The following is a 72,089-nucleotide window of genomic DNA, read 5'->3' as shown; positions in this document are numbered from 1 at the left end:
GGATCTATTCAAGACCGGATCTATTCAGTTCTGAGTAGAACATACCCATTTGCTCACTTCTAATTACTTGTATAAATAAAGTAGCACAAGCTAAACCTCAACATATCACTTCACTGCCTCTTATAATTTATCTCTTAAACTTGTTGGAGAGACCCCAATCCGAAAAACGGCCAAAAATGATATAGAGGTGTTTTCAATAACCCCTTTTTCATATATTAAAAATGCATAGTTTTAAGTATCGATGCATCTCTCTCGATCGATACTTTAAACCATAATTTTAATAGTTTCATAAAGGCTATGTTTGGTTTGAGGGAAAAGGTAGGGGAAGGAAGGGAAATGTAAAGAAACCTTTACAAATTTTGTATAAATTTCTCTATCTTTTTATTCCTTTCCCTAAATTTTCCTTTAAACCAAACATAACCAAAAGGAAAAACCCTTACCACCATGGAGTAAAGATTATAATAAATAGGATTGTCAATGAATTGGGTATGCTATAAGATGGTCTGTGCCAGTCATTAGTTAATGGGGACAAAAACCAGATATAGAACCATCCCAATTAATAATCAGAATAGTTGGTAGACCCAATTATACTCAGGAGTACAACTTGAGTGGGATTGGATTGAGCTTTTATCAAAATTTGTATGGACTCAGCATGAATACCCGAACCCGAAGCAATATAAAATGCAAAGTCAGGTCAACCCAAGCTGCACTCCTGATAATACTGGCATATATAACTTTTTTTATGTAAATGTAAATAATAATTTAAAACATGATTTTTGATAATAACCTTAATAAAACTGAGGACAAAATAGTATATTATTTATATTTACTAAATCATGTACTTTTAACCAAAATTATCATATGTATTATCCATCAAATTTACCGTTTTAAACAAAATATAATAAAACCCACAACTAAAATCAATTCACAACAACCAATAAGTAAAACCAACCCAATTACTAATTGGGACAAAATGACAAAATCAAATCCAACGTAATCGGTTTGTTCAATCCGTAAAACCGACACATTGACAGCCCTGCTAATAAGTACTACAACTTCCCCTCACTTCTCCTGTTCTCTACCCTGATTCTTAAACATTCCTTTTCAAATAATTCCGCACTTACTATTCACGGAAATGAGAGAAACATCAAGAATTCACCTCCGAGGATTTGCATGTTCGAATCTAACTCCATACATATATATAAGTCAAAAAATTTTCTTTTATTTTTTAATTCTATGTCACTTTTTAAATAACCAATGAGCTCAATAACCTACATGAATTCACATCCGCCCCCACAGGTTTGCCTCCCTAAAACATCCCACAGACTCGCAGCACGCCCACTTCGCCCAAAAGGTCATCCCCTCTCAAACTCTCACTCCTCTCTCTTGAATTTCAACCTCACGTGAACCTTCACCTTTCATTCTCAGAATGCCTCCCTACGAGTTCCACCGGTCAACGCCAACGATCGTTCCGGCAGCATCGGAGGTAAGTTTCTCTCTTTATTCTCAGTTCTCATATCTGTTTTTTCTCATTTTTTACGTTGTTTTTTGTTTTTTCTAATTTTCTACCTTCCGTTCTCAAATCTGAAACCCGCCGGAGCTTGCCCCCTTTGAGTTCCGCCAGGAGCAAGGCCTTTGGCCTTTGCAACGAGTTAATCAAAGTCTTACCCATTTGTACTATGATCCCACAGGAGCAAGGTCTTTGGCCTTTGCAGCAGCAACAAGTGCTGAAGCTGTATTGGGTGTAAGAGGAAGGGACAGGTGCAGACTATGGACTATCCTGCGATACAAATTGCTGTTGAAGTTGCAAGAATGTTAATTCAAACATTCTGAGGATTAAAAAGTGTCAAAGATGAGGTTAATCGGAGCAGATGAGCCTGCACGTCAATGAATAAGTGTCAAATATGACTGCACATACAGACACAGATATGAAAATTGAGAATAAATAGATATGAGAACGGAACTTACCTCCGGTAAATAAATCTGTCGGAATCATCGGCCCCGACCAGCAGAGCTCGAAGGGGGCAAGATCCGGCGGGTTTCAGTTCTGAGGGTGGAAGGTCGAAGGTTCAAGTGAGGATGAAATTCGAGAGAGGAGTGAGAGTCTGAGAGGGGATGAATCTTCTGGGCGAAGTGGGTTAGTTCCGCACGAGAGAGTCTAATTTGCGTGTGGGAGGGCACGTGGCGCGCTGTGAATCCGTGGGATGTTTTTGAGGGGCAAACGTGGGGATGCAAATTCAACCTAAATAATCGCATCTCCTAAAATACATCCCCCTCTTTTTCCAAAATTATCTATAATTCCTATTTATCTTCTAAATTATCAATAATTCCTATTTATCTTCAAAATTATCTCTAATTTACTAGATATTTTCTCTCTTAAATTATCTCTAATTCCTATTTATCATCTCCCCTACTTTTTATCTATATCTATCTAAAGAAAGTTTAGATAAAAAAAAATTAAGAATTATTTAAATATTCTAACAAAATTATATAATAACTTTAAACTATTAATTAAAAACAAAAAAAATAATTTTATATTTTTACAAAGTATAGCACGAAAATATGTACTAAAAATTTAAGTTATATTTTTCCAGATTATCAATTTAAATAACAAAATATTTATCATAACTAGATTGTAAATAGTTAAAATAATGAAATTATGTAATAAATTTAAAACAATTCTTTAAAGTAGAAAAATAATTATAACATAACATTGAAATTAATAATAATATAGTATATTTCAAAAATAATAATAAAATTATGTAATAATAGTATAAATTATGATTTTATGGATAATTAAATTCAATAAATAATTAATATTTTAAATTTTAAATATTTTAAATATTATTTAAGTATTTAAATAACTAAAAATTTTAAATAATAAAATATTTAACATAACTAGATTTTAAATAGTTAAAATAAATAAATTATGTAATAAATAAATAAAATCTAAAAAGTAGAAAAATAATTATTACATAAGATTGAAATTAATAATACTTTACTATTTTTAAAAAATATTATAAATAATTAATTTCACTTATACCAAGTAATAATTTGAGAAAATAACTTTCAAAAAAAATATTTATTAATAATAATTTTAAACTCTTAATCTGTATTTATTATATAATTATATATACTAAAATTAATATTTATTATCTTTTGTAATAAATGTATTTTCAATGATTATGTATAAATTTATTTTGTTTTGTTATTTAACAAAAAAAAAATTCAATAATTATTGGAGATTAAATTACTATTATTGTAATTTTTAAATTTAATTTATTGTACTTATTGTATTTTTGTTATAAGTTATTGATTAATGTTTAATAGAGATTAAACTATTATTTGAGATTATACTATTTATTGACTAAGTTAATATATTTTTAGTACATATTGTATTTTTGTAATTTTTGTAATTATTATATTTTTCATTATCAACATATTTTCAATAATTGTGTATTTTTGCTATAAAATTTCAATAATTATTGGAGATTAAACTATTGTTATTTATTAGAGATAAGGCTATTAATTTAGCTGACATTATGAGTGTTAATGAGTTGGTTTGGTTCAGTTATAGGCTATTTGGCCATCCAAATTGACTTGTCATGTTAGGGAGTTGGTCAGCTGAAACCAGCTAACCTTTTGTGAAAACCGACCCACTTAAGTTGTATCGGCTTGGGTTGATTTTTTTTGTTTGGTTAATTTGTTCAAAAGATTTAAACTTAAAAATTTAATTTAATTTTAAAAGTTGCAGTGCAATTATTAAAAATAAATTTAAAAATTAGATCTATGATGTAAAATATGGGAAAATTCCCACTTTTCTATATTAAAAATTTTATTCAAAATATAAAATATTAATATATATATCCATGGTTAGGTCGCTCGATTTTGGTCAGTTTACAAATAGCCAAAGTGAAATTGATCCAACTTGGTCGAATTGGGAAATTTTTTAACCAAAGCCAACCTAAAATAATAGAAAACTGACCAACTTGGGTCAAGTTAATCGCGTTGGTTGATTTCATCAGTTTGATAAATAAAACTAACTGAAATTAATTAATGTTATTTTTGTATTATAAATAATTTATTAAAAATAATATATAAAATATTAAATAATTATTAATTTAAAAAGTTAAAAATATAAAAACAATTGTATACTCCTATGTGTTTATTTTAGGGTCATTTATTACAACACACTTTTACGGATGACAATTTTCCCCATCCCCAACGGGGACTTGACTTCCCCGACCCGATGGGGTTAGTGATGGGGATTGTTTTGGTGGGGCGAGGTCGGGGTCAAGGATTAATAGGAACCCTCAGTAGAGGTCGGGGTCAGGGTCGGGGATGGGGATTGAGGTCCCTGCCCCGCCCCGACCTCTATTATATATATTAAATGTTATTTATATTAAATATATTATTATATTACTTATTATATATATCAAAACATATTTAAAACATTATTTATAGTTTAAAATTTTCATTTATTAAAAAAATACTATTATCTGAAAAGATTTTAGGGATTTGAGTCCCCATGGGGAACCCATCCTCGTCGGGGATCGGGGATGGGGTTAATTTCATAATTGGGGTCGGGGATGCAGAATATGATCCCTACCCCATTGCCATTCCTACACAACTTATAGTTTTACATATTTACTTAAACCTATCTTATAATTTTCATTTTACTAAAACATCTCATATATTTTGCAACTTATTTACTTAATCAACCTTTCATTAAGAAGTGTTGTTTTGCCATTAGGCCAATGAATTTGTATTACAAAAATACCCTTAACACTTTTTTGTATAAAAAAACAAAATTGACCAAATATAGTCAATAGAGTGGTTGTCCGTGTCTTATTAAGGGAAAAAGTGATTTTTTTATTTTTATTTTGTTTTGATTAAATTTATTTAAATGAACATTAGGGTCAATACAATCATCTAATGGAAGATTGATTAAATCCATCGCAAATTATAATTGGTGTTTTAGTAAAATGCTAACTATAAGGTAGATTTTAGTAAATCCATAAAACTATAATGGGCATTTTATTATATGACCCTTTCTATTATTTAGCTTTCTCTTAATAAATCGTGTGCATCACATGGGTCCACGCAAGTCTAATATATATATATATATATATATATATATATATATATTAAAGGAAAGCTTCCAGGCTACAACCCCATCATTCAGAGAATTTGATGTTAAAGCCCACAGTTCACTATCCCATTCAGACAAGTGGCCTTATCATTTTCTAGAAAACTAGATACGTGGAAATTTCTGAGAAATTCCTCCTAAAGCCCACAACCCACTACTAGGCTATAGCTCCCCACCATTCAAACACATAACCTTCTCATTTTTTTGGAAAACTAGACACGTGACATTTCTGAGAAGATGATAAAACCCACAACCCACTACTTCTATTTTCAATCCATTCCTAAAAAAATGTAGAAAATGCAAAAGTGTTTATCCAAAACCACTTCTGCTTACATTCTATGAATCTTAGTTAATCATTAACCATCTACGTATCATAACAAAAGAAGACTATCCATATTCTAATAATTATTGAAAAGTTATATTTTGAAATAAATATTTCTTGAAACTTTAATAATTATTTAAAATATTAATAAATATAAATTTAGCAGTATTGATTCCATAATGTAAATTTAACATTAGTGATTCCCCGTGCTTAGTACGAGTCATTCACTAGTATATATATTAAAGGAAGGCTTTCAGGCTACAACCCCTAAATTTAGACACGTGGCTTTTTCAAATTTAGACACATGGCATTTTCTAAGAAGTGTTGTTAAAGCCCAAAGCCCATTGCCACCATTTAGACAAGTGGTCTTCTCATTTTCTAGAAAACTAGACATGTGGCAATTTTTTAGAAATTCCTACTAAAACCCATAACCTACTACCAGGCTATAATTCCACACCATTGAGACACATGTCCTTCTCATTTTTCTAGAAAGCTAGACACATGGCATTTTCTGAGAAGTTACTGCTAAAGCCCACAACCCACTACCACCATTTTCAATACATTCCTAAAAAAATGTAGAAAATGCAAAAGTGGTTATCCACAACCACTTCTGCTTACATTTTATCAATCTCACATAATCATTAACCCTTTATGTATCATAACAAAAGAAAATGATCAATATTCTAATAATTGTTGAAAATCTATTTTTTTAATTTAATAATTATTTAAAATTTTAATAAATATAAATTTAACAGTATTGATTCCATAATGTAAATTTAACATTATTGATTCCCATAAGTACGGGGTCATTCACTAGTACTTCAATGAAAAGAGAGATTTAAATTACTGTTAACCACTCAAGAGGAAAAAATTGCATAGCATTCACTAGTCTATTAATTTTGATAAAACACTTTTAAGTCCAGGAGTAGACTTAAATTTGCAAGGTAAATTTGAGCTCAATCCCCCTCAGAATTCCAAGTTAGATCGTACGGTTAGAGAGGAAAAGATTCATGGAGGATGGTGTTTATACAGGGTATGGAAGTAAATACATATAAAACGATTACTTAGGAAAACTAAACTCTTAGAAAAGGCTTAATATAAAGGGTTTTAACTGTTCAGTCCACCCCTAGAAATCTTAGATCCACCTTAGGGGTGGAATGAATTCAAACCATAGATTGATGCCAAATCCACGGGTAGGATGCAATTTATAAGGGGGGGGGGGTACTAGTAAAATATGAGGTGGTTGTAATTTCAGATTTCTAAGGGGGAGCGTACTCTACTTATCCCTAATATATATAAAATAAAAAATGATAAGATTGGATTCTCCTGTATTAATTTCAAATCGGATGATTGGAATAGAATCTAATCCATTGATAGAATGACAACCCATCAAAACCACCAAATTTGATGTCAACTTTTAAAAGGGGGTTCTAAAAATTTTAAAATAGGTAACTTTTTTTTTTGAAAAATATCGAATAAGGGCACCAGAACTATTCACCTCATTCCTCTTTTGAAAGTACTGAACAACAGGACAAACCTCCCCTACCTCTAGTCTCAGGTCTTGCCACCAAGTTCTAAATAAGCTAAACGAATGTAAAGGTTCACTCTGCTAGTAGATAATTTTTGCTCCAAGTAGAGGTGGCCACGAGTTGAGCTCTTCACAAGCTACTCGAGCTCGACTTGGCTTAGTTTCAACTGAGCTTTAAGCCGAGCTCAAGCCCAATTTATAGGCTCGTTTATTAATTGGGCCGAGCTCGAGCCTAATAAAGCTCAACTCGTAAGGCTCGCGAGTTGGCTCAAATAGCTACATAGAAAATAATATATAATAAAAATATTACATATATAATATTTTTATTTTTATATATAATTTTTTTTATTTTTATAAAACATTTTTCTCAAGTCGAGCTCGAGCTTACGAGCTTTTTACTCGAGCCGAGCTTGAAGTAGCTAACTATTCAACTCGGCTCGACTCGAATCCACCCCTAGCTCCAAGACATACACCTTATGTTGTCATCAAAAGCGTAAGCTATACAAGAATAGTTGTTTAAACACTAGTCTTTACACTGCTTCTCATGATCATCAATAGACCAAAAATCCATCTACTTTCTCTTTTTCACTATTGCTACTATTTCTCTCACATTGTAATTGAGTCATCCTCTCACACCCATTGGACCAATTTCCCATACTCCACTTCTCTATAGACGTGGGTGTGAATCCATTCAAACAACTACAAATTGATGAATCTACTACATTACAACTTCCGAACATCACACTTTTGCACTTGTAGTAAACATCACACTCTAGAAACCAATGAATAAACCAACCATTTTTTGTTTTATTCCAATGATATTCTACCATTGAGAATTTGCATCTAAATTGAATCCATCGAGGCATATAGAGTGCATATTCCAATGATATTCTACCATTGAGAATTTGCATCTAAATTGAATCCATCGAGGTGTACAGAGTGCATCTAAATTGAATCCATCGAGATATACAGAGTGCATATCTCGCTCTCTCTCAATTCTTGTCGCCACACCACCCTCCTCTCTCTCTCTATGCCACTTAGACCTTCCATTTGAAGGTCTCTACGACACAATCTACGAGTTTAAAGAGGGGATTGTATTACAACGCCCTTATTTGATATTTTTCATAAAAGTTATCCTACTTTACTTATTATATTAAAAGTATTATTTTTATTGATATTAGGGGTGAAAAGTTGCTCTTATCTGCTAGAACCCCTTTATAAAACAATGAACAAAAAAACCACACTGAAATTTTAACATACATTTTGGTCCATCGAATTTGAAGCGAGGAACTACTGAAATTTTATCATAACTTTGTCGCCTGTGCTTTTGTACTAACAACAGTAAACTCAGAATATGTGGGGTAGTTTTTGTACAAAGACATGTTGATCAAAAGGGAAGTAGCTTGAAGCCTTTAAGGATTTGACTATTCAAGGACTTTCTTGTTTGGGTTCGTTTGTTTATTGGGAAAGTTAGTCAGATTTTGATTCCCATTCATCAATCCATGTTCTCTTTTCAGATTTATGAGTCCAAGGACCTAGGTACCATTTACCCAAATAAACCATCTCTCATGTGGATAAATAACTTTTCCAAATGAGAAATTTCCTAACACTTTGATGGGACAAAATTACCCCTTTTAAATAATGGTTTTTTATGATTAAAATCATTGTTGCCTTATTTTTAAATAAATAAAAATAATTTTTATTAAAAAAAAAAAGAAAAAGAATATTACAGCAGGGTGATAAGGAATCACCCAACCTAACAAAAGCACCTAAAAACAAAGAATTAACCCTATAGACATACCAAAGCACCTTAAGAAACAAACCCATATCCAATTACAAATATCACAACAAAAATCACATAGGGCCCTACCACCAACCCCTAAAACACTGAAACCTAGAACCTCAAAATCCTGCCAGAAAACACATGAAAAAAGCATCTCGAAACCCAAACAATCCAACTCATGAAATGCTCTAACTTAAACTTTATCCATTTCCTCGTCATGTCCACTGCCTAATATAGAAATCTCATGTCTCATCTGGGTAACTTTCTTTTATCTTTCTCCCTTTCTTTTTTAATCCCTCTCCATATACTCCTAGCTTCAGTCTCCCAAAAACATTTGAAACTTGTCTCTTCTAAAATCTTCTTATTGCATTAGGGCATTTATCCCCCCCTAGATCCTTCCCTTTGAGCATTAATTCTTTCCAACTCAAATATGACATTCTTCTCAGACAATGATCAACACCCAAGTCTTCTCTACCCTTCCCCTCCTCTACATCTCCAACTATCTTCAAACTTCCAAACTCCTTAGTTGCCCCTAAACCAGAATCAGCCGCTCCCCTTAATCTTCTCTTTTGTCTGGACTCTAGTATTTTCCACCTCCTTAAAAGCTTCCTTTGCAAAATCCTCTCCCCCCAAGAAGAATAAACCCAACAATTTGCTGACCCTCACCCCTGTGTTCGGCACCCTTTCCATATCCGTAGATTTCTCAACTTCATGAGTCTCATCTATGGCTACTTCTTCCTACTTTGTACCTGTTGCTCCATCCTCTTCACCTGATTCTACATCCTCTTGCAAAGGCCTAGTTCTGTATTTTTGTTTTTGTTTTCGTTTCCTTATGTAGACACTTGACAAAGACCTAGAGGCCACCATTTTTCATCTCAAACCCTGTTTGAACTTCGTCCCTGTCTCCCCCTCCTCCATGTTCATTTTCCCCCAAACTGTTCTCCCTTCCACCCTCTTTTTTTTTTTTTTTTTCAAATTCCGGCTCTTCCAATATCTTTAAGTCATCTTCTTTCGTGAAAATTTCTCCCGGCTGAATCCACTCCATGACCTTGGATTCTGATCTTCCAACGCAGCATTTCCTTTTTGACACCTCCCTCACATCTGGTTGAGGGAGCCAAAATTCATAAGCCTAAAATATTGGAGAAGTCACTAATCTTTGGTTGATACAAGGAGGTTTCTCAGATTCGCCGTTTTCATTTTTAAGAGCAGACTCGCTGGGATTATCCGGCGAGTCGCTACAAGACCCCTGAAAGTCTGAAACCTGCCCAGTGCAGACCACTCGTCCCTATGACCTGAACCACTCTCTTTTCCTGGTTCAAAGTCTGGCTTAATCGGGTCAGATAACAAGCGACATTAAATGAGGAACTTCCACCCTCTTGTTTATCGAACATTGTTCAAATCTTCCTTCGCCCCTTCTTCTTCCATGCCTATCACATTAATTGAGCGTCTCTCTTACGATCTTTGTTTGCCACGTGGTCCACGCCCTACCTCGTCAGCTTCATCTTCAGCCTCTCGCCCTTCCCCCCACAGCGACACGACGCAATCCAGACCTTCGTCCAAGCTCCATTTGTGAAGACATCAATTGAATGAGGAACTCCATCCGGCTTCACTCCATCAATTTTCATCGCTGCATAGTAGAGATTTGAGGTGTTACAAGATATGAATATCCCTCCCATCGCCATTACTACCTTCTCCAGAACCGGTTTCTTCCACAGATTGAAAGGGAATCCAACCAATCTGATAGTAAAAGGCTTCAGTATGAAACACCTTGTTGTTGCAGGCGGCAGTCCATTTTTTCACAAGAATAACGTCTAACTCAGTTTCAAGCCTGTCAAAATCCACTGTTTTTTCTTCGTCTCCTTAGGCGCATGTCTAGGAGGGTTTCGCTCGTTATAGGACTTGACCAAACATCTCACGAAACGAGCTGACGACAGCCATGCGATCCCGCTCGTGAAGGCAATGAAGTGATCCTCCTCGCAGAGTCCCATACCAGCTGCAGCTTGCCGAGTATGGAAGGAAATCGTCGGAATTGGGTAGAGTTTCCGATACCGATGCCGAAGCACGGACCTTAGATCGAACCGAAGGCACGAGTGGATTAGTTGAGTGACTAGACTTGGACTCTCTTTGATATCCACTAAACAAAGTAGCAAAAATCATAAGAGAAGAAATGTGAAGGAGTACGCCCGGTTCACCAGGTTCTACCACTGCAGGGCCCAATCATACTCAAAAGAAGAGTTTGATCCTGGCTCAGAACGAACGCTAGTTATATGCTTAACACATGCAACTCGAACGTTGTTTTCGGGGAGCTGGGCAGAGGGAAAAGAGGCTCCTAGCTAAAGGTAACTTGTCTCGCCCGGCTGAAAAACGGTTGGGCGCTAGACACAGAAGACCAAATGAATGTTACTGCCATTTCTTCTCCTTTTGTTCCACTTCTTCCATCCCGCTCTATGCCTTGTGTCAAATATTCGATCATCATCTCAGTCCAAAGGTAGATCACTAATGAATATAATAGACATTTTTGAATAGGAATCAGACAGTCGCTGGCCTGGTGAATTTGATTGGTCCAGGCTGAAATGTCCTGCCGTGTAGGAAGACTCACCCTAGCCACTATAGCGACCCCACCCCCAACTCTAGCTGAGAAGCACCCTCCATCCACTTCCCCTTTTCCGTGTAATCAAAAACCCGCCCGCCCGCCCGCCCGGTTTCCGATTCCCTCACCAATCTCATGAGAAGCAAAGCATAGCAGGCCTGGCCTTAACCTGTCCCCAGACAGCCAGCCCTCACCAGGATGGCATTGCTAAATGCCCCGCCACGAAGCCCGAATGAAGGGAAATAAGGAAAGAAAGCTCACATCCCAGAAGCACCAGAATAAGCCTAACAATAACTACTAAAAGGGAAAGGAAGGTCTTTAGCCAGAGAGAAACCCTACGCTGAGGGGATACTAAAACCCGAGGGAAGTCGTCTCCTCCGAGTGCAGTGATGTTCTCCTTAAATCACTTATTTTCTTGCCTTATGGTGAAGCAGGAAGCTAGTCCGAAAGCTAGTACCAAACTAGAGAAGCAAGGCTTAATAACAACCATTCCACTAGCCATGGCTGACTATAATCATTCCCAAGGAACTTACTAATAGGGCTAACTAGCGGCGCCCTATTAGGGGGCGCGCAACGAATCCCAAGAATTGCATAATCCCTCAAAGCCTTGCCAATCACTTCAGCAGTGCAATATTACTTGTCTTCAATAGGAATATCATAACTCCTTCCATTTGGGCCCCGTTTTTTTACCTTTACCCATGTTTTTTTATTTCTCAGGTATGACCATTTTAATCATAAAATTTTATTATTAAATGATGCATTTTCGTCTCATCCAAAAATATTAACAACTTTTTTCCTAAGCGAGAATTATTTATCCACCGTAACATTTACCCAGAAAAATAAATTTTCCCAAATAAACTTTCTTCCATGATCATTTTTCTTTCCACCCTTCTGTAACCTTTTCACTTTGTTAACGTAACTTACAATTACTTATTGTTCTACCTCTATATTTTTATTGCTTTGTTAGACTTCACCTCTGGTTGACATATCAACCTTCACCATCAGATATTCTTGCAACGTCTGAGAGACCAACCTCTAACTCGATCCCTGCTTTCCCTCTCTAGAAAATAAACCATTTGTTTTCTATTGCCTCCAAAAAACACTCTATTACAGCCACAAACCAACCTTTCTGGTTGTATTTCAAAGTCCCTTTTTGTATTATTTACCTAGAAAATAAAAAAATATGGGTAACGAGAAAACACTTGCATGCATTTTCCCATATAAGTTATTACAGAAAAATTTGTGGAGTCCATAAAAAAATTATTTTTCCTTATATCACTTATTGATATCCACCTCCCAAATGAGTAAGCAATTAAGGAAAAATTGCAACCACTTTAATGAAACAAAATTGCCTCCTCCAATAATATTTTTTTTTATGGCTAAAAGTTAATTTTGTTATTTACCCACATGTAAATGCATTTACGTAGATAACAAAACTGATGGCCTAGGTAAATGCAATTATCAAGATAATTAGGCCATGTTTGGTTCGATTCTCATTTTTTATCATTCTTACACAAGATAAAATTCTAAAATGGACAAGAATGAATAAAAATAGGCAGAATAAGAAAATATTGCTATGAACCAAACACTTTTCTTACAAAAGAATTCTTTTAAGATAGGCAAGTGTATAAAATTACTTTTGTAAAAATGCTTTCGTAAAAATACTTCTATGGTAGTCCGCTAATAAACATATATGGCAACAATTTTATAGGCAGAGTTTCCTCAAAAAATGAAAATGAGCAATTTGAGACATGATTATTTTTCATGCTGAGACTATCTCAATTTTTGTGTTATGAGCTGATTTTTATAGACTACGACAAAAATTTTGTAACCAAACGATTTAATGTTATTCATTCTTGACCATTCTTGCCCATTCTTACCCAAAATGAATAAGAATTAAAAAAATGAAACTCAGAACAGTGAACCAAACATGACCTTACCTTCCCAAAAAAGAAGGCAAAGCCTTTCCCCATTTAACAAAATAAATAAATGTTCAAGTATGATACTGGAAAATTTTGTAACAAATCAACAGGGCCCTTCCGGTATCATGTCTTTCCCGCAGCATATTATGTTAATCTTGGGTCACAGCGTTGGTCAGGTTTGATCAGTAAGATCAGAAATGGTGGGGAAGCACAAAATTGCCCAGCAAATTTTGGCTTATAAAGGTTAGGCCTTTGTGCCCACTTTTTTTTTTTTTTCGAAAAAGTACAAGCCCAATCGCAGATATCTGATTTCCACTGCATAGTTACAAACATTGAAAATGTCAAAAATTCCCACTCTACACACCAATGCCCGCTGTAGAGTGGATAAATTGAGTGATAAACGCAAGGGATACGGATCTCTCACCATGCGAGCATTCTCATCTGATCACATCAATCATTTCTCCCTGCAACAAACACCAAAAAATCTGCACATACCACAATCATTTCCAGATTTTCACTGTTCCAATCAGTGAACCAAATTATTAGCAGTAGCTGTCAAGTTTGCAGAAATTTGTGCAGCTTAAACAGAATTCTGTACTACCACATCCAATGTAGAAAAGAAGAAAAGCATCTACATAAACTAATGAAACAATTAAACATGAAAATCCTCTCAGGGAATCGGGGTTGAACCATATAGGTTCCACCAGTGTCTGAAACCATTTCTATAAGATTATTTTTGCATGTATAGAAGAAAGTAATTAATTAACTTGGAAAAACTCCTATATCTAATGCATTAAAAATCAAGACAGAAGAGGCAAATGAAATCCTGAACTAAACATTCTCATCATCACTCCTTACTCTTGTCAGCCAATTTGTACTTTCATGAAGCTTTTTACTCCTCCCCCTAAGCCAATGATACTTGGCAAGTCTTATATAATAGATACCTCATTTGCTGACCCTACTTTGTGGACCAACTTGCTTACATTTCCTATGCCGAATGTTGTGAAAGCCTTGTTACTGTTATTCACCATTAGCCACCAACTTGCTCAGATGGATTCTGGAGCACTGAATATTACAGGTAGCTTGCTCAGATCCCAGAACTCCATGCTTGGGGACATGATGGCCACAGCCAAAGCAACTCCCCCAATCACCACCATACTCTTCAAGCAGCCATGGCCACGTGATATTCTTCCCAAGATTGCCTTACAGTACTTGTCAGCGTCCTTGATGGAAGCTTGCTCACCAGCATCCCCTCCACTAGCCAAAACTTTCACATTCTAAAAAAACCAAAATTAGACAAATTAGCCTTATAATATATTTTATCCGTAACTACTTAATGAAAATATGTACAATGACATGAATTGTGAAAAAAATAATTCAAACACAACAATGACATGATGAGGAAAAATTTAGGTAGTACCCATACCAAATTCTTAGAATCAGATGTGGCTCCTTAATTTAACATAAATATAACTTGAAGGAAAACAATTATATCCACATTTACCTTCAGTCTAAAACTCTTGAGAGTCTCTTTCAATGGGTCAAGAGAAGAATGTTTCACAGAATGCTCCTTCCATTCATCAGACAGCTTTTGCAGAATGACAACACTCGCCTCTATGTTATCCAGGTAAATCTTGTCCTGTTTCCACCATGTCACCAAGAAAAAGACCAAAAGTCATGATACAGCAGCAATGAGCCATCCACTAAGTGTAAAGTGCAATATACTAATGATTCAAGTTGCTTACCCAGATCTTGTAGCAATCAGGGTTTTGAGTCAAACACCAGATAAAAACAGCAGCTGCTTCTTTGGATAGTTCAGAAGTGCCTGCAAAAGGGAGTTTTCTATGTCAAAATCTGAAGTATTATCTGACCTCATAAGAAAAAGGCAATAAAGGGCGTCCATGAAAAATGGAACATACTTTCCCCGGCTGCTTGAACTGCAATACTGAATATTTGCTGAGAAATTTGCTTCATTGCTTTACTTCCAGGGGCACCAGAAAGTGCCAGCTCCTTCAAGGAGGGATATATTGCCTCAAACCTTTCAGTAGCCTGCACAGAAACAAGTTCAGAAGACTGCCTTCAACTCCTAGCAGTATAACAGGACCAATCAGATTGCATTTCAATGATATAATCCTACAAAAACTTCCTAACAAAACCTACCTTAACTCGAGCTGAAGGAGCAGGGAAAGTGCTTCGCATCAACATCTCAAAAGCTGAAGGTGGCACCAACCGCTCCCCTTTTCTGACAGCACCATTCAACAAAATAGACCGAGCTTTGGGAGCAGACAAAATTCTGCATCAAAGAATACAAGAAACTTTCAGATCCACAACACAATATAATGGGAAGATTATATTTCAACCAAACATTCACACCTTTCAACTAACTGCAAGACCAAGTCTCTGGATTGTGGATTACAGTTTTTCCCATTGACTATAGGCAAGAGGTTATGTACCCATGCAAACATTCCTACAACCAAGTCTCCTTGACAAGCCTAAATAAATCGATTTTAGTATCAGGTATAAAGAGAATATAAACACAATTTATTTGTAGAAAATCCATATACCAAATTATCAATTCTTACCTGAGCAATCATCCATACAAGAAGTGGAAGTTTATCTTGCCCTTGATACTTGACATTCTCCCTCAATACTGGCAATATGCTGATTAAGATGTCAGGTTTACGTCGCAGAACCATTGCTAAAACTACAAATATAGCGACCTGCAACTCAAGATATCAATTAAACATTAACCTGTGAAAATGCTAAATAATAAAGTAAAAGATTATCAGAAAAAAAAATTGGTACTGGATGCAAGTAAAGATAGCCAGGGAATAGCAATTACATTACACATGTACATTCACAACAGTCTTTTCTGGGACAAGTGACAGTAAAATTGTTGAGAAAGAAAATATATACTTCACTACTCTCCAACATACATATTGGAGTAGGATAATAGCAATACAACAGCCATTAACTAACAGCTCCGTAGCCTCCATACATTACAAAAAGAAAACAGCAACAGGTTTTTCCCTAGACCGGGCATTCCCCATCATAGCTCTCTTGTTAACTCCCATCCTAGCTAGACTATCTGCTAAACTGTTAGCAGACCAGGGGATCATCCAACTGAATAAGCAATTCAGATTAGAAGACAAAGCTGTAGTTTTTTTAATTTTATATCCAAGAAACCAAGATCCTTCAGGTTCTTTATTTTGATAATTTCCTTTGCCCAAATGCAACAAAATCACTGATGAGGTTCTTTCATACTCATTTGGGGGTGATTTAGTCACGAACAATACAGTGCCAGATTTATGTTGCTTTACTTCCTCCAAGGTTAATAGTGCACTAGATTAGTAGCGAACAATGATGACAGATCAATCTTCAACTTGGGGCTGATTATAAGGGCATGATGCAGGGCAGATACATTATATACCTCTGAATCTAGATACGTTGTTTACAGGTAAAACTATGCACCATGGCCATAACTGAAGTAAAAAACACATCATGGAGAACAAGTGAGACAGAGCATTTTTAATAATATTCTAAGACCAAGTTGCATAGTAGAGCAACAGTTAACAGATGGTTCAGTTGTAACAAGAGAAGGGAGGAAGGAATTAAACATTCAAATTATATGGTTCAAGATTCAAGAATTTATTCATTCTACACTTTGATCTAATACTCCATGGCCATACCGGATCTGCTACCTACAATCTGTTCCCACATCTCTACCCATTGAACACCACAATTGTGTATTAGGAACAACTCCCAATGAATGACAAGGGAAATATTCCCAATGCACAGTTGTAATGTGCCGTGGATATAGATGTGGGAACAGATTTTGGGAAGCAGATCCAAGCCTCCATGGCATATATTGAGTTCAACCATCGAACCAACAGTTTAACCATAAGCCATCTCCCTTTTGGGTAGGCTTTCTTGCCCAGGTCTTAGTATGGATTGGGGAGGGGGAACCCACTGGCATTTTGATTTTTGGGATACAGATTAACAACTTGAGAATGAAATTTGTGAGTATGTGTGGGATATGCAAATAAATATCATTTGGTGAAATGGGGTACAGTTTGCAGAACTTAAAAAGATCGCGGGTTTGATTTTAGAAAGGTGAGAACATTTAATAAGGTTTTATTGGGAAAGTGGTTATTGAGATTTGGGATGGATAAGGAAAGGGGAGCTTTATGGAGAAAAGTAATGACATGCAAATATGGGGTATCTAGCTTCGAGTGGGATGCTAAGGAAGTTTCACATTCTTATCAAGTCTGTATTCAAAAAGGAATTATGTCACTTCAACAGTAGGGGTGCATCATAATTGCATTCTGGAAAAAATCCCTACATTTTTTTATAAACAAAGTACTTACATTATTTTTTTGGGTCATTTTTCTCCTAATTTATCTTTGGCATTGTTAGCGTAGGGGTATTTCTGTCTTTATACCTTGATTGATGTTGCTGATCTGTAATGTTGTGTTGAAACATGTGCTCTTAACTTAAGTAAGGGCACATAGGTCTTTTAGAATTCAGGTCTGCCTAGATTTTTGCTTGCCTAGGGTTCATTCTCTGCGCACCCTATCTAGGGTTTTCCTCTTTTTTTTTTTTTTTTTTTTTCTGTGTTCGATTGGAGATAAGGGAAAGGGCTGAAAAGGAGTGATCGCCCTCTTCCCTTGGGGGTCTCTATGCCTCCAGTCAGGTCGTATGTGGTCGGTTGCTGTGATTTCTGAGATCGCCCTCTCCTAGTAGAGGAAGAATAGAGGGCCGAACTGTGTGTGGCTGTTGTGTGTGGACTGCTCTCCTGCTCACATGGGTGTTACTTCAGCGATAAGGTAAGAGATTTTAGTTCTTGATATCTGTTATGGATTAAATAGGAGGTGTGTTTCAGACCATTTGCTAGTGTTTCGGCCAGTAAGTGCTAGGGTTTATGTTGGTTTCTTTGTGCATGTTGAAGGAAGAGATATGATCATATAGTAGTGAGATTTCAGGTAGTTGTAGGAGCAGGGTTTGTGGTGTAAAGAGCACACATTCCAGCAACAATTAGTGCTGCAATCAGTGTGACAAGTGTGACCTAGTGGTGTGTAGTGTGCAGATCTCAGTGATAATAGAATTCAGCAAGTGTGCAGAATTGGTGATAACATAATGGGAGACAGTAATGATTATAAACCTAGTGTGATGGTGCCTACAGACTACCTGAATGTTCAGATGACCTCCATTAAGTTAAATGGAGAGAATTATGTGCCTTGGGCTAAATCCGTTGAAGTCTTTCTAAAGGCAAAGAAGAAGATAAAACATATCAAAGAGGAGAAACCCTCCTCTGACTCTCACGAGTATGAAGATTGGGAGCAAGAGGACGCTCAGATCATCACATGGTTGTGGAATAGTATGGAACCCAGGATTAGTGTGAACTTCATGTTCCTTGATACTGCCAAAGACGTGTGGGACCATGCGAAAAAATTGTATTCGGGGCAGGACAATACAACCAGAGTTTATCAGCTTTATCAAGAGTACTTTAATCTGCAACAGGGCAATCAGAGTCTTGAGGAGTACTATGCCAACATGAGGAACATACGTAATGAGTTGAATGTCTATCATCCTCTCACTTCTGATGTCAAGATTCAGCAACAACAGAGAGAGCAGCTTGATGTGACTAGATTTTTGGTGGGACTAAAGTCTGAATATGAACCGGTACGGGCTCAGATATTAGGGGGATCAGCTCTTCCGTCCCTAGAAGAGGTATTTGCTCGACTTCGGAGGATTTCTATCGGATCTATTGAGAACTCTAATATCTTAGATAGATCTGCCTTTGCTGCATCAAGAGGCCGTGGTGGTAGAGGTGGAGCTCGGGGAGCTCAGTCTGGTCGTGGTGTTGGTAGTGGTTCTGCATATGGCCGAAGTGGCAATGGTGGGTCTACTTATAATCGTGGTGGTGGTCGTACTGGGAGCAGAGATTCAGGGGGAGCCCGTGGTAGAGGACGTATGCACTCATTGTGGTATGAATGGACATACCATCAACTATTGTTATGATTTACATGGTCCTCCCTCAACCTGGGCCAATCATGTCGCGACTGGTGACTCATCGCGACTGGTGACTCAAGTTCCAGCTTTAAACAGGAGAATCATTCATCTGACCAGTTGTCTCCTACATCCACAGATGATTCCATGAAGGAGATGGTGAGTGTTTCCCATGATGAATATGAGAGATTTATCCAATCACAGCAGAACACGGCGACTTTTGCTCACTCGGGTATGGCTTGTCTGGCATCTACACCCAATCCCTGGATCATTGACTCTGGAACCTCCGATCACATGACTGGAACTCCATGTGTGTTTTCCTCCTTATCTCATTGCTCAACATCACAATCTGTCACCCTTGCTAATGGTTCCACATCCTCAATTTGTAGTGTTGGTAATGTTGACCTAAATCCTGTATCCCTCTCATCAGTTCTGTATGTTACTAAATTGCCTTTTAACCTTATGTCTGTTAGTAAGCTGACCAAATCACTTAACTGCTCCATTACCTTTTATCCTTCTATGTGTGTCTTTCAAGATCTCAAGACGGGGATGAAGATTGGTGGAGGGCATGAAGCAGGTGGACTGCATTATCTTGACGGTGGTGGTGGTAGAACTTCAACAGCTCTCCAGTCATCTCTTTCTCCTCTCCAGTGGCACTGCCGATTTGGTCATCCGTCGCTCAAAGTCTTGAAGTCCTTGGTTCCGTCCTTGAGTCAGCTTTCTGTTTTGGATTGAGTCGTGTCAGTTTGGGAAACACCATCGTGTTCCCTTTAGTTCTAGGGTTGATAACCGTGTGTCGAGTCCTTTTTCTTTAGTTCATTCAGATGTTTGGTGTCCTTATAAAGTAATGTCATATAATGGATACAGATATTTTGTTATTTTTGTGGATGATTTTTCAAGGATGACGTGGCTCTATTTAATGAAAGAAAGAAGTGAACTGTTTACCATTTTCCAAAAATTTTATGCTGAAATTCGTAACCAATTTGATACCCACATCAAAGTTTTTCGTTCTGATAATGGCCGCGAATATTTATCCTCATCATTTCAGGAATACTTGGACCAACACGGCATTATACATCAGACCTCGTGTACCTACACCCCACAACAAAATGGGGTGGCTGAGAGAAAGAATCGCCATCTCCTTGAAACAGCAAGATCCCTAATGCATCACATGCATGTTCCCAAACCTTTTTGGAGTGATACAGTGCTTACCTCTTGTTTTCTGATTAATCGGATGCCCACGTTCATCCTTGATGGTCAGTCTCCGTTTCAGGTCTTGTTTCCCTCTGTCTCATTTCCCTCTTACGCCGAGAGTTTTTGGGTGTGTCTGTTTTGTCCATCATCTGGGTCCTAGAAACGACAAGTTTGATGCCCGTTCTCTCAAGTGCATCTTCCTTGGCTATTCTCGGACCCAGAAAGGGTATAGGTGTTACCATCATGGTTCTCGACAGTCCTTTGTGTGTGCTGATGTCAATTTCTTTGAGTCTACTCCGTTCTTTTTGGGGTATGGTGATGCTTCTTCCTCCTCATCACCTCCTCCCTTCCACTTCCCGTTGTTGATCCTCCTCCCTTTGTTCCAGCTGTGACCAAATCCTTGCCTCCGGTGCCACCACCTATTGAACGTCCGCCTATCCGTCATGTGTATACACATCGCCCACGTGCACCAGCTACTACTCCTCCGGCTACATCTCCGTCGACGGATCCGACACCAGACCCCCACTTGGCATCTGAGATTGATCTACCCATTGCTTTGCGGAAAGGTAAACGTACTTGCACCATTTATCACATTTCTAATTATGTTTCTCTTACTCACCTTTCCGCTTCCCATCGCCAATTTGTTACCTTGTTATCATCAATTATTGTTCCTAAAGATGTCCAGGAAGCCCTTGCCTCTCCAGGGTGGTCCCATGCCATGGAAGAAGAACTCTCAGCCCTTCATCATAATCATACTTGGGACCTCGCTGCTCTTCCTCCTAGGAAGCAAGCTGTTGGTTGTAAGTGGGTTTATACGGTTAAGTATCTGCCTGATGGTAGTGTTGAACGCTTGAAAGCGCGATTAGTTGCAAAAGGGTACTCCCAAACCTATGGCATTGACTACACAGAGACCTTCTCACCGGTTGCTAAGATAGGGTCAGTTCGTGTTGTGATCTCTCTTGCAGCCATATATGAGTGGCCACTATATCAGCTTGATATCAAGAATGCCTTTTTGCATGGTGACTTACTCGAGGAGGTCTACATGGAGCAACCTCCAGGGTTTGTTGCTCAGGGGGAGGATGGTAAGGTGTGCAGACTAAGGAAGGCTATATATAGGCTTAAACAGTCTCCTCGAGCATGGTTTGGTAGGTTCAGTGAGGTGGTAAAGAAGTTTGGCATGAAACAGTGCAAAGTTGACCATTCTGTATTTAGTCATGACTCTTCGGGAGGAAAAATACTGTTGGTGGTGCATGTAGATGATATTGTTATGACTGGGAATGATAACATTGGTATTGATAGGCTGAAGACTTATCTGCAGGATCACTTTCAGACAAAGGATCTGGGTAAACTGAAATACTTCTTGGGGATAGAGGTAGTGAGATCCAAGTATGGGATTAACCTATGCTAGAGGAAGTATGTGCTTGATTTGCTATAAGAAACAGACTTGTTGGGTGCCAAACCAGCTGAAACACCCATGGACACAAATACCAAGCTAAGCAGTGATATGGGTGAAGTGTTTGAAGACCCTGGCAGATACCAACGACTTGTGGGCAAACTGAACTACCTAACCATTACCAGACCAGACATCTCATTTGCAGTTAGTGTGGTAAGCCAGTTCATGCAAAAACCTCTGACTCCTCATTGGAATGCAGTTCTGAGAATTGTGAAGTATTTAAAAGGGGCCCCCGAGTCGCGGTCTGATATACAAGAGTGGGGGAAAACTTGAAATAGAAGGGTATTCTGATGCTGATTGGGTCGGTTCTATGTCTAATAGGCGGTCTACTACAGGCTATTGCACGTTTCTAGGAGGTAACCTGGTGACATGGAAAAGTAAGAAGCAGGCGGTTGTGGCAAGAAACAGTGCAGAGGTAGAATATAGGGCTATGGCGCATACCGCTTGTGAATTAGTGTGGCTAAGGAACCTTCTACAGGAAGTAGGGTACAACATTAACACTCCAATGAAGCTCTATTGTGATAATCAAGCTGCAGTTCATATCTCCTCTAATCCAGTGTTTCATGAAAGAACCAAGCACATTGAGGTTGACTGTCACTTTGTGAGGGAGAAGGTACTGAATGGAGAGCTAGACACTACACATGTTAATACAGGAAATCAGTGGGCTGACTTATTTACAAAAGGCTTGAGTCGGGGAAGAGTGGACCACATATGTAACAAGCTGGTGAGTATATGAGGGGGAGTGTTAGCGTAGGAGTATTTTTGTCTTTATACCTTGATTGATGTTGCTGATCTGTAATGTTGTGTTGAAACATGTGCTCTTAACTTAAGTAAGGGCACATAAGTCTTTTTAGTTATGTTTTAATAATTATATAAATACTTACTGGCTGACTGGGAGAAGTTAGGTTGACTCTTTCAGTTCGAACCAGAATTCTCTCTTCTCTCTCTCTCTCTTTCTCTCTTTCTCTCTTTCTCTATCACTCTTTATTCTTCTACATAACTGAACTCAGTCAGGCCGAACTCTAAGGCAGACCTGAATTCTAACAGGCATAAACAACAGGATAATTCAAGGGAAACAACAACCAAAGTTCAGCCAAATTATAAAAATGCAGCATAGGAAACCCAGTCTAAGTGCATATAAGATCTAGATTCAGAGGGTATCATAGCAATCACTTTCCTTTAACAAAATACCAAACTTTCATAAGTTGTCATAGGAAATAAAAAAGGAAAACCAGTTCCACTTACTAGGAAAAATGAAAAAAACAGAAGTATTTTATGTCTATCACTCTAGGAAAATAAGACAATACGCAAGTACTCCCTCAAATTACATCAAGATTGATCTTACAAGCATGCCATTTTTCTAAAAAGCAACAGCGAGAAGATTGCACTCAGTGGTCACACCTTGTCTGAGCATCTCCACTTAGAAATTATAAAAATGGGAAGTGAAGGAAGAATATTTGATGAATCCTTCTCATCTAGTGCTATATAATGCCCTTTGCTTCAAGGAAAATTTCAAAGGATCTTCTCTTTTAAATTATATTTATTTTTTATAAGTGTAACAGGGTTCTTACTTTATTTAGTTCTTCGGATTTAAAAATAATTCCAGTCTCTCTATGTTGTTTTATTTGACACACCTTCTCATGATCTCATCTAATGTTATATAATGCTCTTTGCAAAGACTCCAAAATCCATGCTTGATTTATGAGCATTTTCTGGTTTTTCGGAAGTTGAAAAAGAGATAATACAAGAAACAATAGAACATATCATTTTCCAATTAGAAGAACAAAGCACCATCACAATTTGTTAGAATTGTAATATGCTCAACATAAAACACAAACATGCATCAGAAAAAGGATTGTAGAGCTGAAAATTACCTGAGACTTTGATGGTGCCTGATGAACTACCTTCTTGGAGCCCCTAACAGGACCTTGTTGATGTGCTAGGTCAGTAAGAATGCTGTCCAGTGACCATAAGACAAAGGAACTAAGGGCATCAGGAGATCGCTGACTTATCCAATCACTTGAGATCTTATAAACATCCTCAGAAATATGTGACAAAGGAATCTGTAAAAAATTGACAAACTAGTTAAGCTTCCAAATGTGAGGAGGAAACTGTGGTTGAGCATCCTAAATAAATAAATAAATAAATAAAGTGGATACCTGAAGTCTGTCTGTACAATGAATAGAATAAAGAAATGAGATACAAATTAACCAGCGGTGGAATAAATTTGCAGGAACATGGCAGTTCATTTTCTTAATTCTTTAGTCAAAGAGTATGAATTCAAGAACATATCCTGTCAGTAAGAATTTGCATCGGACTACGATACTGTCAGGGCACATCAATATTTCAAAAATCAAACAGCCAAACATCATCCAATAATTAAACAAAAAAGGCTTATAAGTTACCAAATAAACCATGATAAGCACCAATTCAGAATTTTATAAACTAATAATATCTCTTAAACATTAAACTACTAATTCAACTCGTTGTCAAAATTAGGCATGCATGACAAATATTCACAGATGGGCTACAAGTGGTAAAATACGCCATGATAAGCAAGCAACTTGTGGAGGTGACTGACAGAACCAATATACGACCATATACCAATCCAACAACTGCCATATCCAACTCCAGGTTGCTGCGTACTTAACTTAAAACTGCAGTATACATTATTTAAGCACGAAACCACAAAAACAGAATGCAGATACAGGGGATAACAAATAACAAATAACAAATACAGAAAAGAACCAAGATAAAAACAAGTAAATGCAAAAAAACTAGTGGAATAAAAAGGTTTTCTTCAAGCCTATCCGGTAAATGAAGGTAAAAAATATAGATATACTGGATATTAAGTAAACCCTTTGCATTGATCACAAACGAGTATAATAGTATAATTATAAATAGAGGGAATAAGAAAATCCTCGAGCTACAAAAATTAATAATGGAAACTAGTAGTGCTAAAAAGCAATTCAAGGTCTTTCCGGTAAATGGCAATACAAAATATAAGCATGCATGTAGAAAACTCATGAAATTATTTATCAAATAAAACTTTTTTCCCTCCATTACAATGAATTTGAACCTTCTCCCATAAAAATATTCGCAAAACTTCCCTAAATTTCTTATTATTTCTTCTTGCCCTTTTCCATTAGATTCTCATGTATGGATAAAAAGTAACAATACATCTGAAATAAGGAGGCAACAGTAACCCACATCTGTGATTTTTGCAACCGTTGACTCCTTGAGCATCTTGGTCCACTGGAATTGAGCTGCGCTAACTGAAGCGAATACCCGACCAAAATAATCCGCAAAGCGCATTAGCTGAATATCTTGCTGCGATTCATATGAAGCCTACGCCAAAGAAAATTATATTTTTTAAATCCAGAAAGTCAATTATGAAGAAAAGATCGAAACTTTTAACAGATCATATACTGAATTAGGCGACAGATCAGAGTAAATCAAATTAAAAATGCAAAATTCAAGAATTAAGAACATACAGTAACGTCAACAAGGTGTGCTGCTAGATCAGAAGCATCGATCTTGGAAGCCGCCTCGGCGACAGTAACCTTGAGCTTCTTGGGCTTTTTCTGCTTCGGCTTCTTCACTTCACTGGCCGCATTCTCGCCACCACCAGCAACCTCGCCATCGCTGTCATCGCCATCATCGTCAGAATGGTGTTTCGGTTTGGGAACGGGCTCGGAAAGAGCTGCAGCCGCGGCCGCCTTCTGAGCCTCGACACGGCGGCGGCGCTCCTTGGATTGTTCTTCGAGAGACTGAAAAACGTTGGGGTTGTCGCCGACGACGACGACTCCGTTGGGGCGGAATTTGCCGGGATCGCCAGCGGAGTCAGAGGGTTTGTTCTTTCGCTGGCGTTTCGCGTAGGTAACCTTCTGCCAGCCATGGTCTTTATTGGTGGAAGAAGCATTGTTCAAGCTGTTCTCATCATCTTCGTAGAGAGTTGGTTCGACAGCCGGTGCGGTTTTTTCGTCCATGATTCTCTATCCTCTGGTTCTTCTCTCTTGAATTTCGAGTTCGTTTCTTTATTCTCTCTCCCCCTCTCCCTCTCTACAGATATCTTCTCGTGTTCTTCGTCGACGAGGGATCACAAGAAACTGAAGAGAAGGTCTCGCAGGGAGAAAGAAGAAAATGAGCGAGGGAATGTCGAGGTCGTAGTTGAGAAGAAGAAGAAGAAATCGCACGAAACAATTAAAAAAAAAAAAAAAAGGCCCTCCGCCGGTTCTTCCCTTCGTCGTCGTCGGACAGGTGGAGTTTAAGTGTGGAGTCTCTCCTGATTTGACCAACATTACCCCCAGATTTACAGGAATACCAGTATTCATCTCAGACCAACTGATGATGATGACTCATGAAATTTCCGCACCTAGGATAATATCATACTTCTTGTTTCACCCAAAAGAATTTCACTCTTCGCTGTCTCAACTCTCAGGATCTCCAACGACAGCGACTTGCACGTTCTTATTAACCCACTGTTCCACTCCCTACCATCATGACAGGTAACACCATGTGGGTCCTATGTTTTCTGGAGCCGATGGATAGGAATCGATTGGTTTAGATGAGTAAAATCATTGACCGTTCGTTGGAGTGTGGTAGTGTTGAAAAGGTCGACTTTTTGAAGTCAAAGGTGGAGGGGCGGATTGGTAAATATGGGTGGGTTGGGAGGTTAAATTGTACAAGTACGTCCTGTGCGTTCTTGTTCGGCTTGCCGAGAGAAGAGTCCGCGCGCAGAAAAGAGAGAAGAGATCCGATAAAGACGAGGATTATGGTCTCTCACGTGGCTTGTGAGTGGGGTCCACTACCGGCGACTTTTAGTGGCCTTACGATAATCCTTCTTCCTCTAGTTTGAGTCTTCGTTGTTATCTGGGGAGCTCCTGATCTGGTAGTATACTAGTTCTATAATAATAGCATGCTGCCGAGGGTTAAAGCGTTGTATTAGGAATCTATGGACGTGATCATATTGAAGCATAGTGTGGTTGAGAACTGAGTAACTTAGCATTGCCAACGGTTAAGTGGGGAAGGCAGTCTTGCTTGCAGAGCAAATGAGGAAAGGGTGCTGGACAAGATTCTCTGCAATTAATGTCTTAAAACCGTCTACCGGAAGATATTAATGTTTTAACATCCCATCGGGTCTAAATGGTTGGACCTGCTGACTTAGGCCGAACCCGTCTGAACCGGATATAAATTTTGCATCCATTTGTTTCTTGCAGTTTTGCATTATCTCGTATAAAATTTGCATTTTTTTTTTTCATTTATATGCGCTGGCGGTGCAAATTTTGCAGCCCAAAAATCAATTAAGACTTGCACCACCTACCTCTCACCTCAATTCTATCTCATATCAAATGGAGACCACATCATTTTGATTCTTTTATCACTTCCAAACAAACAATCCTCCTTTTTCCTCAGATTCTTTCTCCTACTGAAAAATAGACTACTTCATATTTTACCTCCCACAAACAAACAATACAAGATGAAATTGGAATCAAAATTAAACCAGAATTTACATAACCTATTTGCAGTTATACTAATGCAAATGAAATTCACAAACAAACTGAGTCTTGGAAAGAGTACACAAATACAAATATGTAAAAGTGTGGAACCTTGTATTTTGCATGTATTTATACTGTGTTCTTTCCAAATTGACCCTTAAGCTGCATTGGTTTACGATATAAACACTGAAGCAGGGTATTTATGCACTCAAGTTCGCATTTGCAAGTGTTTATTTGAAATGTAAAGAAGTAATGATTATCAAAGTAAAATTATATTTTCTGACACTTTTGTACTCCAAAAAGAGATCATTATTGTACCTATTTTTTGGATACAAATTTATATTCATTTGATAATTAACATTTTGACCAAAGTTGAGGCATTAAAAAATAAGATAATTGGAGTATTTAATAATGGGCCCACACCTTTGCACCAATTTCAAACAAATAAGATGAATGCAAAAATGGTTTAAAATGTGAACCGCATTTGTATTCATGAACCGAAAAATGGATAAATATGTAGTGTATATATTTGCATTTGCATTGCAAACAAATACAGGTTTATATTCAATTGCAACAATGCCTAACACCCATTAAGTTGGGTGCAATTTCTCTCTTATCCTAATGGTTAAAAAAAGTTGTCACGTTAAAATTTTATAACTACATTATTCAGTGCCATGACAGATGACACGTTTTTTTATTGCCATTTAAGCAATGGCACCTCCACCTATATATTACAACAGAAATAAACAATTCCCTATATATATATATAAAAGGTTCAGTTTGGAATGAATACAAATACATATGTAGAGTGTAAAACCTTACATTTTGTACTATTTTGCATGTATCTGTATTGTATATATTTGAATTTGTACTCCTTTCAAACTGAACCTAAAGAACGACACCCAAAATGAGAATGAATTGTAAAGAGAAAAAAAGTGAAACAAAGGAAATAAAACAGAAATTAATTAAAGATTAAAGAATAACCAAAAGACTTCTTAAAAAAAATGAATAACCAAAAGAAATAAACAGCCCAGCACAAACAAACAGTATTTATTTATTTATTGCTTCATGGGGCTAGCACAAACTAATAGCTGAGCTTCAGATTATTTTTTTCAAAAAATGAGAAAAATATAGATTAAAAAAAATCAAATAATCCAGGCATTCGGTCCTCAGATTCACTTTTCAACCGAAAGGGAATTTAATCTCAAGAAAGATAAGTGTGACGAGTAACTCATTACAATTGCAACCAATTACTCGGACTCATTTACACTCTGAAATGGTTGTAATTTTTTCCCTAAGCTTTTACCTTACTATTCCTTGGATATGGCCATCTTGCAACCAGAGATTCTAACTCGCTAGTCACTACTCTAATATTTCTTGTTTTTCATACAATCACTAGTACACAAAAATCAATGAAAATTGAATGCAAAGAAGGGTAATTACTTAAAAGTACTTTGGTGCTTTGCAAAAACCTTCTTCATATTTCAAATAAATATGCAAATGCACCCCACTACTAAATGTGGTGGAATGATGATGTTGAAAATTGAAATTATGAATACAACTGTGCTACGAATGTACATATATAATGAACAACATTGTTCATTCTTCAAATTGTGAATGCCATTTTTTCTAATGGGGGATGTCTATGTTTAACCCGAGCTTTGCCTTTATTGTTCAGTTGATGCACAAACAGTCCACTTGAATACATAACCCAAGGTTTTTAAAATCAGACGGGACATGTAACTGTTATGGGACTGATTCCTGGGTCAAATGGTCTGATCATTTGGTTCAAACAGACAGTTTATTTTAACTTTAATAAACGGCCAAAAATCAATGTTTGGATTAATGATTTGACTGCCCAAGTCAGAGATTTATTGACCAAATTAATAGTTTTTGGCCCAAAAGCCATTTTAGGATAAAATGGCACCAATTATCTAACCAATTCCCAGGTTTTCGGGTCCGATCCAATTTTCAAAAACCATGGTATGAATAACCTGTTATGGGGTAGTTCAGTAAAAACCCATTTTAACAAAAATAGGATGTTAAAAAATCTTATGTTAATGTTTTCCATTTGGACAAATAATAGAACAGGTGTATTTGCAAGTATTTTCAGAAGCTTGAAGGGTGGTTTTGCAGTGGTCAAAGTACTGAAAGGTTTAAGCATTTGTTAGAAAACACAATGGATGTGTAAGTAATTTTACATATAAAGAAATATACATTTCTGTAAATGTAAATTTAGAAAATGGTGCTATATATGATACAAAATAAATAGCATACTTTATGTACAAAGAGACGGATATTTTCTAAACAATAGACTACAAAATAAGGGGTGGCGAGTCCCGTTACAATGACTAGGTTGGGATCCTTTCGTATCACTATCACCTGGAATAGTGATGTCTTTTTCTTTTCAGTGACATCAGAGAATAATATCTGTCTTGACTCCCCATGACCCTCAACCCTAGACCCCAATGAAGGGTGGTAATTGTTCCTAGGTCTCCACTACAACCAAATGGAGATCTTTCTAGTTATCAATTGAAGTAGCTATATGGGGAGAGAGAGAGAGATTGTATAAGCAATCTATCGGATTGGTTGTATCCCACAAAAAGGGCCGAAGTATTTAAAAACCGGATTAGACACGAAAATGTTTTGGGAGCTGATAAAGGAAGATTTGGCCCGACCTCGTAATCATGTAACACGTGGCAAAGGCAACAGCTCGGCACAATAGCACGTCTGAGGCGTGAGCACCAAAGGGAGGAATTAGTGGTCTGAACTCCCTACCAGCAGCCCAAACTCACTATTGGGAACCTGAACTCTCCCTTGGGCTCCAAGTCAAACCCGAACTGGCCTGCCCTATGGCAATTCGGAACACACCTCGCCAAACTAGCCTGCCTTGTAGCAGTTCGGGACACACCTCACCGAACAAGCCTGCCTTATAGCAGTTCGGGACTCACCTCACCGAACTGGCCTGCACTATGGCAATACAAGACATACCTCTGAACTCAAGACTTCACCTCGCTCACCACTCCAGCACTTCGCCTCCAGGACGCCAAACTGAACAAATCGTACCATGCCTAACACCGAGGAAGTTCGTACCCAGGGGTGGCGCACCTGATTGACTTGGGATCTAATGCTTGATGGCCGCACTTCAAACGGCCACCTGCCACTGCCGCTTGACACCGCCATCTCCAGTTACAGAGACGGCTCCGACAAAGAGCAGTGGCGGTTTTGTCCCAGCAAAAAGGATGACACCCGAACTGGCGGAAACGGAGATAATCATACCCGACTTGACAGAGGCCTCGGAGTGAGTGCGCGAAGTGGTTATAAAAGGCCCCCTACCCCCAACAACAAGGTATGTGAACATTGCGCCATCTGGTATTTACTTTTCCTTTGAGAGAATACTAACTTGAGCTTCGGAGTTATCTCACCGGATTCCCCCCGGAGTTCCTTTATCCTCTCTGTTTCAGGCTCCCCGTTGCTCCAGTCAGAGGCAAAATCGTTGATAGCTAAGACTGGCCGGATTGCGCTTTATTAATTGGCGCCGTCTGTGGGAACGCTTCTAAAAGCATCCCTCTAAATCTCTCTTACCTACTCTTCTTTCAAAAAACTCCAACACCCATGGCTTCCTCCAACAATGTCGGACGTAGCACAGAAATGATCACCACCGGAGAGCAACTCCAAGTTCCTGTGGTGTGCATTGGGTAGTTCACCATCCCTATTTCAGTAGATGGGATCCCCAGTTTGAATGTGCCACAAGCAGTGGCGCCCTTGAACCTTCCTTCGTTGAACACCCCTCTTCCACTCCCCATCGAAACAACCTTCGCTGAATCAACTATTGTCCCACTGGCAACCCGCTAGAATTAGCTAGACGACCTAATGCAATGCATGCGGGCAATGCAAGCCCAAATGCAACAATTCCAGCAGCACCAACTCTAGCAACACCAGGTACTACACCACCTCTCCCAACACCATTATCAGTAGCAGTTCCCTCAGCTACCCCTAAACCAGTCACTGCTTCCCCCGTGGCACCCTATTTCGAAGCCGGTTAAGGCCTCCCCTCAAGGTAGATGCCCTCACCGAGAAGCTTCCCAACTCCAGAACCCCCCTAACAGCCAGGCCTCATCCCCAGGCCGAAAGCAAAGAAAAATTACCCCCGCCTCCCAGCTCGCAGGTGGGTTGGGAACCTTGCCCACAAAGTCACCTCGGCGCTCCAAGCCTGAGTTCCCACTTACGAAAAACCGGTTTAGCGCCCTAGCAGCAAACCAACATTCCAGGCCCATCGAGCTCGGCAATACGGAGGCCAGCAACGCCAGCACCAGGCCCGCTCAACGAAGGCGCCGGTGAAGTCGCCGAACTGCTACCCGTGTCCTACCCGAGCTCAGAGGCAAGGAAGAGATGAGCTCGGACGAGGTAAAAAATGTCCCAATTCTCTCAGTCCCTTCCCCCCTCGCATCAGAACTTCTAACAGTCCCCATGCCTAGAGACTTCAAGCCTCCATCTCTGGACAAGTATGATGGGTCCTGTGACCCCAACGACCACATCGACACTTTCTAGTCACAAATGCACCTCGCTAGGGCCAGTGAGTCATGCATGTGCGTGGCCTTCACCACCACCTTCAGGGGGGTGGCTCGCACCTGGTACCGGAACCTAGCTCCCGGGTCAATAAGAAGCTGGGCCTAGTTCGTGCAGATCTTCACCGCACAATTTGTTGACAGCAAGCGGTGCCCCAGAACCGAGGAAAGTATCTTCGGGGTAATCCAGAGGGAAGGAGAATCCATCCGGAGCTACATCAAGCGGTTTAACGAAGCATGCTTACAGATACCGCGATTAGACCCCGCGGTACAGCTCGCGGCGGCCAAAAGAGGGGTAACGCACAAGGAGTTCAAATGGCACATGGTGGCCAACCAGCCAGCAACCATGGCCGATTTCCTCAAGCTCGCGAACAAGTTCATGAGAACAGAGGAAGAAATCAACCAAAGAACCGAAGGTGGGGTCGAGAAAAGAAAAAGAGAAGGTGAGCCCTCCAACCCAGGTGACAGAAGAAGCCAGGTCCGAGAGGCGAAACCAAACCAGCCGTCCCAAGCTCCCTTAGTAGTTCGGACGGATTACACGTCGTTGAACACAAGGCGGACCGAGATCTTGATGACAATCAAGGACGCCCCCTACATAAAGTGGCCACCCCGCCTAAAGAGTAATCTAAAAAAAAGAAATAAAAATCTATATTGTAGTTTTCATAAAGATCGCGGTCATAGTACCGAACAATGTAATAATCTCCGGGACGAGATAGAGTGACTCATTCGTCGCAGATACTTGAGAAATTTTGTACATAATGATAATAATAATAAAGCAGGTCGGCAAGGGGAGCACGGAAAGGATGCCCCTGAGTCCAGTAGCTGACCGGCCGAAGCCTTACAGCGACCTCCCCAGAAGAGAGGCCAGTTCGGGGAACCATCCATGTGATAATGGGTGGTTCGGTGGTAGTAGGTTGCACTTCGGCAGCATCACGGACGTCAGTTTGCGAGGCAACCTGAGAAGAACAGAACCCTCCAAAGAGGCCGAAGATGGAAGAACCAATCTTTTTCATGGAAAATGACACGCGAGGTGTCCACTATCCCCACGATGACGCGTTCGTCATAAAACTAAGGATCAGTGACTTCAAGGTCCGGTGTGTGCTTGTAGATTCAGGCAGTTCGGCAGACATCCTCTTCTAATCGGCGTTCGACCAACTACAGTTGCAGAGAAGCGAGTTGAAGCCCGCAAACCCTCCTCTAGTGGGCTTCAGCGGAGAGGAAGTCAGGCCCCTGGGGAAGATAACAGTACATGTGGAAGTTAGCACATGGCCTTGCGCAGTAAGACTCAACCACGATTTCCTAGTGGTCACAACCCCCTCCCCTTACAATGCCATAATAGGGCGGTCAATCACGCATATTCCGCGGGCAGTGGTCTCCACCTACTATATGGCAATGAAGTTCCCCACGGACTTCGGTGTGGGGGTAGCGTGGGGCAACCAGTTTGAGTCCCGCAAATGTTATGTTGCCACCCGAAAGGGAAAAACCAAGGCAGCCGAAGTCCTCGAACTAGAGCGGCCTACGGAGCAGGGCGAGGAACGAGCTTCGCGCACTAAGGAAACGGTCGTGATTCCAACCTCGGCTACAGTTCTGGCATGAACACTACAGATCGGTGCTTCCATCAAGGAGCCTCTACAAACTGAACTGGTGAGTTTTTAGATTAAAAATTTAGATATTTTTGCATGGTCCACGACCGATATGTCCGGTATTGACCCTAGCCTTATAACTCAAAAACTTAACGCTGACCATGTAGTCAGTCCCATTAGACAGAAGAAACGCGACCTAGCCCCGGAGCGTTGGAGGGCGATCGACGAAGAAGTCGAAAAGCTCATCGCAGCGGACTTCATAAGGGAAGTTCATTACCTGAGTTGGGTAGCCAACCTAGTGCTGGTGAAAAAAACAAACGGCAAGTGGCGCATGTGCGTCGACTATACCGACCTGAACCGAGCTTGCCCAAAAGACTGCTTCCCCCTACCCCGAATTGACCGCCTAGTGAACGCAACCTCGGGACATGAGTTGCTAAGCTTCTTGGATGCCTACTCAGGCTACAACCAAATCAAGATTGACCAGTCCTATAAGGAAAAAACCAGTTTCATAACCGAGTTCGGCCTGTACTGTTACAAAGTCATGCCCTTTGGACTAAAGAATGCTGGGGCAACATTCCAAAGACTTGTAAATAAGCTTTTTCGGCCCTTAATTGGCACGAAAATAGAATGTTATGTAGACGACATGGTCGTCAAAACACAGTTCACGCAGGAATTAATAAAAGACTTAGATTATGTCTTCCAAAATCTGCATCAATATAGAATGAGACTTAACCCAAACAAGTGTGTCTTCGGTGACACATCGAGTAAGTTTCTAGGGTACATTGTCAACCGGTGCGATATCGAGGCCAACCCGAACAAGATAAAGGCCACCCTAGATATATGAGACCACCTCGAAAAGTAAAAGAGGTTTAGAGGCTAAACGGCCGCGTAGCCGCTTTGAGCCACTTCATGTCCAAATCGGCAGATCGCTGCCTGCCTTTCTTTAAGGCAATCAAAGGCAAAGGGTTCGAATGGACCCGAGATTGCTAGCTCGTGTTCGATGAGCTAAAGACCTACCTCGCCACTGTGCCAACCTTAGCCAGACCCGAGGAGGGTGAGGTCGTAGAACTGTACCTCTCGGCGAGCGACGAGGTGGTCAGTTCGGTACTAATAAAGGAAGTAGATCGGGTCCAGCGGCCCGTCTATTATGTTAGTAAAATTCTACAGGGAGCAGAGACGAGATACCCGCATATAGAAAAACTAGCGTACGCATTGGTGATTTCAGCTAGGAAACTCCGCCCATATTTTCAGGCTCACCCCGTCGTCGTCTTGACTAACAAAACTATGAGGCAAGTCTTACTCAAGCCCAAGGTTTCAGGTCGACTGACGAAGTGGGCTATCGAGCTCAGCGAGTACGACATTCAGTACAAGCCACAGACTGCCATTAAGGCCCAAGCCTTAGCAGATTTTATCACCGAGTGCACATTTAGCCTTGAAGCCCCTGGACTGGTTGTGCCCGAGATCCCCAGTTCAGGTGAACCCAGAGCTCCCAAGCCAATAGAGTCTGAACCCCGTAAAGTAGCAGCCAGTGTGGCATCTCTCCTGGTTAGGCCAAGCGCGAACTGGGATGAGGAGCCCTGGATCATTCACGTAGATGGCTCCTCGAACCAGTAGGGCAGCGGGGATGGAATAGTCTTATGCGACCTGGGTGGCACAAAATTGGAATACGCACTACGCTTTGAGTTCGCGGCATCCAACAACGAGGCAGAGTACGAGGCACTGATAGCTGGGCTGAACCTAGTAAAAAAGGTAAGAGCAAAGCACATAGTCATCTGCAGTGATTCCCAGCTCGTGGTCAACCAAGTTACGGGCGAGTACGAAGCACACGAGCTCTCCATGATCGCATACTTGGCGAAAGTAAAAGAGGCTCTGCTCAACTTCTAGTCATACTTCATCAAGAAAATCCCGAGGTCAAAGAACACTAAGGCCGACGCCTTGTCGCGATTAGCCAGCACGAGTCACAACACCATGAGAACCATGTACATAGAGGACTTACCTCGGCCTAGCATTCTCGGTGGGGCAGAGGAGGTCGCTCCCATCCTCGAAGCAGAGTCGAGTTGGATCGACCCACTCGCTAGCTTCTTGCTAGATGGAATCCTCCCTATGGACCACAATGCAGCCAAGAAGGTGCAGCGCCAAACAGCCAAATACGTCATGATAGACGAATGGTTGTACCGACGATCCTACACGCTTCCCTACTTGCGTTGCTTGCAACTTGCCGAAGCCGAGCTAGTACTCCGCGACACTCATGAAGGTCTGTGTGGCGGAAACCTGGGGGCAAAACCCTCGCCCAAAAAGCACTTCGACAAGGATACTATTGGCCAACGATGAAGGCAGAAGCCGTCGAACTCGTCAGAAAATGCGACATGCCAACATTTACCATCAGCCTGCCTCCGACCTCAAATACCTCACCAGCCCATGCCCTTTTGCGCAATGGGGCATCGACCTCCTAGGCCATTCCCGCCAGCAACAGGTGGGAGAAAGTTCCTAGTAGTGGCAGTAGATTACTTCACAAAGTGGATAGAAGCTGAACCTCTGGCAACAGTTACAGCCCGAAACAAACAGAACTTCTTTTGGAAGAACATAGTATGTCGCTTCGGGTTACCTCGGGTACTGATCTCCGACAACGACAAGCAGTTCGAGGATATAAAGTTCCAAGAATGGTGCCAGAATATGGGAATTCGTCAGAACTTCACATAGGTCGTGCACACGCAGGCAAACAATCAGACAGAAGTAATGAACAGAGCCATCCTGCGCGGACTGAAAGTACGTATAGACCGAGCTAAGGGGTTGTGGGCGGATGAGCTACCAAGTGTTTTATGGGCTCATCGGACTACAGAAGAAACTGTCATGGGAGAGACCCCCTTCAACCTCACCTACGATATTAAAGCGGTAATCCCAGCGGAAATCGAATTACCTACTCTACGACTAGAAACATATGACGATCAGACAAACGGAGACGAGTTACGTACCAACCTCGACCTACTGGACGAGGTAAGAGACCTCGCGCACATCCGGACAGTGGCCTATCAACAGTAGGTAGCTCGGTACTACAATGCCAAAGTAAAGAAGTGAAGCTTCCGAGTCGGCAACCTGGTTCTCCGTAAGATTATGGTACCCGAACCCGACGTGGACAAACTTGGACCAAATTGGGAAAGGCCCTATAGAGTAAAGAGAGTGCTTGAGGGGGCATACGAGCTCGAAACCTTAGAAGGCAAACAAGTACCTCGAGCATGGAACATCGTTAACTTAAGGCGATACTACCTATAAACCGCCAAGCAAAGTTGACGAAATCGCTACAAGAGCCTAAGGGCCAGGATGCCGAGCTAACAAGAGGAACCTCGACATAGGCAAGCAAAGAAAAGTCAGTCAAAAGACTAAGGCGAAGCAGAGACTAAGTATTAAACACCGAAACAGATAGGGCATATTATCAGTTTGGCAAAATATCAGTTTGGGAAAAAGAACAACACTTAACCAAAAAGATTGTCTATTCCATTGCAAGAAAAGGAATAGTACATTAAAAAAAAAAATTACAAGCCCAGAGCTACTTCTTCCTCATTAGAAGGCACTTCAACGACACCCGAAGGTCCTGCCTCGCCCTCGAAATCTGGCTCGCCATCAATAGCGTTGGCCATCTCCTGAGTTATACGCGAAGTGGATATTGCAATTATATCAAGCTCAGGGTACGTGTTCCGGATCATCCACCAGCTCAGTTTGAATCCCCTTCTATAAGAATCCACCATCAGGTCGTCAAAGTGCGGCGAGGCGATGTAGTCATCAACAACCTTCTTCTTAGCATTTTCGATGCCTTGGAAAAAGATCTGCGTTTTATCCCTGATGTCCTTCTAAAAGTATTCGACCTGATACTGCAGATCCAGCCTCAGGTCTGCCATATGCTTCACAACCACCCCATGGCCTCGACATCCCTCTAAGACCTCGCCTGCCTGGCCATAGCAACGCGAGCAGCCTCCTCAGCAGCATGAGCAGCTGCCTTAGCAGCTCGGGTAGTCGTCTCGGCGGCACGAAAAGCCTCTTCGGTAGCTCGCACCTGCCTCGAGCTCCTCTCCACCTGGGCCGCTAAGGCATGAATAGAAGAATTCACCTACCAAAAGGAACAAGTGATCAAGAGAACAACAACAAGAAGAATAAAAACAAAGAAGACCGACAAGAAATTTTGACTCACCACCATAGCATGAGTTGCGGCACTATAGGCGATCTGGTTTAAGGGAAGATCGGTCCACGCCGTGATCTCCTCGGGGAAAGTGGCCTCCCTACTCTTCTAAAGAGCGTAGTTCGGCATCAGCACACTCCTGAACTCCACTTGAGCTCCCGAGCCCGAGGGCCCAGCTCGCGTATGAGCGGACCCAGAGTAAGCAGGAGCACTAGAGTAGGCAGGAGCACTCGTGTGAGTTGTTTCGGCGTAAGGGGCCCCTGCCGCTTCCTGCACTGAAGGAGCCACCTCGGGCTCCCTGGGCGGATCCTCTGACGTGTAGTCTGGAACTTGAGGCTCTACGTCATGGGGTAGCTCGGTACGAGTTCGCTTGGCAACCCGCTTCCTCCTCTTCATGCATTGGAATAGGCGCCCTTCGCGAGTCATCTCTGAGTCCACCACACCTGCGAAAAAGAGTTCGGCATCAGAAAAAAATGAAAGAACAAAGCGAACAACCAAACCTCTGAGCAATGAACCTACCCAAACTCAGGCCGGCCGCAATAAGTTTGGCCTCCATTAGGTACTGATGGCATTTTAGCCCTAGTTGTGCCAATTGTCAGAGGCCCTTCACCGTCTCTTTATAGAGAGTGACACCAGAATTAGGGGTGGTCTGAAAAATGCCACCCTTGTGCACTTTGCACCCCAAAGTAGTCCCGCTTCCACGCTGGGACCTTGTTGGGAAGTTCGTGCAGGAGCTTAAAACCCAGGCGATGAGGCAGGTAATACGCCTGCCTACCCCCGGGAAGAGAACCCGCTTGTTTCTTGAGCATTAAAATGGAGGAAAATATCTCCAAGTCTAAAGGGAAGCCTATTCACAAAAAATGGAGACTGTCCCCACCAAGTTCCGAATAGAGTTCAGATGAAACTGGCCAACGGTAATGCCGAAGTGGTTTATGACCTCAACAAGAAGGGGTGGAAAGGCAATCGCAGCCCCGCAGTGAGCTGCTCCCGAAATATCACGATCTCATCAGGACCGTGTTCCTAAGGAAAGCTACCCAAAGGAATGAAATAGGCGTACCCCCCAGGCAAATTGTAAGAGATGATAAGAGATTGGAGCCCCTCGGGCGTCATGGTTGAAAGACCAAACCTATCTAGCATCCGACCTCAACGAGAGGTAGATGCCAAATTGCCCGAAGCGACTCGGCCTACGGGTTCAAAGTCGTCCTCAAGTTCCACCTTATGATCACTAAGGCCATCGGGGGATGTGACTCGGTTTGTAGAACCTACGTCAGACCTACTTGAAGAATCGTTTGAGCTATCCAAGCTAGACATTGAGAAGAAAAGGAGGATTAAGGAAAGTACTCACCTGAAAAAAGTTTTGAAGGCTCCGAAAGCTGGAACAAGCAAAAAACCTTGAAGGTGAAATAACAAGCCTAGACGCGAATTGAAAAACATGGATGCGAGCTGAAAAGTTGGACGCGAGCTCAAGAAGCAAAACGCAGAAGTGACAAATCGACTGGGGTCCCCTACTATTTATACCCACAGTAACCGAGAATCAACAGTGCAGATCAGAGCCAATCTAACTGCCCGCATTCGCGTTGACCGCACGTTCCCTGAGACCGCGACGTGATTGGCACACGTCTTTCTGAAATTGATGAAACATCGGCACACGTCTTTCTGAAACTGGCGATGCGCCGCGCACGTCTTTCTGTAACTGACAACTGCCAACGCACGTCTCCTCGCCTTTCAAATGGTAGTGACGCGCCTTTTTCAAAATCAAAAGACCCGTTGTCACGTCTCTCAGCGGCACGCTTTTTTGAAATTTGAAATAAGTGTGCGCCGCCACGTCTATCAGCATTTGTAAGCAGGTAGGCGCGTCTCCCGCCTTTTGGACGCTCGAGAAAACCAAAGAACCCTAACAACGCACCTCACGCTATCAAGATCCGAAGTACAAGACAAATCCACCTACCACCTCGCAAAACTCCACGCGCCAGGGCAGGACCCTTAGCATGAGGAGTGGTGGGCAATTGATGAAGGAAGATTTGGCCCGACCTCGTAATCACGCAACACGTGGCAAAGGCAACAGCTCGGCACAACAACACGTCTAAGGCGCAAGCACCAAAGGGAGAAACCAGCGGTCCAAACTCCCTACCAGCAGCTCGAACTCACTACTGGGAACCCAAACTCTCCCTTGAGCCCTAAGTCAAACCCGGACTGGCTTGCCCTATAGCAGTTCGGAACACACTTCACCGAACTGGCCTGCCCTATGGCAGTTCAGAACACACCTTGCCGAACTAGCCTGCCTTGTAGCAGTTCGGGACACCTCACCGAACTGGCCTACCTTATAGCAATTCGGGACACACCTCACCGAACGGGTCTGCCTTATAGCAGTTCGGGACTCACCTCACCGAACTGGCATGCACTATGGCAATACAGGACATACCTCCGAACTCAAGACTTCACATCGCTCACCACTCCAGCACTTCGCCTCCAAGACGCCAAACTGAACAAACCGTACCATGCCTGACACCGAGGAAGTTCGTACCCAGGGGTGGCGCACCTGACTGACTTGGGATCTGACGCTTGACGGCCACACTTCAAACGGCCGCCTGCCACTGCCACCTGACACCGTCATGTCTAGTTATAGAGACGGCTTCGATAAAGAACAGTGGCGGTTCTGTTCCAACAGAAATGATGACACCCGAACTAGCAGAAACAGAGATAATCATACCCGACCTGATAGTGGCCTCGGAGTGAGTGTGCAAAGTGGTTATAAAAGGCCCCTACCCCCAACAACAAGGTATGTGAACTTTACGCCATATGGTCTTTACTTTGCCTTTGAGAGAATACTAACTTGAGCTTCGAAGTTATCTCACCGAGTTCCCCCCGGAGTTCCTTCATCCTCTCTGTTTCAGGCTCCCCGTTGCTCCAGTTAGAAGCAAAATCGTTGACAGCTAAGACAGCCGAATTGCGCTCCATCAGGAGCAGTTCTAGATCGAGTTGAATGGCCCAGTTGTCTAGTTTGAATGGATGGCCTATTCTGACTTAAAAAATAAATAACGGGCAAAACCACTGTTTAAATCAATAGTTTGACCGCTCATGTCAATGGGTTGATGATCAAATTAATGGTTATTTTTTTTGGTCAAAAAGTGATTTTAAAGTGAAATGGAACCAGTTGCCTGTCCATTCCGAGATCAATTATTCCAACCATCCAGTCCGATTTTCAAAACCATAAAGGGCCCATCTAACGGCTCATAAGAATGCTATCTGAAATCAATTAATCCATTTGCTCATACATATGTATATATGCAATTATCTAAGGTGTCTATGTTGTTGTTAATGGGTCGGGGTCGGATTAAATGGTAAGCCTGCATTTGACCCGACCCGATTGGATTGGGTTCAGGTCAAGATCTCGTTTAGATGGCATGCTCCATTGAGGAACTGGGGAGGGGGCGTTTCAGTCTTAACAAAACTTCATTTTGACAGAACGGGATCTGTTCCTCGTGCATCGGTGCCTCACAGGCACATCCACCATGCATTGAGAACATCTTCCATAAATAATAATTTATAAATATGGGAAATGTTTCCAATGCGTGGTAGGATGTGCATGTAAGATTGGTGTGAGGCACCCTCTGTGAGTAACAGATCCGGTTTCCATTTTGACAGTTTCCCCCCAAACTATCACAATTTAAGCAAATAAGCACTTCCCTTAACATTCCATCATGATGTTAAAAAATGGCCCCAGTGCACATCACATACATGAGAATTTTTAAATATCCATATCTTCTTCATTTCAAGTTTAGCTATCACAATACACTAAACTTAATATCTAGCAAAAAAAATTCAAAGAAACAATTTGTCTTGGCAATTTGGATTCACAAAAATGTTTTAATATATCACATTAAACCTATACACAAATGACATATTTAAAATGAACCGTAACTTTTAAGACGAATGACAAGTCAGCATTGGAAATTTGAAATATAGCCTTTTATTAAGTTAAATATATATATATATATATATATATATATATATATATATTTTGAAGATGCTAAAGTCGTTCATCTCATTCAAATATCAGCAGCTATTGGATGAACAATGAAGTCCGAGCAAATTACCCAGGTACAGATTCGGGAAGAAGTCGCAGCAAATCAAACCAAAGTGTGAGCCACTTGAGTCACAATGCCTACCCCTGCTGAGTTAGTTCCGACAGCTCTATGCCTCTATCAACGTTAACCTTTATTGAGTTGGTCTCTGGTGTAACCTAAACTTCGTGGTTAGAGTGGTTATCAATAGGGATCAAATCAGCCGTAACACTAGTACTTCTATTAAGTAAGATATTGCAGTAGGGTTAAGATGCTTGTTGGATCAAAAGTTTGGTTATCAAAAGGCACGGTTAAATATTCAAAATGAAATATTTTACATAATGACATTGAAAAACTGCAAATATAACCTACCTTTACTTTTCTATTACAAATATAGCCTTTACTTTGGGTAATGTTGGATTAAGCGATATTCCTATTCTGTTTAATTGCATGGGTTAGAACAAGTTGGCCCATCAATGATATGGCAGAACTGTGCGCAGTCCATGAAGGTCTTCAACAGGCTCTTGGTAGGGGATTTAGTAATCTGATCATTCAACCAGATTCGAAGTCTACAATCATGACCCTCCAAAAAAGGAAATATTGCAAGAATCTCTTTTTTATTATTTTAAGTCTTTTGGATAGGGTACAGAACGTAGAATTAAGACATTGCTATAGGGAAGCTTAATAGCTATGCTGATATTATCTAAGTCATCCTCCATTACAAGTGCTCATGCTTATGAGAGAGGATATTTCTGGTCCCCCACATTGGCGTAGGTGCCAGACTCTTTCTGGAGTGTAGTTCGTTTATATAATATCAGTTTGAATCAAAATCAAAAAAAAAGGTAGCCTTTTTTGCAAATTAAAGGATTTGAAAGAGTTAATGAGGAATGATTTTAGGGCTCATATATTAACAATTGATATGACACTCAACAAAGTGGAATCGTGATTAATAGAACTGGCGGAGTTACCCGTGCTGAGCGCGGGCTTGTATATTTGTATGTTTTTTATATTTTTAATGGATAGTCATTAAGTCAAATTTTCTTATTAATGCTAGGAGCATATGTGCATGTAGGACTCATCTTTAATAGCAGCGTACAAAGTTTTTCAAAGAGAAAATTTTCCTACTGCTACTTGAATTCACTAACCAGCCTACTTAATTTTGAATAAGAAAAACCAGCAAATGGATCCAATTATGAACATAGCAATAATGATAATGACCATGTATTAGATGGGCTATTTGTGAATCCCAACAAAATTTATCTTTAATAGATTTTCCATGAAAAAAATGATTTTTAGAATGAACATAGCAACAATGATAATAATCATGTATTAAATGGGCTATTTGTGAATCCCAATAAAATTTATCTTCAATAGATTTTCCATGAAAAATATTTTTTAGAGAAAGGGATACACTCCATTCTTCTTGTAGAACTCTCGCATCTGGTCAGCCTATAAATATATGACTCTAGCTCATAAAGTCTGTGCAAACAAAATTCTGAAAGAGCTGGAATTTCTACTAATACATGTCAATCAGAAGCCAAAGATATGCTTATCTGCATGTAATTATTTTAACACCAATCATATGGTAACAAAAGATATTAATTTCACGGTATTAGTACCATGAAATGGTTAAACCTGCTTCCATATAATGGAATGCATCTTTTTATTCTTAGAAGTTTTTTTTTTTTTTTTTATCAATAATAAAACTTATTCTTAGAAGTATTGGTACATTTGTCTTTCCAATTCTGATGCCCATTAAAAAATGGAATGCCCACATGCACCACAACTCTCTATTTAAGTAGACGAGGAAAATATGCCTTGAATAAGTGGTTATCAAAGTACAGATTCAGAATAAACTGTTTGGGCAATACTCATACCTGCCTCCCTTCATCCAGATATAACTGATGCCATTAGAAACCAAAGCATGTTCCGAGTTCCAATACATCTAGAATATCATTCCAACTGGAGAACACAAGGACTTTTGCTTTTGGGTCCGTAGATTTGATCCACAGGATTCTCCTTGTGACTGCTTCAAGCTGCATGGTACAGAAGAAAAGAACATCCATAGAAAAAGATTTAAGACTTACGAAGCAAAAACACTTCCAGTTAAAACTCACTAGATCAAATAAATTTGGACGGTTATGTAATCAAGTATAAAGTTCAAAACAAAGTTTCTGAAAACTGTTGAATACATGCTAAATGAACCAAAACTACAGGTTGAAATGAGCAATATATGCATATAGGTTTAGATTAAGCCTGGGCAGTGGGAAACCTAAATCCAAGCAACCACATATGACATAACCCAAAGAATAAGCTGCCAGATGGTTAATGATTGACTGTGGTAGTTTGGTTGAATGCAGGATTGAACACATGGAAGCATATAAGTAGGGCTGTTGAGATACCAGATCTTTTTCTATTTTTTTGGTGAATCATACAAAAAGGATTAGCGACTAAGAGAAATCTTGTGAAAGACCCTATTAAATCAAAATTTTAAACTGAAAGTTTTACTCTAAAGTAAAAAAAACTAAAAATGGCCCTACCAGTTCTATGCTTAAGTGTGTATAGAAAGCAAAAAAATAAAATAATATACCAAGCAAAGATCTCTGTTCTTTTCCTAGGACTTTCCTATCAAAGGAAAACATGGTTGATTTCCACGAAATAAAGCATGCTGTTTAGAGCTCATTAAAATAAGAATAGTTCATTGAGCTGAACGAGCTGATCAAAGGTGTCTCAATTAAATGTTGATGGATGTACTTTGAGTAATCCGGGCGAATCTGATATGCAGGGTGATAAGGGATGGCAGTAGAAGAATACTATTTTTTTGGGCCAATAGGGTTTAATAATTTATTGAAAGCTGTAATGAGTAACTGCAACTCAAAGCCTAGAAGTGGTGGTGGACCAGAACTGGAATAATTTGTGACTAGAAAGGGACTACCAACTTGTTTATCATGGTTCTGTACAGATGATAAACACTTAATTTTTGCAAGATTTAGCTTAATGGAAGAAGCAAGAATATCTCTATGAGTTTTATCCAAGTAAAAGTGAGGTGCCAAGAGGATATACCAAGAAACATTCTTAGCAATATCCTCTTCACTAAAAGCAGGAAACAGCTCCAAAATCAAACTCCCACAATCCCTCTAAGGATCAAACTTTTATAATGCTATCAATTGGTTACTATTATCACAAATAAAATCTAGCACAAGTAAATCATCTTTGCATGAAACAATATCCAAAGAAATAAAACCCCGAGAGTGAGGACATTGTGCAAAATCAAATTCTGCATAGCAAAATAAAAAAAAAAAAAAAGCAAAAAACAAAAGTAATTGTAAAAGAAAAGAAAGCATACCTGAACACAAAAACATAATAACATCACTTCCATATTTACAAGAATAGCAAAACGTTACCTGAACACAAATGGCAGATTTGCAAAACGTTACTAAGAATAGCACGACAACTGTGAAATAAAACATACAGAAATCAAATTAAAACAACACATAAGTAACCAGCTGTAAACATGCAAAATATATGATTATTAAATAATAAGAAAATTTACGAACCAGGGATTCAGGGAGTTGAGAGAGGACAAGTTGGGAGTTAGAGACAAAGAATGTAAGTTGTTAAGCAAGGAGAAGGAAAAGGCGAATCCCATCTCATAAAATGACATAAGTCGGTCTAATTGGAGATCCACTTGTCTTGGTGTGGCTCCAGTTTGTCAAAAAGGCAAACGGTGAACATACTCGAACAAGGAAGAGGGAAGGGCAAAAGGAAGGTCAAAAGGAAAGAAAGAGAAAGCAATTCACGGTGACTGAAATCCTGAATTTCTTTGGCCTTAGTCTTGTAAAGAAAAAGATAAAGTTGCTTTCCTCGATAGCTTTGATGATGAACAATTTAAATTTCAAAGACGAATTTCAAAAATCATTTGTAAAAATAAATAGATATATATAAACTAGTGACATTACCCTTCCGCTTTACCTGGCCAAAGTCTATAGCGAGCTGCTGAAGCTCTTGCTCGAAAATGCCAAGGAGGACGCGAGAATCCAGCTGAGACTGAGAAATGCAAGGACGACCTCTATTACTGTCTACCGCTATAAGAAAAACAAGAAGATACGCTTTTGATCATACCATAGTGTAATAAAACTATAAAATAATAAACGAGGCCCAGGAGAGGGAGAGAGTTTGGGGCAATATAGAGATAGAAAATGGTTTAGTTCGAAAAGAAAAAAGGTATAACCTGTTGAGTGTTGGGTTTCCCTCTTATGTGGAAGATGGTACAATAAGTCATATGGTATTGTTTAGTCCATCAATGAGGGTATTTTTGTTTAAATGAAAATAGGAAAAGTAAATAACCTTTTTAGTGGTGTTAGTTGCCAAAAAGATTGGGAGAAGTGAAGAAAAATGAAGAGAAAATGAGCGGATTCTTGAAATTTCAGGCTGTACAGTTTTTCATTTTGTACTCTGATCGAAGGTCTTTTGTGGTCTGATTGAGCTGAAACTTTGCAGGCATGTTCTCTACTTAAGGTTCTTCAATCTGAACGGTGGAGATCTGGTTTGGCTCATTGGTTTGTGAGATCTGAGTCCGCGAACAGTACCTCCGTTTTGGGTGAGATTTCTCCATTATCTTGATATATTTGTTAGTTTCTAAGAAACATATTTTCTTGATAATTTGCTGATTATATGCCTCTAGTTTTATCTAGAGAGAACCATTGTACAACCACTTTCTTGATGGTGAAAGTTTTTGAGTGACCGTGGTTTTTTTTATTTCCCACACCAAGAAGGTTTTTCCACGTAAATTTGGTTGTATTCTTGTGTGCTTATTCTTTGGTTTAAACTCTACTAAATTGTTTCCTAACAGATTCACACAGAGGGAGAAAAATATTTTTCCACTATTTTTTAAACTTGGTTATAATTTGCTTGATTTTGTGATTCTCCCTACGTTGAGCTCTAGAGATGCTTGATGCATTAAACCTTCTCCTCCTGCCAAGCAAGAGAAAGCCATCAAAGTTTCTATTGATAATAACAGTTTATAGAGGAAACCGAGATAGGAGAAAGGAGGGAGCAAATGTGAAGCTCATCAGTTCATTCTCCAAACTACCAAGAATTGAATAGATAGAGATATTTGTTTCTATAAAAATAACAGAGAGATATTTGATATTTCTACCCAAAAAAAGTAGATAGCAAATTGACGGACTATGAACGGGAAGAAACAGAATAGGGATTTACTAGTTAAAAAGTGATGTTTTTAGGCTATCGCCCTCTTAGTTTCAAAGGCTCTTAGAGCGAAACCAATTTCTACCATTTACCGTCAATGGGCACCATTGAATTTGCAACACAAGTGTGGAGAGAATTTGCCTTGTAGAAGATCGCCCAGGAGGTAGCCATGGACGAGAGCCGGAGAAGACAACCCATAACAAGAGATTTCACGTGACAAAAAACTTCATGTGCGGATACTTCATCCTACTAAAAGAGATTTTCGCACGCGAAATAAAAATTCACATGTGGATCTTAGGAAAAGCCACATCTTCTTAATAAAGAACCTTCCTGCCTTAGTATATATAATAAATGGGTAAATTGTTGAAATCTCCATTGAAAATTTTGATTGATGCTGAAACCTCCCTTGAAGTTTGGTAGTTTGGTAATTGCAATCGCCTCCCTTGAACTTTTCATTATAGTTGTGAGTAGACCCCTTTGTTAGAATCTAAAAAAAAAATCATGAAAATGTCCAAAATATCCATGCAGTTACTTTTGACCAAAATTCTTATTTTTTCAAAATTTTTCTTCATATGAATCACTAGCCCAAACCCTTCCAATCTCTTTTATGAAGTTGATTTTTTTTTTTTTAATTTTTCCTTTATATCAATTGCTCAAAATGTAAAGATGTAACTTTAAAGTTTTTATTGTTTTCTTGTGTAGAAACTAGCCTCAATAGTAACTACATGGATATTTTGGACATTTTTGTGTCTCTTGTTAGAAGATTCTAACAAAGGGGATGTATTTACAACTGTGTTAGAATGTTCAACAGAGGTGATTGCAATTACCAAACTTCGGAGGTTTCGACAATTTACCCTAATTGAATTAATGTACTCAAATACTATATAATTGAGGCAAGGCTTTGTTTTTATAGTATACTAGTGGGGACCCTTCTATGCATGGGAAAATCCTTTTTTTTTTTAATTATTAGTTTATTAAATAAATTATTAAATTGACAATTAAAAAGATAATTCATTTTGTTAATACATTGAAAATTATTGAATATATTTCCAAACAATAAATTAACAATTTGCAAAATAGCAAAATTTATTACGCAATTTTATTGAAAATTAGTGAAAATTATTAAATATTTTTCCAACCAAATAATTGACAAAAAATCATTTCAACCCGAAAAACTCGGGTTGGGTTGGGTTGGGTTGATGCTCGGGTTAGGGTTAGGGTTAAAATTCATGAACCCGACTTTATTTCGAGTCGGGTTAGGGTTGACCCCTTGGGCAACCCGACCTAACCCGAATCCGACTCTATAGTATATGTCATATATAAATATATGTTATATATTATATATCATACATTGATTTTTTTTAGATTTACGATAGTTGTATAGCCCTCACTACATGCTATCATGCCTTTTTTTTTTTAAAGATAATCACTTTACTTAATCCTAAATGAAAAGACTAAAACCTTAATAACATATTTTATGTTTTTTGAATGTTTTATTCATCATCTCCTCTCTAATGTTTGGCACCTATAAAAGATCTATCATAAGTCATAATTCATAGTAAATTATAGTCATTTTAAACACTTATTTTTATGATTTTGTACTAAAAAAATCAATAAACAAATACTAATAAAAGTGTGTTAAGATTTGAGATTAAATAGTTTTATGAGATTTTAAGGGATGGGAAGGAGGTTGGATTGGGCCCAACTCAATTTCCAGTTGGATTAGAGTTGAACGAATTTAGTTTGAATTAGGATTAAGGTTGATAGATGATATTGAAAGTCGGATTGAGTTAAGGTTAGGATTGAAGATTTAAAACTTAGAATTGAAATAGGATTGACATCAACCCGACCTAACCCGGCTCGACTTGCAGCCCTGATAAATAAGTGTACAAAAGCAATGTTAGAAGAGACGTCAGATTTTACCATTACAAATTCTTCCCCGAATTTGAATTCGCACCTTAATCCAAATGTTAATTTTGTCGACGTCGATTTGTTCGCCACGCCATTCCAATATGACCTGTGTCTGTACATTGCAGACATCATGGATCCCAGTCTTATAGTTACGGTGGATACTCGTGGTTGGATGTGCGGACACAGATGAAGATGGAACAGTGTTGAAATAGTTTTTGTTGTGAGCCCATCCCATCTCGCTTTTGTCACGGGCCGTGGTGCTAGCACTATACTCTGTGGGTCCCGACGAAGCAACGTGTCAAAAACCTATTGAACTTGACACGACAGCAACCTCTCCACTCCTCCGCTTTGTCAACTCGAACCAAACCTTCAAATACTTCTGTTCGGTCCGAAAGTCGGACTCTATGGGGAGTCTGAAACAAGTATACCAGAAAGAGAAATTGGAGATGCGTCGCCACAAATTCAATCCCTACTTACTTCTTTTCGCTCTCCTTTCCTTCTCTCTCCTTCCTCTCCATGCCATAGCGCGCCCTTTCGTTCTGGTCCTTACCAAAGACGACCTCATCGACAACCCTTCTCCCTCCGACGACGACTCCTCTGCCGGCGACTCTGAGTGGGATGAGTTCAGCGACTCGGATAACAACTCCGAGGAAGAGCTTGATCCCGGCTCATGGCGCCCGATCTTCGAGCCGGACGTCGACGTCCCGCCGAAAACCGAAGAGGAGGAGATTTATTACTCCGGCGTCCGGAAGATGATCTCCGCCGCTACTTCTGGCGATCCTAGAGCGATGGAGGAAGCCGCTTCATTGATCGAGTCAGCTGCGGTGGCCGGGTTCCCTCATGCCCAGTCCGCTCTAGGTTTTCTGTTCGGGACCGGGCAATTGAGAGAGCAGACCGGTGCCAAGGCTTTCCTGTATCATCACTTTGCCGCCGAAGGCGGCAATATGCAGTCCAAGATGGCCCTCGCGTATAATTACTTCCGACAAGATGTATGAGAACCTTACGATTACTTATTTCAACCTAATTCATCTTTGTTGGGTCAATTTGATTAGGGCTGTTCTTATTTGGTTGCAGATGTATGAGAAAGCTGTTAAGCTTTACGCCGAATTGGCAGAAGCAGCAGTGTCGAGTTTCTTGATTTCGAAGGATTCGCCGGTAATTGAGCCTATTAGGTTGCATAATGGAGCAGAAGAGAATAAGGAAGCTTTGCGGAAGTCGCGAGGAGAGGAGGATGAAGATTTCCAGATTACGGAGTATCAGGCGCAAAAGGGGAATGCCGGGGCAATGTACAAACTTGGAATGATTTATTATTTTGGATTGAGAGGGGTGAGACGTGATCACGGGAAAGCGTTGTCGTGGTTTCTGAAGGCTGTGGAGAAGGGAGAGCCGAGGTCGATGGAACTTCTTGGTGAGATATACGCGAGGGGAGCAGGGGTTGAGAGGAATTACACCAAGGCGCTCGAGTGGCTTACTCTTGCATCTAAGCAACAACATTTTTCTGCTTATAATGGGATGGGGTATTTGTATGTCAAAGGCTATGGAGTGGAAAAGAAGAACTTCACTAAGGTCAGTTCTTATTGGGGTGTTTGTATTCCGCACGCTTTCTTCAGCTTTCAGACTGTAGTCTAATTTTGTCTGCCATTGTTTGTTTGAAGGCTGCATGTTTTCCCCTTCATTTAATTCCCTCTCCTTCCAAATTCTTTTGCTTACATATTCTGCTTTACCATGGCTATTTGACTGGTATTAGCTGCTCTTATAGAGCTGAAAAGCAGATTATAGGTGTAATGCCGTGGTACATAAGGTTACTAATATTCTAGACAGTCCATGGAGCCATAAATTTTACCATGTTAGTGCTAAATTCTAAAGCTTTTTCACTGGCCATAGAATACAATAAATTCTTTGTGCAGTGAAATAATGTTCTAAGAGTTTCTTTGAAAACTCATTGTATACTCTCAGCAGATTATTGCATTGCTTTTTTACTTGTTCCACAAATTTGTGAATGGGATTGCCCTGTCTTGATTGTCTAAGGCTAATGATCAACCATTTGACATAAGTTGAATAAAAATGTGAATCCCACTTTTCCCCAGGACATTGAAACAACAAGGCAAGATTGTCTGATATGCCCCTTTGGAAAGAATACATGAAATTTGATGGTTCTTCTGGGGCGAACTCCATGGGAGGAGTCATCAGAGATATTACTGACAATACTGTGCTGAGCGATTCCAGGGACCAGGCTGCGGGGTGGGGGTGGGGGATGGATTGTCAATGACCTTTCTGACTGCTCCAAGATGAGCTTGTTGTTTCTCTTCCAAGGGATTGCACAGGTTTGTCATGAGGTTGTGACTTGGGAGGGGTTAGTGGTGGAGGGATATTGTAGATTGGTAATTGGTTGGAAGTCTTCAAGCAATGAAGGTCTATAGGAACTTCCTCATGATATTCTAGAAGCAAAGCCATTGATCTCCCAACCTGACATTTCTTCTAGGTGGGTCCCTGGAGTCAATCTTGCTGAATCTAGGAAGAGAAGGTGTCAGCAGAGATAGTTTACAATGGTTCATTTTGGAGCCAATATTTATGCTGTATTCCATTCCTTTGTTTGGTGATTCACAAGAGTATTAGAGCCAATTGTAGGGGCTTATCTTTTTGCTTGTATTAGCATTGTTACTCTCTTTATTTGATTACTGGAGCTCCTTGACATTGTCAATGATTAATAGGAAAAAAAAAAGGAAATGCATGAAACATTCAGTAGGTTTCATGATCTCTTTGGAAACATCTAATAAAATTGGAATGATACAAAGAAGATTAGCATGATCCCTACTCAAGGTTTGCAACAAGGATATACTATCTTGCCTCCGCCCTTTGTTTTGGTGGTGGAAACATTCAGTAGGTTTGTTCTAAAAGGGGAGAGCTGGGTCTGATTGGAGGGTTTTGGGTTGAGGTATGCTGGCAATGTTTTTGTTTTTATTTATACGTCTATTAAACAAGGTCTGAATTTGAGGCCAGCTCCTAAGGGTTTTGAGTTGTTCTCAAATCTGAAGCTAAACTTAAATAAAAGCATGATGATTGTAGTCAGGACATCGATTCAAGCCTACTTGAACAGTGTGCTGCTGCTTTGGACTGTCACATAGGTAATTTTCCACTTACATATCTTGGTATTTTTCCTACTAGAGTGATGGCATTGGCTGTCTCCACTAAGCAGCAGTTGGTTGTCAAAAAGATTAGAAAAGTATATGGCTGGTCGAAAAGGCAGATGTTTATCTTGGGAGGAAGAATTAAGTTGATCAAGAGTGCTCTTTGCCTATTTATTAGTTGTCCTTATTGATGATACCAGCATTTGTAGCTAATAATATTCAGAAAATCCAAAGGGACTTTTGTATGGGATGGAGAGGAGAGAAAGAAGATATTTCATTAAGTGGAAGTGGGTGTCTACCAGAAAGGCATGAGAAGAATTAGAATAATGAACAAGGCATTGTTTTTTTTTTTTTTGATGAATAAGGCATTGTTAGGAACAATGTTTTTGAACTGTCATTGACCCGGATTATTGGACCGTTCGGCCCGGGAACTGTCCAGGAAACCGCTTCTATTTTACCCTAAACCCGGTCCCTGGCCAAAAGCCATTGAATTGGCGGTTGAACCATCGACCCGTTCAACGGTTTTTGGCCGTTTTTTATTTTTATTATTTGGGCAAATTTCTTAAACTACCCTTATGGTTTAGCTAATTGACTAACTCTACCTTGACTGTTTACATAGTCTTAAAGTACCCCTAAGTTTTCTGACAATTGTCTAAAACTTCCCCTACCATTAACTTATGACATCACGTGACTAATATATTTTCCAAAAATTCCTAAAATACCCTTTCTAACAAATTGTCTAATTCCGCTCCATCTCCATCTCCATCTCCGTCTCTGTCTTCGTCTCCTGCATCATTCCAGTCACCCCAAGTTGTACTGTTTACCTGAATGGAGGACAATAAAGGGGAGAAGGCCAAGAAAGGAGAGGTGATGGTTTCCATCTGGTTCAGCACTCGGGCTGATGAAGCATATGCATATGCAGAGGCGTGCATTATCCATTTTGGTAGTTGTGCTTTGAAGCACACCCAGGTTTAGGAGCAGTTCCTCTGAAAGAGCTACTGCAATGGTGGTCCTAGAATTAGCTGCACTATGGGCAGAGAAAAAATATTACCAAATTGAACACAATGCATGAAATCACTGAAATTACCAAACTGAAAAGCAAAAATATTGGTTTAAACAAGAAGTGGAATGAAGATCCTCAGTTGGAATGTGAGGGGAATTAGGAGTGCAAGGAAAAGAGCGACGATAAAAGAGGTAATAAAACGGTTTGACCCAGACATTGTGCTGTTGCAAGAGTCTAAGAGAATGGAATTTAATAACAATTGGGTACGGAGTGTTTGGAAAGCTAGGGGGATCAATTGGGTGGCTGCTCCCTCTTGGGGTGCATCCGGGGGGATTGTTACAATGTGGAAGAGGGATGTGGTTGAAGGCCCGGGGGAGTTGATCGGAAAGTTCTTGGTTTCCGTGAAGTTTAAGCAGCTTGAGGGTGATTTTATGTGGGTTCTCACAAATGTTTACATACCGAATGACTACAAAAAGAGAAAGGAGTTGTGGGAGGAATTGGTGGATGTTAGAGGGTTGTGGGATGGGCCCTGGTGCATGGGTGGGGACTTCAGTGTGATTAGATTCTCGGAGGAATCCAATAAAGTTAACCAGAGAGTGACAAAAAGCACGAGGAAGTTTAACAACTTTGTGAATGACTTTGAGCTTAAAGAGATCCCCCTAGCTCATAAGACATTTACTTGGTCAAATCTCCAATCTAGACCCATTTGTTCTAAATTGGATAGATTCCTGTTCTCTCTGGATTGGGAAGTCCATTGGGGAACCTTGGCTTCTAGAGCTCTTCCAAGGGTGACATCCGATCATTGGCCCATAGTGTTATGTAAGGAGGAAAGAAGGCGTGGAGGTCCTACCCCCTTTAGATTTGAAAATATGTGGTTACTCCACCCAGGGTTTAACAGCAAAGTGAGGGAGTGGTGGTTTGAGTGTATCCCATTGGTGGAATGGGAGGGGATGAAATTCCATAAGAAACTTCAATTTTTGAAAGAAAAAATCAAGGAGTGGAATTTGGTGGAGTTTGGGAGGATAGAAAAAATAAAGGGAGATCTGCTGGATAAGATTGAAAGCCTTGACTCTAAAGAAGAAAGGGGAGAACTTGGAGAGGAAGACATTGAGCTCAGGAGAGATTTAAGAAGACAGTTAGAGGATTGCCTGCACAAGGAGGAAATTAGATGGAGGCAAAAATCTCGATGTAAATGGGTGCAAAAGGGGGACAAAAACACTAGGTTTTTCCACTCTCTAGCAGAAGGTAGGAGAAGGAAGAACCTGATATCCAAATTGGTAGTAGATGGAGTTGAGCTAGTGCATCAAGAGGAGATTGTCGGGGCTTGTGTGGAGCACTTCAAATCTATCCTAAGAAGGCCTATGTGTAGAAGGGTGTGGGTAGAAGGTTTGGACTGGCCAGATGTAGGGGTGGAGAACAGGAGAAGGTTGGAGAGAAGCTTTAGTTTAGAAGAGATCAAGGAGGCTGTATTTTCTATGGATAGAACAAAAGCCCCGGGGCTGGATGGGTTCACTATGGGTTTTTATCAGGACTGTTGGGACATTTTGAAAGATGATCTTTGCAGGTATTTGAGGAGTTTTATCGGAGAGGATTTGTCAATCCGGGTGTGAATTCCACATTTATAGCCTTAATTCCAAAAAAGAAAGATGCTTCCCACCCGAAGGATTTTAGGCCAATTAGCTTGGTTAATAGCTTGTATAAGATCATTGCAAAAGTGTTGTCTTTAAGGCTGAAGAAGGTTTTGCTAGATATTGTTGCACACTACCAAGGAGCTTTTGTGAATGGAAGACAAATCACTGATAAGATTTTAATTGCTAATGAGAGTGTGGAGAACTTTAAGAGGGATAAGAAGAAGGGAGTGGTTTGTAAGTTGGACTTGGAAAAGGCTTATGACTTGGTGGATTGGGAATTTTTTATGAAAGTTTTGACTAAATTCGGGTTCGGGGCTAGATGGTGTAAGTGGATCATAGGTTGTGTCTGGAATTGTTATTACTCAGTGCTAGTGAATGGGGCAATGGTAGACTTCTTTCCAGCCAGTAGGGGTATAAGACAAGGAGACCCCCTTTCTCCTTTCTTGTTCATTCTAATTGCGGGGGTTTTGGGTAAATTGATTCACAGAGCAAATTCTAGGGGGCTCATTAGAGGCTGGAGAGTTGGGAGGGCGGAAACCCCTCTTACTCACTTGTAGTTTGCTGACGACACGATTCTGTTTTGTGAAGGCGGTAATGTGAGCTTTATTAGGAATTTGAAGTTGGTAATACAACTGTTTGAGCAAATATCCAACTTGAAAGTTAACCTTGGGAAAAGTTGTGTTGTGGGGGTGAATTTTGAGGAGGGAGAGATCAGGGAGAGTGCTGAAATATTGGGGTGTGAAGTCTCGGGTTGGCCTTTGAACTACTTAGGGTTGCCTTTAGGGGATAGTCCCATGAGAGAGAGCTTTTGGAACCCAGTGGTGGAAAGGTTCGAAAAAAGACTGGTGTCATGGAAAAAGAACTACCTTTCTCTTGGTGGGAGAATTACTCTAATTAAGGCCACGCTTGCTAATCTACCTATCTTTTTCCTGTTGGTGTTTAAAAATCCCAGTGAAGGTTGCTAATAGATTGGAGAAGTTAATGAGAGATTTCCTGTGGGAACCGGGAGAGGAAAAGAGGGATCATAGAGTGAGCTGGGAGATAGGTTGTAGGAGTAAGACATATGGTGGCTTGGGGCTTGGGAATATTAGGAGAAGGAATATGACTCTGTTGGGAAAGTGGTTGTGGAGATTCCCAGTGGAGAAGGAGAAGCTTTGGGCTAGAATAGTGGCAAGTATTCATGGGCTAGAGCATAATGGATGGGACGCTAGAATAAGAGCTAGGACCACATGCAATTCTCTTTGGAAAGCCATTCATGACCTACTTCCAGTTTTCTCCCCTAATATCAGGTATGATTTGAATTCTGGTAACTCCATAAAATTTTGGGAACAAACATGGGTGGGGGCGCCCCTCTAAAGGATCAGTTTCCTTCTTTGTTTGCTCTTTCTAATTTGAAAAATGAGCCAATCTCGTCTTTTACCACCCCGTCCTCTTCCATTTCTGGGATTGGGTGGAACTTGGGTCTAAGAAGGGATTTGAGGGACTCAGACTTTGACACTATTTTGAGCCTTATTGCAATTCTTGATAATGTTGTCTTAGACCCCACTAGGGCAGACTCTAGAATTTGGACACCTTCTCCCAATAGCATTTTTACTTGTGCTTCTTTCTTCAAAGTCTTAAGTCAGTCCACTAGTCCTACCTTCCCTCCTTTTCCTGTTGATGAGGTTTGGTGCAGAGCAAAACCTCCTAGGGTTGTTAGTTTTTGTTGGGAAGCCTATCTGGGAAGAATCAACATTGGTGATTTACTCCAAAAGAAGAGACCCAATACTTGTTTGTCACCTCAGTGGTGTGTTCTCTGTAAAGCGGATGGGGAGACTGGTTTTCACCTACTGGTGTCTTGCCATTTTGTGAGGTCATTTTGGGAATGGGTTTTGTCCCTATTTGATTGTTGCTGGAACCCCCCATCAGACTTGCAAGGCCTTTTTTCCCCTTCTTTTTTCAGGTGGCGGATAAAAAGGGGAAGGACAATGTGGAGAGGACTAAGGGTTGCGGTATGTTGGACACTTTGGGAAGAAAGAAACTCCAGGATATTCTCAAAAGCTCAGAGAGGAGTAGCAGATCTGAGGGCTATCATTCATATTAGGGTGGTACAATGGCTGAAATCTTTGGAGCTTTTCACAGATTACATTGTGGATGACATGTTGAGGAAGTGGGGTGAAATTGCAAGTTGCACACAAACTAAGTCAGTAATGAGTGTGGCTTGGACCCCTCCACCTAGTGGATTCGTGAGACTAAACTTTGATGGGTGCAGCAGGGGAAATCCGGGACAATCGGGGATTGGGGGTGTTTTTAGGGATGGAAATGGGGTCTTTTCTACCATGTTCTCAGGCCCAATTGGAGTGGGTGACTCCCTTAGAGCTGAGATCTTTGCAGTTATGGAAGGAGTTCAAAAAGCTAAGGAGTTGAACATCAGGAAACTCTTAATTGAAGGGGATTCAGAGGTGGTGATAGGGTGGCTGTTTAAAGATCACAATGGCTTATGGAAGTACAATAATGAGAGGAGGAAATTCAAGTGGCTGGTGCGGGAGATGGAAGTTAAGATACGTTGGGTTAAAAGATCGGCTAATTCCCTAGCTGACGGTTTAGCTAAACAAGGGGTAGAAAGGGATTAACTTTTTTGGGCCAAGTTGTACCTTTAGTGTGTTTTCTTTCTTTTCTCTTTCTTTTTTCCTTTTCTTTAGTTTCTTTGTTGCTCTTGGAAGATAAGCGTGTTTGTCTTCCTTTTGTAAATCTTCTATTGATGAATTAATGAAAGTGTTATTGATAAAAAAAAAAATTGGCGAACTGGATCTGGATCCGATGGATCATCTCAAGGAAAATAGCGCCCTTGATCTTGCCAAGAAAAACAGAGTTTTTGCTCAGATGATAGATAGGTGGAAGCAGATGGGATGTGAAGAGAAAAAGGCAGCAATTCATGCAAAAATGAAAAGAGTGAACCAACTCCCTACAAACAACAGTTATGCAATGCATCACTCAAGGGTTCTTAACAAAGTGTTGCAACTTACATCAAGTTGTTGGCTGATGAAAAGTCTCTAGGGCCTGATGGTCTTACAAATCTCTTCTACATTAAATTCTGGGACGTTGTGAGACAGGATATATTGAATGTTTTCCAGGACTTTTTTGAGAGGGGTTCATTGCAGATAAGTCTGAACACTACCTTTATAACCCTCATTCCAAAGATTGAAGGTGCTATGAATATTAAGGATTTTAGGCCAATAAGTTTGTTGCATAGCTTCTATAAAATCCTAGCTAAAGTCCTTGCTGAAAGATTGAAAATAGTTCTTGGTAGGGTTATCCCAAATAACCAAAGCGCTTTTATTCCGGGTAGACAGATGCTAGATTCAATTCTTATTGCCAATGAGCTCATTCATTCCACGAAAAAAGAATATTCTCCGGGTTTGATTTGTAAACTTGATATTGAGAAGGTCTACGATCATGTTAACTGGAGATGTGTAGACCTTGTGCTTCTTTGTATGAATTTTGGGCAAAAATAGAGAAATTGGATGAAAGTATGTATCACTTCTCCAAAGTTCTCAGTCTTGGTAAACGGACAGTCTGCAGGTTTCTTTGATAGTTCTAGGGGTCTTAGGCAAGGAGACTCTCTATCTCCTCTTTTATTTATATGTGTAAAGGAGATCCTCACTCTGTTCTGTAAGAAGGCTACTGAGTCAGGGGATTGGAAAGGTTTTGCAATGGTGCCACGAGGAGAGAAGGTGAACATTCTTCAATTTGTAGATGATACAATATGTTTTGTGGATTCTTCCCCCACTTAGGTGGAGCTAATTCTTGGGATTCCCTCTTGGTTTGAAGTGATTACAGATTTGAAAGTTAATTGGAATAAGAGCCAAGTTATCCCAGTTGGACATATTTTCGATTTAGCTGAGTGTGCTGGTATTCTGGCTTGTCAGATTGAATCTCTCCTTGTCAAACATTTGGGACTCCTGCTCGGGGTGAGTAGTGGTTCCTCCGCTGTCCACTATTTTGGACCCAATTATTGAGAGATTGGAAAGGAAGTTGGCTTCTTGGAAGGCAAAATACCTTTCTTTTGGGGGGAGGGTGGCTCTGATTAAGAGAGTACTCTCTCCAATTTGCCTACCTACTTCCTGTCTCTTTTATCTATTCCTAAGAAGGTGGCAAATCAGATTGAAAAGCTTCAACGGAATTTCCTTTGGAGAGGCTGGGAGGAGGAGAAAAAAGCGCACTTGGTGAGTTGGGAACAAGTCTGTCTCCCCAAATCTGATGGGGGGTTAGGTATAAGGAAGCTGAAATATTTTAACTATGCCCTCCTATGTAAATGGATTTGGAGATTTGCTGTAGAATCTGATGCTTGGTGGAGATCTCTCATAGCTAGCAAATATGGTGTGAGCTGGGGAAATTGGAGATCTAGGGACCCCCCTCCTAACTGGGGTAACTCTCTGTGGAAGGGGATAATGAAGCACTTTCCAGAGTTGGCCAGGGGGATCGCAGTCAGGGCTGGTAATGGTAATATGATCAAATTCTGGAAGGACCCTTGGTGCCTAGATGTTCCTCTTGCTGAGTCCTTCCCTCTCATCTTCCAGTGTGCTTCAGACCACGAGGCCTCAGTTGCTGAGTGCTATAGTATTTCTGGTGGTTCTGTTCCTTGGACTCCCTCTTTCCGAAGAAATCTCTTTGATTGGGAGGTGGATGAGGTAGTGAATCTTTTGACCTGTCTCCAGCATCAAGAGATGGGTGTTCCTGATTTGGCGGCTAGGCTTGGTAGGATGGGTGTTCCTGATTTCCCAGTTCAGCAAGTGTGGAATCCTATCAGTCCGACTAAAGCCAGTTTCCTTGTTTGGACTATGGCTCTTAACAAATGCCTTTCCAAGGAGAACCTTGTAAGCAGGGGAATTCAGATTTTAGACCAGTCTTGCAGCTTATGTGGGTGCAGTGCTGAATCTACTGATCATCTGTGTTTACACTGCCTGTTCTCGGCTCAGTTGTGGAACCACCTCCTCAAGTCCTTGAAGGTTTGTTGGGTGATGCCGAGTTCGGTAAAAGAGCTGTTATGCTGCTGGCATATTGTGGGCTGGAGCAAGAAAAATAAGATTTTATGGGAAGTGATTCCAAGTGCTGTAATGTGGTGTATCCGCACCGAGAGGAATAGAAGGGTGTTCAGCAACAAGTTTCTAAGTCTGGAGGGCCTAACCCAGAAGTTAGTGGGCAAACTGATTTCTTGATTGTCTGCGGCGGCAGATTTTAGAAACTGTAATGTATCAGATGTACTTTTTTCCTTGTCTTGACGGCTTGTGTAATCGCTGTTTAGATCAGTCAGCCTGTTTTGGGACTGATCTCAGCCTCCAGTGTGTATTTCATTCTCAATAAATATTACTTTACCTTTTCCAAAAAAAAAAAAACTTCAATTCAAAGGACCCAATCATAGGATGAAGAGTTAGAACTGCTATTTGCTGGGATATCCCTGTGAAGAATCATTCAACTTGAAGGGCACTGATATTCAAAATGTAGCTTCCATATTAACTATGGAAAAGGATGGAGGCAAAACCTTGTAGCATATACTCAGCAATGACAAAAATCAACAGAGAAGGAAATGCCGAACCCACAGAGGGTTAGTTCCACATTTCCACCAAGTTTATTCTCCAGATTTAACATACTCATCGGAAAAGGGGATCGGAGTAGACTTCACCAAGCTATAATTTGGAAAATAAAGAATTAGCAGGATTCTAACATACCTTTATTAACCAATATTGATCCTGGGCGGAGACTAGAGATTCTCATGAGCTTGTATGATACTCTTTTCAATGCCATCAACGATGACATCAAATGATTGATGCACAAATCCAAGGGATATTACAATATATACAATTGAAGATAACCTCCAGGTCCAGCATGAGTGTGAATACCACTAATGGCAACATTCTGTTTATTATATAGATCTCCATAAAGAGAGTTCAAAAAATCAGACAGAACTCTACCTACTGTTTCGAAAACCAGACAAGGTGGAGATGAGTGGAAAGTAGGCAAAACCTTAAAGTACTCTGGTTTGGTCCTCTGACGAGGTGGATATGTGGGGAGATAGGGGTAGATTTTTTCCCAGTATTGCTTCTGTACCTGAAGCGGACCTGTGCCAACTGGCTCTCAAACTTGTCATTGTTGCCTGCTGCAGTTGCTGATGCATAGCAAAGGCCATTGCTGGAAGCGGCATCAGATCATTTGTCGAGGTTACGGAGATGGAGACGGAGCAGCGATCTGCTTTCTTGTCTTCCTGAAATTTTTCATCAAATGGGTTTTATTTTGAAATTTTGAGGAATAATAAAGGGCAAATTCAATATTTCATTTTTTCCATTAGTACTTAACAATGATGTCAATTGTCAGAAAATTTAGGGGTACTTTAAGATAACATGTTAACAGTAAGGGTAGAGTTAGTCAATTAGCTAAACCATAAGGGTAGTTTAAGAAAAGTGCCCTTATTATTATTTTTTGTCAGAACGGGCCGTCTATTCGAACCGGATGGTCAAACCATTGACCCGGAAACCGGTGGCCAGAATGGTTCCGGTTTCAGGATGGTTTTTAAAACATTGGTTAGGAAAGTGGTTATGGAGGTCTGGGGTGGAGGAAGATGTGTTATAGAGGAGGGTCATTAAATAAATAATTAGATATGGAGTTGTTCAATTTGAACAGGGTTCAAGATTGATGTCAGCTACATATGGATATTGTCTTTGGATATAAAATAATGGAATTTCGTTATTTTTGGGTAGTGTTAATGAATTATGTGATGTTATCTATCAAAAATAATGAAATTTCATCAATACTTTTCAAGGTGCACAAAGTTTAAAGTGGGAGAGGGTATAGGATGTGTTTTTGGGAAGATGTATAGTGTGGGACTGGAAAATTTATGAACTGTTGCCAGGATTACATCAGCAAAGTGAGAAGGATATCAGAGAGAGAGAGAGAGAGGGAATCAATGTTGTCACAGATGCTACATGGTGGAAGGAGTTTTCTAGGAGTGTGTTAACAGTGAAATCCTTTTATGCCTCTATGATTATGTGTGAGGAAATCCTTTTATGCTAAGGGTGTGTTAACAGTGAAACTGAGACATCAGATGTGTGTGGGGGAATCCCTGTTTTGCCAACAGTTTCCATTGTCTAATGTGTGGGGATTTCTAGGAATCTGTTTTAACTTATTCATCAGATATAGACTAGCATAATTTCTGTGGAAGTCCTTTGTTTTACAACTTAGAAAACCAAAGCATGTCCCAATTGATCTAAAGGATTTTTCCCCAAGTGACCTGCAATATCAAGTAGCAAGAGAAAATTTTTTCTGGAGTTCAATTCCATTTGCAACATGCTGGGGTAATTGGGGAGAAAGAAATATAAGAATTTTGAAGGATAAAAGATATATAAAGAGAATTGTGACTGTTATTGGATCTTTAGTTCAGTTGCTTGTGCATCCTGAATTTAAAGATCCATATCATTCATATTTTGTGTCCGAGGCTTGGTGAATATTGGAAGTTGACATGAAATAATGGTGTGAATATGTATCTGGTGTTTGTTGAGGTTATCAACATAAGATTGATGTGGTCCAAGTTGGTTGTCAGCAGGTCAGGTTATAATTGTGTTGCTTACTTCTATTTTCTTATTTAATAAAATTGTATTTTGCTTTATTATCAAAAAATGCTATGCACTTAATTGCAGGAACAAATGGCCCAATAACATCAACTAAGGTGAAAATTTTGACTTGTTTGGAGAATATTATCTCCTGCTTCATTTTCTGAAGTTGTAACTTTGCCTTTTTCTTACTTGTCCTCATAAGTGAAAATTTGAAGATTGGGTGAAAGCATGATATAACTTCTAGGAATTGGTCAACATCCAAGTGGTTCATGACCCTGTAATGATGTATTTCCTATATTTTTTTTATCAGTAAAACTTTGATTATATTAATAATATGTGAAAAAACAGTACAATTTTGATTTGCTGACCATGATATAAGACCTAAAATTAACACTGTACAAAGATTCCCAGAACAATTGGTCCCTTTCTGCCCCTTGTTAATATAATCAAAGTTTTACCGATAAAAAAAAATATAGGAAATACATCATTACAGTTAGCAAGAGAATCAGCTAACCCATTTGAATTCAGCACCCAGATCTCTTGCAATCCTTTCTACTTCCCTATAGGCTTTCTTGAGGGTCCAAGGAATATTTCTGTTACGTCTTGCCCAAGAAATGATTACTTTTGAGTCCCCTTCCACCTCCAAGTGACTGAAGCCCAATTGCTTAACTAACCTGAGACTTTGTAGTAAAGCCAACAATTACGCTTTTACGAGGTAGTAGCCACACCAATTGGTCAAGAGAAAGGAGCTAACAATCTGCCCTCTGAATTTCTTATTGCCCCAACAATACCAACCATACCGGGGTTACCCCAAGAGCTTTTATAAAAAATTCAGCTTTACTTTACCGCCTTGTGGTGGTTTCCATTCGATTTCTATTTTGTCTGTCTCTATAAGAGAGTGCTATCTCCTTCCAATCCCTTAGAATATCGGTCACGGAGAAACTATGAAAGCAATCCATACTTTTAATCCACAAAATGACCTTCACTTTTATTGCCTCTATTACCTCCTCCACAATTCTATTTTTGCCATTAAAGATTCTGTTGTTCCTCTCCTCCCAAACCACTCAAATAGTTTTATATAATAAAATTATTACACTGCTTATTTTTCCTTTTTCTTTTGTGGATTGATAACAAAGGATTTTATTATGTGAAGAGGATGGGATTCCTCTAGCTATCTGTTTTGGTATAGGAAGTTCTATATCATTAATCTGTTCTTTATTCATTTTTTGGTGATTGTCTGTTTTGAAGGTTGTGTTACCAGTTTTGTTTCAGCATGACTTCTAGTTAACAAACTACGATCTTTTCATTGCAGGCAAAAGAATACTTTGAGAAGGCTGCTGAAAATGAAGAGCCTGGGGGGCATTACAACCTGGGGGTCTTGTATCTTAAAGGGATCGGAGTAAAAAAAGATGTGAAGGTGGCATGCCGACATTTCTTGATAGCTGCTAATGTTGGTCAGCCAAAGGCATTTTACCAATTGGCAAAAATGTTCCACACGGGTGTAGGTTTTAAGAAGAGTCTTCCTATGGTAAGTTTAAGTTTTCCTTGTGTTCTCAAGCTTTGAGACTATTCATCCTTCATTCAGTGTGTAAGATGCATAATTTTTCAAGGCTAGTTCGTGACTTACCTGTTAATTGTTAAAAGTTATTTCTGCCTGTTCATATTTATGTTAAAGAGAACATAATTATCAATGCAATATTGTAATTCTCCTGTCTATACTATTTGTCTCAGAATAATATTCTCATTTATTAATTGTCATGGAGCATGAAAGCAAGTTTTCTATCTACGAAGTTAAAGCTGAAAATATAACTTTTTCCTGACTCGGGAAGAATCTGAACCTATTCATGCTTAAGTTCATTATGCAACATTTCTTCTTGCCCCCAGTGACTGGTCTTCTTGAAAAAATTGAGTGGGCCGAGATTCTTCATTTCTGATGCCTTTATGGAATTGACATACTTGTTTCTTTGGAAAATAAATATACATGTTTCTGTTGATTTATTAATTATTATGATAATCAAGCTCATTGTGAAGTTTGAATGTTAAAGCAATTTATGAACTGGTCCGCTGCATTTAATTTAAAGGGCTTATGCTAGGACGATCATTACATGCATTAGAAATCAGAAATATATTTATAAAAGGTTCTAATGTTGTCTCCATTTTTCACTTCTCAGTTCACCATTTTCTTGTTCACTTGAGCATCTGCAAGTATAGTCAAGCTAATAATGAACTTTGAATGTTAATGCAATTTATGAATTAGTCCACCGTGTTTTATTTAATGGGCTTATACTCGAACAATCATTGCATGCATTAGAAATCAGAAATATTTCTAAAAAGGTTGTAATGCTTGTCTATATTTTTTATTCTATCACTTTACCATTTTCTTGTTTAGCTTGAATGGTCTTGAGCATCTGCAAGCACGTCTACTTTGTTTATGACTGTCCAGTTTTCTTTGGTTTCAGGCCACTACATTATACAAATTAGTTGCGGAGCGAGGGCCTTGGAATTCCTTATCAAGATGGGCACTAGAGTCGTACTTAAAGGGTGAAGTTGGAAAAGCATTCCTCTTGTACTCCAGAATGGCAGAGCTGGGATATGAGATTGCACAAAGTAATGCTGCATGGATTCTTGAGAAATATGGTGAGCGCAGTATGTGCATGGGAGAATCTGGGTTTTGCACAGATGCAGAAAGGCATCAACGTGCACATTCTTTGTGGTGGCAGGCTTCAGAGCAGGGGAATGAACATGCAGCTCTGCTAATTGGGGATGCATATTATTATGGTCGGGTATGTGTCTCTGGCAATTAGGGCATTGGTAATTCTAGGCCTTAGAAATTAGCTTTTGGAATTGTTGCATCATGCAACTTCTTCTCTGAGTTATTCAATTTCATTTTAGTTGGTACTAGTAGTGTATGACGGTCACCATGATATTCAGTATTTTCAGCGGTAGCATTGAGAATAGAGACAACCTAAAATGGTATTCATCCAAGGGTCTTATTTTTCTGAATTAGACTGTTCCATTCCAGTTACCATCACCTCGGATTTTTTTTTCTATAGTGGATGACCAACCAAACATGGATTTGGGCTATTAGGCTCACTTTTTTTGCTCCATTTGGGTATTTGATGCTTGCCATTGAATTTTGAGTTAATGGTGAGTATCCTTATTTTTGCTGCTGCCATTAATAGATCGGTTGTGCTGTGGTGGGTTTTGTAGGAATGCAAGCAATATCTGATGTAGGAAATTCTATAGTTAATTTCTTTAACAAATCTAAAAAAATGAATGTTTGAATTTTTAACCATTTTTATTTCTAATTTTTTCTATTTTCTGTATATTTTAGTGCATTTCTTTCTAATTAGAGAGATATAGGACGATGTTAAAGATGGAATAAGAATAGGATGACTGGAAGGGCATCCATAGAATTAAGTTTCATAGAAAAAGAATGAAAGAAATGGACTGACTTCATTAGTTGGACATGGTAGAACCCAAGTAGGACAGTTTAGGACATAAGAGTTTGTAATTGTTCCTTTTTTGTGTGGGGAATGATGAAAAGCCTACCTAAGGGCTAAGCATCAATGTTTTAAAAGGCATTAAGCGCCTAAGAGGCATACACCCTGAGGTGTGTATCCAAGTGAGGCATAGGTTGTTCCCAATGTGCTGACCTGTTGAGACAATGCTGAGAGTGTTTTGTTGGTAGCAGATCCCTACCCCTTAGTTGCCTCTTACATTCTGAATTGTGCCCAAGAGTAGTGGAACAGCTTGTGTCACACCTCGTTTTAAAACATTGCTAAGGTTGAAATTTCCAGATATCACTTTATCTATTTGTTTAATTCTAAACTAAAATTGAGAAATTTTTTAAGGGTTGGGACAGATGGAGAGCCTTCCAACTTACATGTCATCCTGATTTTTCTCTCTCTTCCGTCCTTGCAGGGCACCGAGATAGATTATGATCGTGCCGCAGAGGCTTACATGCATGCAAAATCACAAGACAATTCACAGGCCATGTTCAACCTTGGATACATGCATGAGCATGGCAAGGGTCTTCCTTTTGATCTTTATCTTGCTAAGCGTTATTATGATCAGGCCCTTGAGAATGATCCTGCAGCGAAGTTGCCTGTGACATTAGCACTTGCGAGCTTGTGGATAAGGAAAAACTATGCCAACAGTTTCCTGGTTAGGTTCTTTTTCATTTGCTTTCAGTTTTTCTTTCTCTTCCCATCAGCAGATGATGAAATCAATTCTTTGCTTGTTTTAGGCAATATCTTTAATATTTGTGTAAAATTTGGAAAATGTTAATTTGAGGCTTTATATACAATTGGAAGTAGTGGAACCATCTCACATTTTTTATTATCAAATTAAAAAATCTCTCATATTTTGGGACATAGTTTTTTATTGCAATTTAGGTATACCCCATGCAACTGCATCTTTTACTTCTTTGTTTTTTTCATTAATATGAAATTAGAGAGAGAGAGAGAGAGAGAGAGAGAGAGAGAGATGTAGATATGTACAATGTGCCCAGCATCCCTTAAGAATAGGCAGTCCTCATCCCTTACCCATTTACTTTGTTTTTAACATTATCAGATACAAATAAGCCCAGTATTTTTCTGCCCTACTCACCCCTTGCTTGGGTAGGTCATTTGTTGATCGATGGACTATTGACATCCTACCACACCCTCCCACTAGATAGATGCCTAATCCCTGATACCCCTTTCAATTCTTTCCTTTCCACTTTTGATGATTTTTCCTTATTATGAATTTCCTTAGTTTGTCCATCCTTCTCTAGTCGTATTACCTCATAAAAAAGGCACAGTACCCTGGACATTTGCAAACAGGAGTCGCAATTCAACCGTATGATTCTTGTCCCACATTCCTATTGAAAAATTAGTGCTTCACCTAGTGTGTTTCTGCAAGGAAAGGGTCTCTAGCATATCAGTCCAGTCTTTTTACTGGAATGATTCTCTTTTCCTGCATTATAGGTGCTTGTGCAGACTGTCCATCATTTCAACAACCCTTGGTTTTTTCATATAGAGGTTGACTCAACCTAATGGAATATTATCTCCAAAAGAGGCAACCTATTTCCTTTTTCATTTATTTTGAAGGACTGAAAAGCAAAGTAAATAAATAAATAATAAAAGAGGTAAAAGATGGGAATAAAAGCATGAACAGAAAGTTCCAAAAGCTGGCCTCTATTTACACCTAACATTAAGGTGGCCATTGGAAGTCTAACATATTGCCACTTTCCTCGGTGTGTTAGGTTATAGGTGTGATATGCTTAACATCTGAAATTTTTAACAAGTGACTGAATCACCACTTCTCACTTGTCATCGTGCACATAAGTTTTTTCATTTGCTCCTATCTCTGACACCCCTCGTAACCGTATCCAAGGGAAATGAACTCTTACGAGTTAAGATCCAAAATAACAAATTCATGATGATAACCAGATAGGGCTTCAAAGTTCAAACGAACTGTTCTTACGTAACAATAAGTTCTTAATAAGATCTATCACCAACTTATCAGGGTTTCAGACTCCAAATGCTATTTGTCAATGTAAAACCCCCGCTTTGTTATTTGTTCTATTTAATGATCTTTAAAGAAAGCTTGCTTGCACATTTCAGCTTCTTTCATACTTATTTCCCATTTGTAATTGTCTGAGTAGAGATTGTTGAAACCGAATCCATTCATTGAATTCAAGGCTTACATCTTTTGTTCTATGATTTAAGGTTGACTTGATTGATTCACTGCCTGAAGTTTATCCGAAAGTAGGAGCGTGGGCAGAGAATGTGATCCTGGATGAAGGCAATCCCATGATCCTCACTCTGATTGTCTGCCTCATTACGGTCCTCTACCTTCGTGAGCGGCACCGGAGGCAAGATGTGGGTGCTGCACTAGGGGACGTACCCATCCCATTCCAACCCAACGAGCATGATGTACCGCCGGTGAATTAATGAAGCTGCTTTCCAATACGATATGGAAGCTGCAGTCCCAGGTGAAGATGAAAGATCCCAAAAATGTGTACATAGGATGCTTTCATCCCATCTTCTGTTTTGAGTTTCATCGTAGTTGCTTCATTGGTTGAGCACATGCTAGAGGTGATCGAGCCAGGTTGCTGAAGAAATTGAGCCGGGTGTCATCCTATTTCTGCTTTTGAGAGCTTGTAACATTTTAGATATTTGGTATAGACATTTATGTAGGACTGATCAGATGTTCGTGATTAATATATAACATCACCATCATTTATTTAATAATAGAAACAAAAAAAAAACGCATTAATGAGCTGGTTCATGAGAAATTACTCAATCCTATTTATAGAGACATCAACTGTCGATTTTTGTCAGAAGGCATGGTGAAATCATTCCTTATGGGGCTGGGGGGGGGGGGGGGGGACATTTAGGCCCCGTTTGGTTCGTGGGTATAGGGGTCTGTAATCCGAATTATTTTGATTCCAACTGTTTTGGTTGGATGGAATCGGAATTTCTTTCCCATTTCTGCTGGAATGACATTCCCCCATTTGAGGGAATAGTCATTCCCTACCCCTCTATTGTGAAATCTCATTGCCGATTTCAATTCTCATTCTCATTCCTTTATGAACCAAACAAACTATGGGAATGAACCATTTTGGTTTTGATTTCAGAGGATTTTGGTTCCAATTTCGATTGCAAACCAAATGGACCCTTAGAGTTTGATGATGAACAAGGAGCCAAAAATTAACAAATTGATGTCTATCCATTCCAGAAGGAATGGTAATGGGATTCCATTTCTGCCCAACAAACAATTGGAATTGGAATATCATTCCGGTTCTGATTTCTAAATCCCTATTCCCGTGAACCAAATGGGGTTGTAATTCTATATGTAGCTAGAATGGCAATGGTTTTTGTACCTATGGGTGGATAGAGTTTGGCTTTGATCAGGGCAAAGCTTGTTCGAACAGCCTTTACTGTCTTGCACGTTTATGCTTTATTTCATGGGGAGATGTTCCCAATGCAAGGTTACAAAAGGCTGTTAGCAAGGTTCAGTATCGTATCGATACTTAGAAACGCTCAGAAAACTATTTTTTTTTTTCAAATTTTGGTTTTTTGGGAGGCCAAAAACATGTTTTTTATTATCAAAAAAAATTTGGGATTCCAAAACACCTGGAAACAAGCATTTCAGAGTGTATCGTATTGATACTTTAAACCATGGCTGTTAGATTAGTGTGGGCACAACAACACAAGTTTGCCGTGATGAAAGCCGACCTCAGGTGGATATATCTAATATACATATTAAATGAATGGTTTCAGGCCAAAGTCCCCTACAATAAGACATGTGGCCCATCTACATTCAAAGTTTCAGACACCTATTATTCCAAATATTTAAATAAAATGGACATGTGTCATATTTTGATTAGTAGTAGTTCAAGAACAGAGCCCATTAGACATGTGTCAAATTTTGATTAGTGGTATTTCAAGAAAAGAGCCCACTAACATGCAGAGTGGAGCCCACCACCATGCAGAGTTGTGAGAAGTGGGAAGCTCCCACTTTTAATCCTTTAATAAAAAAAGGAAACTATGCTATTAATTACTAAACTAATTAATTAATTCAAGTTATTGCTTACTAATATTAACTACTATTAACTACTTATAATTAATTAATTAATTCCAGCTATTAATTACTAATAATAATTAATTACTGATAATAATTTCTTATAATAAATTCTATTACTTAAATTATTGATAATAATTAATTAGTGAGAATATTGCTCATTATTAATTTGGAAAATAATTTCTTATAATAATTAATGCTAATACTTAATTATTGATAATTTATTATTGACTATTGCTCATTATTAATTCAAAGTGATAATTAATAAATATTTTCATAATGGTAATTAATAATTCAAAAATAATCATTTTATATTTATATTAACTCATATTAATTATTTTGAAAATAAATATTTAATGTTAATTATTTATATTATAATTATTATAATTCATACATTTATATGAAATAATTAATAATATTATATTAATTAATATGATTATATTATTATCATCAATAATTATAATTAATTATTACTAATACTAATGATAATAACTATTACTTCGGAATGTTAATTAACTAATGATAATTAATAAGCATTTTAATAATGTTAATTTTTAATTGGGATATAATCATTCTATATTAATATTAACTCATATTAAATATTTTATAAATATATTATTAGTGTTATGTTTTTACATTATTATTATTACAAGTAATTATAACTAATACTATTATTATTCTCCAATGAATACTTCATTTACTGAAAGTTAAAATATAAAACTTTCAATTATTCAATATTGTTAAAATTAAAGAATTATAAAAGCAAATATTATTTTATTAATTAAATAAAAATCATAATTATAACAAATTAATTACTTAATAAAAATAAAATAATAATAATAATGGTAATAATAATAATACTTTAATATTACTGATTTCAAAACCAATACACACATAATAAGAGTATATTATTAGTTAATAATAATAATATACTTATTAATACTATTGATTTCATAATTATTAATATATTATTATCTATTAATAATACTGGTTATTATTAAAAAAATGTCAATAGAAAAATTTAATTACTTAAAATTATTTGCTGAAATTACCCGTTTTAATATGGATAGATAATTAATAATTAATTTTATTTTTTAAAAATTATTATTTAGTGAATAATTTTAATTACTCTTTGATTTAACGACCTTATTTTTGAATAATTGGTTTTTTATGTTCAATAATTTTTTTTTTGCAAAAATCCAAATAAATTTTCATTTGCAATGCTAACCATTTTATTTTTCTCTTATTCAGTTTTCCAAAAGATAAAAAAATAAATTAACAATATTTACCTATTTTTATCAAATTATGTAGTTCTCAAGTTGTTGTCATTGATGATGACGATGATAATGGGTCAACATTTTGAAAGAGAGAGGTACTAATAATAATTAATGACTTCTAATTAATTAATTTCAGCTATTAATTACTACTAATAATAACTCACTGATAATAATTTCTTATAATAATTATTGGTAGTACTTAATTACTGATAATTTTTCTCATTGTTATTTTGGAATGATAATTAATAATGATTTTCATAATGGTATTTAATAATTTGGAAATAATCATTTTAAATTTATATTAACTCATATTAATTATTTTGAAAATAAATATTTAATGTTAATTACTTATATTATAATTATTATCAGAAATTATAATTCATACATTTATATGAAATAATTAATTATATTATTATTATGAATAATTATAATTAATTATTACTAATAATAATGATTTTTTACAAAAACTAATTACTGATTATAATTACTTACTGATATTTAATTCCTTAATTGTAACAATGATAGTCATTACTTTGAAATGTTAATTAATTAATGATAATTAATAAGTATTTTAATAATGTTAGTTATTAATTGGGATATAATCATTTTATATTTATATTGATTCTTATTAATTATTTTATAAATATATAATTAGTGTTACTTATTTACATTATCATTATTATTATTATTGTTGTTGTTGTTGTTGTTGTTGTTATTATTATTTTTATTATTATAAGTAATCATAATTAATACTATTATTATTCTCCAATAAGTATTTCATTTAGTGAAAGTTAAATTATAAACTTTCAATTATTCATTATTGTTAAACTAAAAGAAATATAAAAGCAATTACTATTTCAGGAATTTATTAAAAATCTTAATTATAATAAATTAATTACTTAATAATAATAATAATAATTTAATATTACTTATTTCAAA

General features: G+C 39.0%; 2 protein-coding genes, 1 long non-coding RNA gene and 1 other non-coding gene across 5 annotated transcripts; 2 read left to right on the top strand and 2 right to left on the bottom strand.

Moving 5' to 3' along the window:
- Positions 1-13,906: 13,906 nt before the first annotated feature.
- Positions 13,907-26,260, bottom strand: LOC148863885 (uncharacterized). The gene is made up of 10 exons (XM_088974828.1): positions 25,445-26,260; positions 25,161-25,298; positions 23,825-24,013; positions 15,877-16,014; positions 15,668-15,786; positions 15,455-15,587; positions 15,214-15,343; positions 15,040-15,119; positions 14,799-14,933; positions 13,907-14,571 (listed from the first exon to the last, which is right to left on the bottom strand). Exons 1-10 carry the CDS (start codon positions 25,937-25,939, stop codon positions 14,341-14,343), a joined length of 1,788 nt encoding a protein of 595 aa, XP_088830954.1. The 5' UTR covers positions 25,940-26,260; the 3' UTR covers positions 13,907-14,340.
- Positions 26,261-43,417: 17,157 nt separating this feature from the next.
- LOC148863884 (uncharacterized) lies at positions 43,418-46,106 on the bottom strand. 2 transcript variants are annotated; one of them, XR_016109083.1, is made up of 4 exons: positions 46,066-46,106; positions 45,807-45,919; positions 45,181-45,238; positions 43,418-43,870 (listed from the first exon to the last, which is right to left on the bottom strand). It is a non-coding gene; the product is annotated as an uncharacterized LOC148863884 (long non-coding RNA). The 2 variants fall into 2 exon arrangements; XR_016109082.1 differs by lacking the exon at positions 46,066-46,106 and having other exon boundaries at positions 45,807-46,035.
- Positions 46,107-49,316: 3,210 nt separating this feature from the next.
- On the top strand, positions 49,317-68,584 carry EBS5 (HCP-like superfamily protein). Its single transcript, XM_088974827.1, has 6 exons — positions 49,317-49,942; positions 50,028-50,519; positions 63,614-63,829; positions 64,761-65,084; positions 66,226-66,468; positions 68,016-68,584. The coding sequence occupies exons 1-6, from the start codon at positions 49,358-49,360 to the stop codon at positions 68,238-68,240; spliced, it is 2,085 nt and encodes a 694-aa protein (XP_088830953.1). The 5' UTR covers positions 49,317-49,357; the 3' UTR covers positions 68,241-68,584.
- On the top strand, positions 51,700-51,799 carry LOC148863883 (U6 spliceosomal RNA). The gene has a single exon (XR_016112041.1). It is a non-coding gene; the product is annotated as a U6 spliceosomal RNA (small nuclear RNA).
- Positions 68,585-72,089: the final 3,505 nt, after the last annotated feature.

The sequence above is a fragment of the Nelumbo lutea genome, chromosome 3 (genome assembly GCF_056320005.1).
Source record: "Nelumbo lutea isolate HS-2025 chromosome 3, American lotus-T2T, whole genome shotgun sequence".
Taxonomy (NCBI): Eukaryota; Viridiplantae; Streptophyta; class Magnoliopsida; order Proteales; family Nelumbonaceae; genus Nelumbo; species Nelumbo lutea.
The sequence above is the reverse complement of the archived record's forward strand: the minus strand, read 5'-3'. Positions and strand labels throughout refer to the sequence as shown.

Bases quoted from the DNA above. Each gene is read 5' to 3' on its own strand.
- LOC148863885 (XM_088974828.1), bottom strand. From the start codon at position 25,939: ATGGACGAAAAAACCGCACCGGCTGTCGAACCAACTCTCTACGAAGAT. The intron at 24,014-25,160 runs GTGGGTTACTGT...AATTTTTTACAG, and splicing joins CGGTTGCAAAAATCACAGAT to ATTCCTTTGTCACATATTTC. The intron at 14,934-15,039 runs GTAAGCAACTTG...TGGTGGAAACAG, and splicing joins CTGATTGCTACAAGATCTGG to GACAAGATTTACCTGGATAA.
- EBS5 (XM_088974827.1), top strand. From the start codon at position 49,358: ATGGGGAGTCTGAAACAAGTATACCAGAAAGAGAAATTGGAGATGCGT. The intron at 49,943-50,027 runs GTATGAGAACCT...ATTTGGTTGCAG, and splicing joins ATAATTACTTCCGACAAGAT to ATGTATGAGAAAGCTGTTAA. The intron at 65,085-66,225 runs GTATGTGTCTCT...CCGTCCTTGCAG, and splicing joins ATGCATATTATTATGGTCGG to GGCACCGAGATAGATTATGA.